The following is a 72089-nucleotide window of genomic DNA, read 5'->3' on the forward strand; positions in this document are numbered from 1 at the left end:
ATACATAGGCACAGAGAAGCTTTGAGCTATGTGCCAACTCATGCTAACATGGCAGCAATGACAATTCTAACATGCCGACGTTTTGAAAGTACGTTGACCTCAATCAGTGCGTTTGCGCGTTTACACAAAGTACACTTGACGTTGATGAGAGTTGCCATTAGTTCCGCAGTTAGTCGGTCGAGCGGTCCAATTGTTGACCGCACTGAGTTTTACATGGAGAACACACAGAGGCAATAAATTGAAAAAATGAAAAGTTAGCATGGTCATGCTGCATCTTACATCAGCTGCAGATAATCAGGAATGACATGTTTTGGCAATGCTCTGTCTGTTTCCCTTAGCAGTGCACACTTTGGGGGCTAATGCGCCTCGTTTTGTCTGCAAACGTGCCCCTCTGGTTTGAGTGCACCACGTGATACATGAGCACACAGGAAACATGCCACCATCTGATCCCCACCAACGTGCACACTGAGCCGTACAACACGTGTGTAACGCAGCAGAACGGGAAAATGAACTTCAGCCCTTTTTCTGTTCCCGTACGTTCATCTTTCCGTCTTTCTATTATTAGCCTGCGGCGAGGCGGCCAGAGGACCTGGAACCTTCTGGAAGCATCAGTCATCTGCTGTAAGTGGTGACCAGAACAGGAGATGCAGAGACGTCTGGGAGGGAGGGAGGCCACAGCGTTGCTCTCCAGTACGTGGAACTGTATTCTTTTCAAAGTACAATAAATGTGCGGCAATTTATCTTGGTTGCCTCAGTGACAATGACAGAGATCATTAAGGGTCACCGGTTTGATAAATGCAGCACCCAGTATGTTCAATTGAATACCCATCAGGCTGTGAGTTGATATCTTTGTGCACATTGCAATTCGATCTGCACAAGAGCCAGTAAAGTGTGAAAAAATGTTGGAGACACGGAACTTTGGAAGGAAGAACTTTCTTATCTCTCCATCGCGGTTTCACTGTCTTTCGTACACACACACACACACACACACACACACACACACACACACACACACACACACACACACACACACACACACACACACACACACACACACACACACACACACACACACACCTTGACACAGTACACACACACTTACATGCCACAAACAACCCCCACCTTTCCTACAGTGTCCTCCTAAGAAAACAACATGCAAGTCATATTAACACTGGGGGCTCAGTTTCAAGAATCATAAGCACACACACACATATATATAAACACACACACACACACACACACACACACACACACACGTGTGCCCCGGGTGCACACAGGCCTCTGTGTGGTTGCGGCCGTGTCCACTATGGACACATAGAGGAAATTCTTCCCTCCCAATTTCCCGGGACTGAACTGGGAGTGACCTGGTTGGCAGACACACAGCCCCGATGGAAGGAATGTAACTCAACTCCCCCCTCATCCATCCAGCAGTCTGCTGGCCCAGTTGTGAGAGTACACAGGGAGAGGAACATAGGGCGCTGTAGGGGGAGAAGGATGTCTTTTTAGCTCTTACCAACCCATGAAACTCCACGCTATACTGAATATTCATCTTTGTGGAGTCTGTCCATTGTGTGCGCAGATTGATCCCCGTTTGTCATCACGTCTCTGGGCGTCACTGACCGACTTTCTTTTTTCTCATGCAACTCAGAAAATACTTCCAGCCTCACCGAACAACCAAGAGCAGAGCGACAAGGGTTGACGACGCAAAAACAAATGAACAGACAGCAATAACAAGGGGCAAGAAAACAAATATTGCACAATAAGAGCGGCGAACACAAAGAGAAAGCGACCACGTAATTATTCATAACTTCTGACACCAGTAAACAACAATGGCAACAGTGACAGAAATAGCATGTTAAGTTTAGCGCTGAGCTCAAACAAAGCCAATGTTAAAGCCTAATATTGTGCTCACATCAAATGAATGTTAAAAACGATTTGACTTGGAATTACAGCTCACATCATCGTCCAACTGGGTAACTATGCCTGGAGATATGGCTTTAATGAGCGCTGAATGAGGTACCAACACCTTCATTTGAAGCTAATTTGGTAAACGGGCACTATTTGGACCATTGCATGACTGACTCGGGCTGTCGTAAGTGAACGCTATTCATTAAGTGCGTTACCTCCAAAATCCACGGCACATCGGATGACTACGTATGATGTGACAGATGTCACTCGTAGAACAATCAGTGCAGTGATTCTTCAGTGCACCAGTCATGGTTCACAGTTGAAGTGGACAGTGGGTGGGTTGTTCAGTCCTAAAACCCGGATATGAGTCAGCGGGTTTTTTGCACTTCCGGTTCCCTCGTCTCAAAGACGATGCTTTTTTGATGGGTTTGGTTCTAAATAAGGTGTGTGGTTAACACAAGCTGAAGTGATTTAACGCTTTGTTCTACAATGTGAAATAAGTCATTAAATACTCCTCTTGTGAATTTTGAGGCGCTTACGTGTCTTATAAGTGGCTAAATGAGACTAACTAGTCCGCTATAACAGTCTTTTGTTACTCACGCTCATCTTGCTGAACAAAAACATGTAAATATCATAAAGTTTTGTTTGCCACAGACCTTTTTGTCGGTAGAAACCAGCGCTATGCTAACTTCTGGGGTCGGCCTACGAAAACACGTCATCACTGCGTCACTCCATCGTCAGTCAGATGTCATCAAATTACACCAACGCAGTAATGAACCTTCTACGGGCTTTAAACTTGATTTTATGTTTTTAACTTTGATGTCATCTCTACAGTGATACTTATTCAATATTACAGATAACGTTTTCAGAAGCTTTAACATTGCTTGGCACCTGTAAACTGCCATCTGTTTGCTAACTTACGGCCCCAAAATCAATGAATTTAGGTTCAAATGCATCTGTGTGTCACAACCAAAGATAATCATTGGCAAATCTTAAGCGAACATTTAAAATGTCACAAAAAAATGAAATCCAACGTTAGCCACATTTCTGTTTTGGAACAGAAAAAAAACAGAGATTGGTCTTCGTTTGAATTAGCTTCAATTTGAGCGAGTTTCAGTTGTTCTTCCATGTCAGCTAGTATTGCCGAGTTTCCTGTTGTCCGGAGACGAAGGCAAAAATTCGCACAGGAAGGGAATGTCCCGGAAGACGCCGGCAGCAAACAACTGATCAGTCCAGTTCAATCTTTGTCACGTCACAATTTGTTCAGCAAAGACTTTTCCAAAACCCATTTATCTTTTTCGACAAAGGCAAAAACCACCTCAAGCGAGCGTAAAACAACTTTTTGAACGTAATTGGAGAAGTGTTATCGGATTTCGCCGTTTCCTTACAGCTTTTCTGATACGACACTTGAAACACACGGCTACTGAGTGAGTTGCTCATTTGGAACACGGGACACCTTGAGGCGTCTCGTGGAACGAATGCTTTCCGTTAAGAGTCTTTCTCTTTGTTGTGGTTCCATGAGGCCGACGAAATTCAGCCGTTTACTATTTCGGTAACTGTACATGGCGCACACTAACACCAAACATTACATATGTTTGGTGTTAAGTGGAATCTGTGAATAGAAAAGTAGGATCTCAACTGTTTCCCCCATATCATTACAGCCCCATTAGTTTGGGCTTTTAGTACTTATAACTTTCTTCTTTAAAAACGTCACGTGATTCAGACAGATGATACGCTTGGACAGTACACATGGTTTCTGCAGCAAAGTATGGCTGTTCATCACAACCCGATTCACTCTGGTTACAGGGCCGTCTTCCTGAGCCGTGCAGGGTGACGTGAGAACCACTTCGCCCATTATGACTCAGCAGACGGTGCGGTATGCGGCACCACCCTCTCGGTGCCCGTGTGCCGACAGCAGTGGGCCTACTCTGTGTTCTCCAATTACATAAAAGCTCATCCAGGCCGTCATATTACCCTGCGCCGTGGGATTCTCATCTTTCCCAGCGACAGACATGAAGCCAAGCATGGCGGGTTAGTACTGGCCAGGTTGTTGCACTGCAACGTTCCGTTCAGCAAGTAACAAATTGCAGCTTTGAGTTGAGACTTTTTTTGATTGTAGCTTTACATTTTAATTCTACAGTACTTACACTTATATTTATTTTGTTGCCGTTTCTGTCACACATCCATGAAAATGTCAGCTTTATGGTAGCGTGATTGAGATAATGGTGGCGTGTGGCAGCTTGCCCTGCCTGAGGTTTTCGAGCTGGGTTGGCAAAGCTGTTGTCTGGATGCCTCCTTCTGCTCCAGACTCCCTTTCCTTGGTGGTGGATTTTATGGGTTGTATTGCCCCTTTAAAGGTCTTTCAACAGGTAAAAAAAAGGCTGTAATCAGTGTGAAGGACTGCAGGTCAATTACCGCTTTAAAGATATTTAAACTGGTAATGAATACTGGTTTGGTTATAGGACACAGAGCAGGTAAAATAATGCACATTGCAGAAGAGATCATTTCTGCAACCCATCTGTAAATCATTATAATTGCATTTAGTCTCCAAACATAAACACGGATATTAAGCATACCAAACACATCATCAGAAACAATAGTATTGTCTGTTTCACGTCAATGTCATGCCTGAATACTAAAGTGCAAACACTTGTTTGGCCACAGTTATGATTATTCAGTTTCAAGACGTTTCACAAAGACATACCTTTGCTATTACCAGACATACAGTTGTGTGTATTTGCATGTCATGGCTGATCCAGATACAAGCAGCTGGAGGCGATAGACTTGGTGACGCAGCTTTAACAAGCTGCACTCGCTCCCGCGAACAGAAATCAGTTTGTGGCGGACGATCACTTTTTGACACCACAATGGCCACATGTCAGTGGCTAGCTATAGCCTACAGCTAGCTCGTGTCTGTATAATTAGTTCATTGCCTGTTTGGAGGCGAATAAACAAACGATCCAGAGGTCATATTCACCCGAGTGAGACAAGGCACAAACTAGAGATTATTGTGAGACGGAACGTGCTGTTTTGTGTTGATGTCTTTTACTTTTCTTCCTGTTATTGTCGGAGGAAATAAACACGTCAACGAGTGGACGAGGACTGAGCGTACAGGCGAACAAATAACATCAGGAGGAAAGAAAAACATAGCTGATAGTAAACACCGTACTCATAACTGTGTAATTGTAGAGTTTGAGAAGTAGATTTCTTAAAATACGAAGCTGCTTGCAGTTAAATGGCTGATGTGTGTTGCTATGGTCGTTGCTTGTTTTTTTGATTGTTATTTTGATTATTGTTTCAGCATTTTATTTTTCACTCTTTTACGAGATACTAAATGATTTGTATGACATTTGATGACATACGATCCTATGACACACTGAGTTATGACGTTTTCATGGCATACTATATTATGACTTGTTTTTAATCATTTCTTTCAGACTCTTTTATTGCAGACAAGAAAGGCGGTAAGATTATTAATCTCAAACGTGACTTGAACATCTTTGGGGCTTGAGCAAGATGCATAATTAAATGCCACCTAAAGCTTTTTTATTGTTGCTTTACTAAAACAAAAAGTATAATACGACAAATAAGTCAAAACAACTCATGTCAAGAAAGGCAAGGTGCAGCCTGACAAAGAAGTCATCGTATTATATGTCAAGAAAGTCATATTTCAGTATGTCAAAACAGTCATAGTGTAGAATTTCATCGTCCTGGTAGAGTCAGTCGAAAAACAGCACGAAGAGCCACACGATAAAATGTCACAAAAGTCATGATAAAGGATATCTGAAAGAGTCATGAAGAAGTCATGGGAAAAAGCCCTAAGAAAGCCTCTGGACTAAGACTTTGGATGATCAACTTTCTTCACTCACTTCATCCTTGTCTTTTCGCCTTTCATAGGCGAGGTGTGTCAGCATCTCGGGGGTCGTAACCGTGGCGATTGCAGCTGGTCTCCTTGCACGTCGGTACAACACTCTTGCCAGTTACATCATGGCCGTCTGCGCTCTGACCCCCGGCACGCTGCACTAACCTCACGGAGCAGATGCCAGTTCGTAACCAGCCAATCGTACGCCGTACGGCCACACACACTTAGACATGCATGCTTCTCGCCTTAACACACATGTAGACTACATTTTGCCTCGCAAGCTCGTGTGCGCTCTCCCAACTCTGATCAGCCTGGAATGGGATTTCTGCCACTATTACAGCTCGTATTGTAGTCTTGCCTGCAGGCTATTCTGAGCACCGCTATAAGTGAAAACATGAGGAAGAAAGCTGGAAGGTTGTCAAAGGCTTTCTATACGCTGCATACTTCAACAGATCGTCAACTCAAATACCTGATGCATCAAGACCGATAGGGCCTCTTCCTATGCCGTCTTATTCTGGCTCCTCTTCTTTTTGAAGTGATTCCAACTCAAAGGCAGATATAACTTTGTTTTCAACAATGCACACTGGCCTCCTTTATTGTCATTACAGTACGAGAGGCTATATGTGTCGGACTAGCTCCATCACTCACATAAAACCACAGTTAAAAACACCCAGATGCGGCCCTCCAGGATGCGAAAAGTAGTGGCCGTGGAAGAGAGGAGTGTTAGTGTGCAGTATGAGCTCCAAGCTGGGACGCATAGTGGGGAAATCCAGAAATAAATAAAAAAGATCACAGTGAAAAAAAGTAACGAAAGTAATTGAAAAACAATGATTTAAATCTCTTACAGTCACATAAGTGGGGCTGGTTATTGAACTTAGGGACACTTTTTGAATGCAATTCATTTGAAATGATGATTTTGCTCACTTGAGACTACTTTATTTTGGCAGGTGGAACAATGATGCCTTTTAGAAGTTCTTTTTAGTTGAAATAAAAAGGGTTGTGTGCTGACGCAGATTAGCAAACAGTTGCCGAAAAACACATCCAGCGGGAACAGCAGCATCCATCCAACCAGCCCACTGTTAACTCTCCTTTTAGCTCTATTACAGTCGTTGTGAGAGAAATCTCTCTCTCTTTGGCCGCTAAAATGCTTCGCTGCAGTATGTTCACCAGCTAGCGAGTCGCTAACTTTGTCTGTCTGCTGGGCACTTAAGCGCAGGGTTGGTTGTAAAGGTGCAAACAGCTGCCTGCTGCTGGGAACAGGGCTTGTGAGGATGCAGAGAGCGAGCCAAAACAGTGAAGTTGTGGGCCGCAAAGTCAAAACAATCAGCTGAAAGACGCTGAAGAAGCTCGTCCAGCTGAGGGCAATTGCAGAGTTGGGTGATAATGCTCTGTGAGTTCATCAACAATTTCACAGTACACGTATTCGACCCGTTGTTAACATAAAAACTTTATAGATCATTATTGTCAGTGAGTTGGAGAGAGAGTTGAAAGCATACAGCAGCTAAAATGCCCGGCTGATGCCCCGTGGTGACCGAGGGTGCACTTCTAACAGCAGATTTGAGGGCACGTTACGAGCGATTCAGAATAGTTACGCCGTAAAAAGCCCCGGCGTGTGCGCGAGTTTGTGTGTGTGTGAACGGGAACAATGAGGCCATTTATGAGGTGAATACCGCAGCCGTTAACAAGGGCCCTTAACATATTCAACCATGTGACCCGCTTGAGCACAGAAAATGTCTTGCGATCCCCAGCTCTCTTCATACACCCTTTGCACACAAAAAGATACAAATGTAGAGTACAGTTATCACAATTCTGCATGTTTACAGTATTTTTTCTTCCCTAAAATCAAGTTCTTAACCTTAAATGGCTTCATTCAAAGGGCATGCGACCAATTCAATCATCCCAAAAGTGTTTCATTGAAGTGCATCAGGTTCACGCGTAATGCTGAAGGGATTAAGTAAGTGTGAAGTGGAGCCGCCGCGACCTCTGACCCACAGAGTACGAGCCGGGGCGGCCTTTGCCCCATCGAGGCTGTGATGTCACCCCGAGCACAGAACAGGCAGTGCTGGAAAAGGAGACCTTGAGAGAGAAAAATAAATAAATAAAGAAGCGATGAACCCGGTCCAGCAGAATAATTATATGAGAGAGGGAGTGAATCAGGAAATAGCTTTTGGTTTGGGAAACTCACGAGCTAGAGGGAGCGCTGCCATGTGCTAAATGAAAACAGGATTTGAAAAAAACAAAAACACACCAAAGAAAAGTTGGACAAAGAGAGGAGGGCGAGAGAACACAGAAGAAGACAGAATGTGCTTCTTCTTCTTTTTGGCAGAGGGGTGGCAGGGTATCCAGTGGTCAGCGAGGAGAATATCCCTCAACCTCCCCTCCCCGATCCTTCTCTTCTTCTAACTCCCCCCCCTTTGCTTTCTCACTCTTCACTGTCTGGCAGGCCCTCACCTCTTTCCTCTCCCCTCACACATTTTTTACTGGGTATCTTCCCAATCACGTTTTTATTGCAGGAAATTTCAGCACACCACATTGCGTGAGTCGAAGGAGTGCTCCATTCTTAGCTCGGCACCGCCGAGTGCCAGTGTGTGTTGCGCTTGCCAGCGTGCATGTGTGTGTGTGTGTGTGTGAGTGACTGGGGTTAGGAAAAGGGGGAGGTGAACCGGAGTGGCGTTAGCGTCAAATTTGAAGCCAACGTTGCGGCGCTCGTTGCCCCCTCCTCTCTCCTCCTCTCTCCTCCTCTCTCCTCCTCTCCCCTCCCCTCCTCTCTCCTCCTCTCTCCTCCTCTCTCCTCCTCTCCCCTCCCCTCCTCTCTCCTCCTCTCTCCTCCTCTCTCCTCCTCTCCCCTCCTCTCTCCTCCTCTCTCCTCCTCTCTCCTCCTCTCTCCTCCTCTCCCCTCCTCTCCCCTCCTCTCTCCTCCTCTCTCCTCCTCTCCCCTCCTCTCTCCTCCTCTCTCCTCCTCTCTCCTCCTCCCGCTCTTGGGAACAATAGTGAAGTCAGGGAAGGAGGTGCTGGAAGTCATTGCGAAAAGAAAAAGAAAATGCGTGTTGTCCTCTCTGAGTCAGTGCACTGTGGCATAACTTCGCAGGAATTTTACTCAGACATCACCCCCCCCCCCCCCTCACCACCACCAACACCCAAGCTTTGACTCATCTCACTTCATTTGGTTTTGATTTTTCCCCACTGGCAGCCACCTGGGTCATTTTAGCCCCTTAGCCGAGTTCTGTCATTTCCTGTTGCAGGACTCGCTGTGCTTTCTACCACAAGCGGACTCTCAAGCACTCGGTGCTTTGCCTCTGCAGTCACACCGTTCCTCGCACGCACACGCACGCACACGCACACACACACACACACGCACGCACACACGCACGCACGCACACACGCACACACACACACACACACACAAGCGCAGCAGGTCCCTAATGACCTGTCTTGGGGTTGGGATTCAGCACGGTGTTTAATCTGAAACCGTCTTGTGAAACAAGCAAAGAAAGCTGGTTATTAAACAATTCTCACGTTCCCCAAGCCAAGTCACCCATTTACTGTGTCCGTGAAAGTCCATAAAACATTGAAAACGAATTTTCGATTCAGAATCAATGTATTTACTGCACAGAAAGCGGATCGTGAAACGGGTACAGCGACAGCATTTATGGTACAAAAACCTGACCCACGGTGGTGAGAAGATATGAGGAGCTCACATGCAGCGCCAGACAAAGTTAGGACAGTAGACTGTACAGATCACTCCACAAATATACAGTCGACGGGCAGAGGAGAGAATTCAAGCAGCGCGGCTCGAAGTCAGGGACTGACCTGTGCACCGATCCATCAGGTCAACAGGGTGAAATACGCGGAGAGTGTTGGTTCACATTTGTGTCACGGGATACATCTGAAGTATGCCGTGTACATGGTGGTATGATGAGAGCCAACACTGTGGAGGGGGCTGTAGCATTTTAGCTCATGCTCATCCAACATGGCCTTCACCCCAACTAACAATGCAACTTCAACAGTATAAGGCCATTAAAAGCACAAACATGCGGCTCTGCGTTGGTAGAACACGTAATGGGTAGTCGGCAATGAGCCACAAAAAGAAAGAGCACCAACGACAGAAACTCAAACCAGAACTGTTGACACTGACAAGTCATCACGGAGTAAAGCACAACTGAAAGAGGAGAACCCAAACCCACTCAAAGCGCTTTAACACTACATCATTCACCCATTCACACACTGATGACAGGAGCTGCCCATCAGGACCATCTAACATTCATACCTCTTCACACACCGCAGGCACAGCTTGCCGGAGCAATTTGGGTCGAAGTGTCTTGCCCAAGGACACATCGGCATGGACTAGCGGAGCCGGGGATCGAACCACCGATCATAAAATGCTGTAACACGAGAATTATCTTTTCTAATGATGAATGAATAAGTTGGGTCTTGGGTAAATAACTGAATTTTAAGGTAAAAACGTGTGCGGAAGGTCAGAGCTGAAACACAAAGTCAGTCTGTAAAATGTTTAAAATGGACAGTTTCATTATTAATTTCATTGTTTTCAAATAAACTTCTTTTTTTCTTCCTGTCAGCAAATCCTATGAAAAGACCCAAACCTGTGACGTGACCGTGAAACAACACTTTTCAACTTCCCCAGCCAGTTTATGTTTCTCCCCTCAAAGTTGATTCATTCCTACTGAAAACGCAAATCTATTAAAACACGAATAACCCAACGATATAGTTTCATGACTTAAAAAAACAACAATCATAACATCATAAAACAGCTTTCCGCTGTCGTTTGCAGCAAATGTTGCTCAAACAGGAGAACATGTGTTGGTTTGTCGGGGACTATGTTCAGCTGCAGTATTGTAATACATTTGGGGCAGCGGGATGGTGTGTGTGGTATTGACTCAAAGGAAACTAGTGTGTGTGCGTTCATGGGAATAAAGGAACACGTCGCCCAGCGCATCAGTGTGGATCACTGCAGCACATTATTTTGAACAATACAAATATCATTGTAACAACAGCCAAAACTACAAAAAAAGAAAACCAGAATTATTGATATTATCCTTTAAAATGAATTCAGAGGACAGCTATTGCCTCCAACACGACTCTCAACATGGAGGACGAGCCGGCGGCTGGCAGCTGACGGTGCGAATGGGACAGACAGTGAAAGAGCCAACTGTGTTCACCGGAGGGACGACGTCGTGGGTCGGGACAGCGGCATCAGCGGTGAACGCCGTATTAGGGCAGTGCGGAGCGTCGGCCATTAGCTGAGACAAATAGCATGAAGTCTGGAAAGTTGCTTACAGTATTGGACAAAGCAACGGTTTGTGTCAGATTGAGGCAACGAGTTGAGGTCACAGGTTCAGATCCGCAGATGCCCTTGAGCAAGTTACCCAACAAGCAAAAAGCTCCAGCGGAGTTGCTCAACGACCTGTTGATTTGGGCCGCTCCCATGCAGGATGTGAAGGCTTGCTGAGAAAAGAGCAGGGAGCTCCAAGAACCTTTCCTAGGGAAACAAGATTACAAGGAAGAAACCCCCCCCCCAGCTAAAATTACTGTTCAAATTTCCACTGAAGCTGAAACTATTGCCGCGCTTGTTAATCAAGGGTCCAACTGAAGCAAAAGTCCAGAATATGGTCTGTGCAGTCAAAGTGAAAATATGCACCGAAAGTGGCATGAAACTAGGCCCAGTGCACGACTTACAGTCATGTAAACATTCCTTTACAACATTTATAGTCCGTCAAAGAAGATCATTCAACACCACAGACGCTCATACATCACGTTTCTATCCCCGGAGCAGAGTTACATGTGCAATAGTTGCCAGGCAAAATAAAACATGTCAGCGGCATGTAAACATGGGACTTGGGACCAGATCTGCCAGAGGAAGCACGTCGACACATTCACCAAACAAGGGACCCTTCCACCGCCTGGGTGGGTCGCTCGGTGGTGGGACAACAGCTGCGTGAGCCACTGGGAACCGGAGCGAGGGCCAGTGTGACGGTGAAGTGGTGGAGCGGCTCTCCCAGAGGAGACCTCGGGGCCTCCGGGCTCCTTCGTGGTCTCGGCTGATTCACTCTTCTGGGAAAAGCCGGCTCGGGAAGGAAACCGCAAAAAAGAAACTGCCTCGTCTCTCACCGTCTGGTCTTGACCCTCCCCCCCTCCCCCTCCCCGTCTCTCTTTTGTCTTTTTCCTTCTTGTTGGTTTGCGCCACGCAGACACCATGACAGTGACGGCACAAAGCTGCTGACGTTTGTCATTGATCACTGCCATTGTTTAATGGGTCAGATGACTGGTAATGTGAATGGTGAGGAATCCAACCCGACTCCGTAATTCCCCTAAAATCTAAAGAGCTTTTTAGCGTCTTTCAGCTCATTGTTCTGGTTTTACGGCCTGTAACTTTCCTGTTTCGGTTTGGCATCACATTCACTAGTTTGCCATGTTATTTGGTCTTTCACTTACTTCACAGGATCACGTGTGTGTCTGGACCAATCGGCGTCCTGTGTCCATCTACTGAGCTGCTGACAGCTACAGGCGTGGTTTAGGCGTGTGCGACGCGACGAGGATAGCCGACTGTTTGTTCAAAAGAACATTGGTTGATTGATTCTGCGTAACAAACCGTCATTCACAGTTTCTCCTCCGCGATGTTGCTTTAGAACTTGTGCAGACGTTCACGCCTCTGCTCACCTGGTCAACCGTCCCTTAAAGGGCCGGCGTGCAGGCTTGATTTGCAGAAATACAATATGTATAAGAATCGTTGTGCTTAGAATGAGCCCCTTCATATCTAGATGACCATCTAACAGCATCGGAAAGCACTTTGTTAGGAACTTACCGAGGCTCATACTCTTGATTCAAACATTTAGATCTGATTTGACTATTTGATTTGTTTTGCTGCTTCTCAGAAGTCATGTGACATCTCTGAATTAACCCATTTTTTACAAGTTACTTTTTTGGTGACCTCAGGCGAAAGGCAAAACTGTCGACTAGCAGGGTTGTTATGGGACTGATTTATAATTATAACATCATATGTGGTATACCATTATGTGTGGGGGCTTTTCGATGCATTTTTATGTTTTACTTTAGCCGAAATGTGGCTTTGTACCTCTGGGTCTAGTTAACTTAAAGGCACGCACAGCCCCTTGTTTTAAATGTCTGCTGGAGAGTGTAACGCTCAGTGGATTGGAGCAGCTTATTCATATTTCAATTCATTTAAGAGAGACCAGTATTCCCAGTGCCAGTGACCGAGGCAGTACCCCGCCACAAGAAAATACAGCCCCACCACATAACCCATAGCTCTACCTCAAGGCCCATATCTGAACCCATCGCTCTCCTTTCCTGCTGCCTCCGTAATGGTGCCCCAGCCACCGCAGAGGCCGTCGCTCCAGCTCTGGGGCCCCATGGCTCCTCCACCACACTGCCTCTGTGGGGGATTAAATATAATGCTCGAATGTCAAGTCCGCAACGCAAGAGAGGGAGCGAGGAGGAAGGCATTTGTCAGAACTCCATGAACACGTACGCCGATTCGGCCGCCGATGCCAGCGCGCAGAGCGAAGGGGGGAACTTTCTGGAGGCTCGCTGAGCGACTGGGGAAGTCCGAGGTTGAGAGTAAGCAGGGCTGCCGAACGAGCCCAGGGTTTATGCAGGGTCCAGCCAAGCAGCAATGATACATTGCACCGGAGGAGAAGGACACGGGGGAACGGGAGAGAAGAAAAGTGGTCGAAATGGGAGCACGGAACCAGAATGAAAGGGGGGAAGAAGAGGATAGATTGGACCCACTAAAACCTGCAATCTGAGCTGGAGAATCAAAACATCCCCGATATGTATAACTGTACATAACTACATAGAAAGAGATGGGATCAAGGAGGGAGACAGCAATGGAGAATGAGAATGAAGGGGGGGGGGGGGGAATAAAGCCCACTGAACATGTTCCAGTGTCTCTGCCAGAGAACCAAAAAAAGAAAAGAAAGCGAGAGGTCAGTCCAGATGCCGTTCACTGACTGTTCACATGTGGTCCGACTTCTCTGGAGCGGAGGGGGCGGAGACGTCGGCGAAGAAGGAGGTGGTGTCGAAGGAGGAGGTCGTGACGGTGGGCGGTGGTTTGACTTTAATCAGATTATGTGAGGCAGAACCTGGACCTGTGGCTGGCAGATGTTGGACAGGTGGGGAGTCAACATTCCAGGAGGTCTGCAAGTGGGGCCAGAGGTCAAGAGGTGAAGCTCCCGCGTACTGTTCGGAAGCTTCCGCGATAGAGATCCAGCTGTATCAGAGCTGAGGTATTGATCACTCTATTTGACAGGTAGCAAGATCTTCCTCCACAAGCCTCTGTGTCTTGGCTCAGTCGGCTGAAGAGGAGCAGCCTGCAGGCCCGGCCCTCCACAGCCGGCTCAGCCACTCGGAGGTGCCCTCGCTCTGCCTCTTCTTCTTCTTCTTCTTCTCCTCCAGTGGTACTGCAGTTTGCGTGCAGAAAACATGCAGGCAGCCATGTGGTGTGTATCTGCGTTGAGCTCTGGGCTTAGCACTGGGGGTGCGGGGAGAAATGTGGGCTCAGAGCAGGAGAAGTGAAGGAAATGAAAAGCCTAGCTGGTTCCCAAGTGGGACAGGAGTCCGATGAGAAGCAGGAAGATGTAAGAGGAAACGTTTCCCCGCACACTGCCACTGATTTCAGAAAACAAGGCTATAAAACTGTAAAGATTTTACTGGCTTAAAATACAGAATTATAAAGACCTGATTACTAAATATGTTGCAACTTCAACAAATAATTATTCGAGAGTTAGATAGACGATCGGTACAACTCTCACATCTGTCCGCTAAACATGAAGCCCAGCAGCCGGTTAGCTTAGCGTAGCATTAAAGCTATCTTATCTCTGTCCAAAGGTACTACTAGCACCTCTAAACTCTCACTTATTAAAACCTTATATGTTCTTTATTAAACATGTCCAAAACCCCCACACAGAACAGTCAGCTAGCTCGCTGTTTTGCCTTGTTTCCAGTCTTTGTACTAAGCTAAGCTAACCGGCTTCTGGCGGCAAAAGGAATGACTTCATGCCCAGCCATGCCTCCATTCCAGTAGCTTCTGTAACACAATGCAATTTGTTATTGAGCATTTTTCTTTCTTTTTTTTCTGCGCCGCAGAGCACACATAGGCCACTGTATGAAATATTGACACATTGATTCTATTATAAATATTATACACGTTATTCATGCGCAAGCATTACGCGCATCTTAGTAGCATATGTGTGTGTGTGTGCATCAGAGAGCGCGGCCGGTGCATGTAAGCAGATCCAAGTACCTTTGTACCTTTGTAAAGCCAGTCTTTATGCTAAGCTAAGCTAAGGCTGCTGGCTGTGGCTTCATATTAAGTGTGTGGACATGAGTGGTATCGATCTTCTCATCTAACTCTTGGCACAAAAGTGTGTTTCCCCCCAAAAAAAGGTTCTGCACTTTCCCCACACGATAAAACACAAAATAAAGAGCACACTCAACGTGAGGGCACTTATGTGGAACCAGGCAATTTGAAGGTACGTAGAATAAGTGCGTCTTGCCAAAAAATGAAAAAAAGCACTGTATTAGTGTGTGAACCCCTCATTATCAAATGGCATGAAAACACAAAACAGCATTCTTGGCATTGGAGCAACAGACAAAAAAAGGAACTTTTATCTGGATAGCGGTGGGATAGTTTTCACCATTGCCGTGTCTTTTGATGCCACTGCCAACAACAACCGCTTGCTGCGGCTCAATGTGCCAACCAGAGATCGAGCGGAGCGAACAGTGGACCGGGCTGATAAGGAGGCGTCTCGGTCGGAGCTGACTGGGCCACACTCCGATGAAATCTGGAGGGTTTGGTCTGCTGATAAGCTGACAAGAACTTCATCATCTGCACTTTCATCCTCCTCCTCCCGTCAGTGACCCACATCCAACTCTAGATTCCACAACGTTTTGCTGGAGTTATTGCTTGGTTTCTATTATGGCGTGCCAGAGGCTTTAACAGGAGACCTGAGGGTACGTTTTCAGAGCACGGATGCGAGCGCGCTGTAGCAGGTTTACACGAGTTTGTTAGTCAGTTTTGTTGCTCTCTCCGAGCCCACAGAAAGCTTTTACTGCCCTGCATGGCAGCTCACCCTCTCCCTGCTCCCCGGTGAGCGTCAATTATTCATACGCCTTGGGTAGCCAACTTGAAACCGATAACCCACATGCTATTTATACATCATTTCAAATGAACAAATACTTAACTGTGAAGTTCCAGTCTGCATAGCTGCTGCTGAGCCCAGTGAGGGAGGTAGACTGTGGGTTGGGAGGAGAGCGGGGGTCATCTGTCCATCGGGGGGGGAGAGGCTGAACCAGCAGCTGCTCACTATAGATGGGAACTCGGAAGACATTGTACCACCTGTAACTCAAATAAGGTTTTCATTCTCCTCGGAATGAATAAACGCCGGCTCAGCACCTTACAGACGTTATCCTATTACACAGGTGAAGCCCTTTTGTTCAGCTCCACAGATTGCGATCCCGTCCTTCCAGGTAGGACTCCCAGCGGGACCTGCAGTTACATAAACGTATGCCAATCACTGCACATTAAGGAAGCTTTAGTGAAGCGGCCGCATAGCTTACGAGCCACGACTCAGGCCTGCAGCTGTGTGTGCTTTGCGTTAAAAGACAAGATCTTTATCTAAGCCGAGTGTTTTAAATGCTTGGAATTTTGGAAAAACGTCACATTAATTGGACTATTTATGAAACTAGTATTTTATACCCTTTTGCTATTCAACTTGAAAAGGAAATATATGAATACGTTTGGTGCGTACTGAATGCGGAGCTTCTAGTCTTGGTGATCCATCAGTGTTCTCTTGAACATTAACTGAAATCAAACATTCACAGTCGCCCTAAACTCTGACCAAGTCACCCCCGACTCACTGCTAGGACACCACGAAGACGGCAGTGAGTCACCATAAAGAATAAAACAAACTCAATATTATATCATGGGCCAGTGTGGATTACACTGAACAGTTTTATTTGGAATATTAAGACAATGAAGCATAAGCCAAGCACCAAGACTGACAGCTACAAGTGTCGCATCATACGGCTCTTAAAAATTAACAGGTTATACTGGAAAACAGGTTTTTGTTGTCTCTTTGAATGGTGAAGCAGATACACAGAACAGACAGTGAAATGTGAACATGGTTATGCCATTTACACGCTCCAAATTCTATCAGACAGCAGAAAAAAAAAAGAAAAAGCGAGGAAAATCAGAAGATAATGGAACAGCGATATTCATCCGACAACAGCTCGCTCAGCCTGTGGCAGCGACGGAGACCCTAAGAGGGCTCTCTGTGATTGGTCGGATCAAATAAGGCGGTCTGGGAACACGGCGGTGCTGCGGAGTGACGACCATTAGTTCCCATCATTGTCAAGTGCTGTTGCCTCGGCACCCGACATCCACACAGCAACCAATGTGCACGTACAGCATTAAAGTGACAGAGGATTGCAACCATTGTTACACTACACTCCATTGCATATTAGGGAGAAGTAATAATGAAAAATAATAATTTTCATACATCTTTTATTTTCTGTTTGCATATAGCACTTAACCCAGCTTTCTAAAATATATGTGGGAACATGAAAAAAGGTGTTTAAAATATCTTTTTTGTTTGTCCACTAAGAGCTTAAACCATGATTAGTACCGAGGTGGGTGGGTGGTGGTGGTGGGGGGGGGGGGGGGGGGGGGGGTTGGGAGTCCTTCATGCAGGGATGTTGCAGTAGTTTAGCAGGACTGCTAGCGTCTCTCCTCCAGACCGGACCCAGTGGTTTCTTTCCACAAAACGAGGCTCCCATAGTGCAGCTAAATGGTGTCATGCTAATGACAATGTACGGTCAAAATAGTTCAATTCACGGCATTTTATTTTCCTGAAGAACATAGAATATGAATATACACGTAAACACCCATCTTGGCGCCCCCACCCCCTATTTTTCCAGGGGTGGGGGGTGACACAGAAAGGTGGTGCTGGCTAAATGTGGTCCATGTTTACACATCCCTTTGCTTCGGTTGGGGGAGGGGCGGATGTGTGTCAATACCTGGGTGGGTAGTGCAGGTGCGAGTGAGAGCCAGTGTGTGGAAAATGTGTGTGTTCCAGTTAAAGCACCACAGAAGAATAAAAACATCCTTTCATCAGGCTCCTATTACATCACTTCTATCATTCATCATACATACAATGTGTTGTTTTATTTCCCCTCTTCTAAATCTACGGGGTTTATATGGCAAACGTATGCTAGGGTTAATGTCGGATATTTCCCATGGGGAAAAACTGGGTTGAGAGGGTCCCGGGACTCTCCTCGCAATGGGCCTGCCTGAGAATAAGGGGGGGCGGGGGGGGGGGGGGCGGCAGACAGGCATCGTTCATAGGAGTCAGCGTCATCGCCCCTCACAGTCCACTCTGCGTCCCGTCCACTGAAACCCTCTGTCCAAACACTGATACACAGCCGCATATAGAAGGGAAATGGGTTTTTTCAAGACCGCCGGCTTTCTCCTAACACTCGCGCAAGTATCACTCCCGTTTTGAGCTAAAAACACAAAACTGTCAAATATTTGGACAGTAGGACATTCTCAGTTTGAGCTCGGTAGTGCAGCATGTTGGTAAAAAAGGTTAAAGTGACAACTCTGCTTTTATTCAGGCGTATAGAGCGGGTAGCTCTTTTCATATCTAATCCCCCAAGTTCAGTCAAAGCAGGCCAACAACGATCGATAACACACAGACAAGACAACCAATGAAGCTCCTGGCTGGCATAGTCACCTGACCTCAGTCCAAATGAGGACGTTTTACTTGCACGAGTCTAGAAAATGACCAGAATATAGAGCAAAGGCATCGCAGGCCTTAGATAAAGTGTCCGCTCATGTTTACGCACGATAGAATTCAATTGCAAAAGACGAATTCTTAGTATGACGACACAAGTTTGTTTTGTTTCTAAAAGTAAAATGTCAACAGATACGGATCAAAGCCTTAAGTTGTCACTCAGGCCAACTTTTCATTTCACATCCAATATGCTGGAGCCAACAAAAAACATGTCGCTGTCCTCATACTTGCAGACTGCACCGTCAAACACAAATACGCAATTAAAGTGCTTTTTTACTTCAACAAATCCCAATCCCTCTCTGTTGCCGCAAACAGGAAGCCACGGCTCCATAACTCCTCCTCCTCCTCGGCACTAACTTTAGCCCAACATTGCTCTGACGGGGTTGGATAGAGCGCAGCGCGGGTAGGACAAGCGGGCCTTAGTTCCCTCCACGTCACCTCCATATCAGCACAGTGATGTTAGGGGTGTGGCCAGATGGGGAGAGAGAGCGAGCAGTTGGGTAATAAAAAAAAAGGCCTCCCTCAGCCACACGGCAGCCATGAGGCAACACAGAGCTGCCCTTTTAGTACCCAGTAAATTTATATCCCCAACATGGTAAAATTAGCCTGTGATTAGTGCCTGCAAGTGGGGTGAGGCACTGCAAGGAGTTGTTTGCTATTGCTAGGCAGTAGCGTGGATAGACCGGTGACATCGAGCAACACAGTGTGATAGTGTATTTGACAGTGTGGATGCTTAAAAACTCCCGAAACACGAAAAGTGCAAGCGACTCAAATGTCGACCGTCTGCCCCTCACTAACACACACACACACACACACACATGCACACACTCCTGCCACTCTGATTTAAGCTTTGTGAGAACAAAGAGCAGGGCGGTGGAAAGGGTTCGAGATGTTGGTCTAATCTGTTTGCAGAAATGCAATAAGTAGAGAAAGTAAAGTGTTGGTGAGAATCGACAAAAGTTGACCCTTACACCGACAAAAATGATCTTTTAACACCTGCATATAAATGTGTCTTGTTTCCTGCCTGATAAACAAGAGAAAAGAGGATAATAGTTCAGCAGTGTTGAATTTCAGGGTGTCTGTGTATAAATTTACAAAGACGAGCAGTGGTATGTAAATCTGAAATGTAATCATAACACCATCGGGCACATTAAAAAGCCTAAGCCTGCTCGTTATTACACAGCTGTGTGCGGGAGCTTTGGTCACAGGCTCAGATATTCACGGCAAAGAAACACTCGACGTTTGTTCGTGATTCATCCTCGGACGAGAAGGACAATAACCTTTAACGTGTGTGCACGCGCAAACTAAAACAAAAGGAACTGTTTCAGCTTCAATGTATTTTAGTTTCACACTTCACCTGTTGCGTCTACATGCTTTAAGTTAATCGTGTTTGTTTGGAAACATGTCGTAAGGGATCCGCTCTGCTCGTGTCAGACCATCTCATCCTCCCAAAGTCATCTCAAAACATCAACTAAGTTCTTTCTTTTTCTTTTCAAAAAGCCAGGTAACGTTATTATTATTACTACTACAAAGAGTTAAAACTAACACTGCTGCTGATGAACAAAATTCTCACAGTAAAGAGTCTAGGATCCGTACGTGTGACGACCTGCACGTGTGAGAGCTGGATATCGATTGGTCGACCACTGAAAGATGCTACAGTTGGGCTGGCATTGGACCCACTAACAGCCTAATACTACAGGCCATAATGTGCGAGATGTAACTAACGTACAATTTATTTCAATAATCTGTCAACGCTCAAACCGACGTAGCACCGCTGAAATGTTATCCGTTACAAAAACCTCCAGCATGCACCATGAGTAGGTGAGCCGGTATTCTCTCCAGTCTCATTCGATGGCCTCCGAGTGGACAGAGTTTAAAACAGCTCCTGCTGAAGGTTTTGGACTACAAAGCAACTAATTGCTATGGAACAGGATATATGGTTCTCTGAAAGGCACATCGGTCACACTTATTTCCTCACAATGAGAACAAACACAGACATGACTGGCTGGCCACCAGTGTTTTTGTCCCGAGTAACCCAGCCAAAATCATTCAGGTTACATAACTGAAGCTCTCAGAGATATGCCGACCTCTCCAGAGTAGTGCTGCCTGTGCTCAGAGCTATAACCAGGGACTGTGAGGGGACGTGTTGGGGGTTGAGACGTACATCACCTCTTTCCTGTGATCTTCATTGAAAACACATTTGAACATGTTTCATGAAAGAAATATAAATTAAGGTGGAAAAGGGTACAGCAAACTAATCATGGGAGTTGTAGTTTGGTCTTTGAAGTATCATGAGGTGAGCAGTCAGCCCGTTTCCAAACGAGCTTTCATAGTTCAAGCAGATCGATTCAGTCATTTTGAATTTTTGGCTTCACCTACAGCTCATCACGCGTGCCCTCGGTCCCTCTGAGGAGACTTGTTAGCATTACTTACTGTAACTAACCAAAGTTCATAGCAATCTGCACAAGTGTCTGGTGAAGATAACTATCGAACTGGGACACGCAGATTCCACCAAAAGATAGCAACTGAAGGACGCGGGTGTAAAACGTAAGACACCGGACTGCTAGAATGTTACCCTGGGAGCTAAATTGCATTGGGGGAGAAATTAACTGTGTGAATGTATGCACAGTGAAGAACTGTCTGACAGCTGCGACAACCGCAACTACGGCAAGAATCGTTCGGGACAGATTGTAAGAAAATATTCTGTTTTGAAAGCAATGGACGCACAATGGAAATAAAGTTGACACGTTCCGCTTGCTCACTAAATAGGACACAGTAGACGGATTAATCATTCACCATTACTGCTTAACGAGGAACTAAGTTTTTTTTTCTTTAAAAAGGACAAATCTATAGTCCTTAGAGAGCATTTCATTTCCCTGATGTGCTGTCCTGAACTCTGTGGACCCTCTCAGAATCTGTCCCTGGCTTAGCTGATGCTCGTGCGTGCAAAGAGATGGCAAAGAATGTGCCTTATGTAGCTCCATCCATGGGACAAGCTCTGACTGCAATAAAATAATAGCATCTCCAGATGCCCTCTCAACCCACACACACACACACACACACCTTAAAACCCTCTTGGGAAGGTGCTCCACTAGGTGCTTTAGCTAAGGAAGAAAAAAGAAAAAAATAGAGAAAGCACAAAGTGAACTGTACAATGTAGCCATGTGGGCCTAAATAGCATTTTGGGATACGGGGAGGCATGCAGGCAAGTCTACAGGCAGGGTGATGTTGTGGGATCAGGCAGACATTTAGCACAAAGCAGGCAAAAAAAGACACAAAGCACTGATATTTGTGCCTTCCCTCCCTGTCAAAAAAACCTGTTCAACAAAAACATGTGCTTGCCAGACAGCGTTATACTGAATATAATCATATGTATTTTCTGTGATGTAAGTATTAACTAAAACAAAGATTAGAATGAATCTTGTATAGCTTGTTACATTTAAATCCCACCCCTCGCCAGAAAGAGGGCCATGTCAGTATAGCATCTAATTGGCTAATGAGGAATTTCTTCTTTTTTTTTTCCTTTTAAGTTCTGTAATCCTCCTGCAGTGTGTGTACAGGCAATGAAGAAGCCCACCCTATTTGACCTTGAGTGGCGGTTCCCTCTCCAGCCAGCGAACTCGTACTTTCTGTTTATAGTGATACTCCTTGAGGAAGTCCTGCAGGGCAGGGGGCAGCGGCAGAGCGCCGATACCATCGTAAGTGGTCCAGCGGCAGATGGCGGCTCGTGCCAGGTGCTGCAGGCCAAAGGGAAAGGTCCGATGGAGAGGCGCTGTGAGCAACGGTTCAAAAAACATGCAGGCGCTGGGGTCCTTGTAGTGCTCCAGCAGTCCTGTGACGGTGGAAGAGTGGAAAACACAAGGGTCGTGAGCGTCGAAGCTGAAGTTGTGGTTCCACTGCTCGATGCGGGCGTGCAGCGAGCGGTTGTAACGGCGGAAGCTAACGGAGAAGAGGTAGTCCTCCTGGGCCGAGTCGCGCAGCAGGAAGGTGCCCTCGGGCCGTCCGTCCAGCAGTGCCTCGGCCTCGTAGCGGTCCATCACGCCCCAGTAGCAGGGCAGCGCTGTGATCTGCTGTAGGTCCGGCACCAGGCAGTGGATGTAGTCTATCTGAGTGTGAACCTTCCAGGGTCCCGGCTGCTGCCTGCTCAGGTGACCGTCCCCAGAGGCGTGCCTCTGCTTGGGCCTCCGGGCCTGCAGACAGAGGGTGGTCGAATCCTCCTCTGAGTCACAGTCCTGGGCTGACGCTGCAGCCCCCAACACTGGACCGCAGGCCCCTGATGATCCAGCGGCCACAGAGCTGACGGCCCCTGAGGCCCGGCCGTCCCCGGAGGACTCTCCTATGCTAGGAGCCATCTTTGGTCCCAGTTTGTAGAGAGAGGAGCCCGGCACTGAGGCCTCCAGGGTGTGGATCTGTGCGTTAGGTGGTGGGTCCACACCTTCCTCGATACTAAGTCGGCGGCGCTCGCGTAGGCGTTCCTCCTCGTCCTCGGGTGATGCGTGGGCCGGGTCAAAGGCGTCCAGCAGGGCAGTGGAGGAATGCGGGCTGACCGGTGCCGTGTGCTGCTTGATCAGGTGCCACTTGTGTGCGAGGTCTGAGCCTGGCGGGAAGGGACAGGTCTCCAGCATGAGCTCCGTCAGGTGAATCTTCCGTTTGGAGGTGACGGGGTTCTTGGATGAGCGAGAGCGTCTGCGAGCGGGCAGCGGTAAGCACAGCCCTACTGTATCGCTGAGCCGCTGGCGCAGAGACCGAGCGTTCAGACTGCGTCCTCCGGACACAGAGTCGCACATCTCCTGGATGGAGCCGACCCCGTAACGCATGTCCCTACGATTCCCGCTCCCCCGGAGGCGCCCAGACCGCCTATCTGCCTCCAGAGAGCTCTGGGTTTTGTTGGAAAACGAGTGTTTTTTCTTGCCCCCCCATGGGGCATGACGGGAATAGGAGTCTCTCCGGGCCATGGGTACGCCCCCCAATCGCCCCCGCACATCCTCTGTGTCCTTGTCGATTGTAATCTCCACTATCTGAGGGATGTCCGACACACAGTTATGGTGCCGACGTCCCACCGTTGCCATCGGCACTGGCAGGAGGCTCCGTGATGGGCTGGAGGCTCCCGATGCCGGGGCCTCACCTGAGGAGACCTCTCCTAGGCCGAGCTCCACCACGCAGTGGACGGCATCGGCCTCAGTCCTGCTCTCACTGGGTCCTGAACTGTTGTTGTGAAAGAGTGTCTGGCATTTGCTCTTCAGGTTGCTCCACATGTTGCCCACTTTCTTCATCAACAGGAGTCCCCGGGACCTGAAGATGACAGGAGACAAAAATTTGAAAAATCTCGCAACAGCAACTGGCGCCTACATTTAACACCGAGGCACAAGCTGCATAAAGAGTGTCCTACATTGAAATTCCCCAGACTACTGTGTATCTAGTAATTTGACATGGCGAGAGCATAACGGTCTGAGAGGTGGCTGAGCTTGAGTAGTTGGAACAGCGGAGTTCGGAGTTGCCAGGCAGACGTGCAGGGACACAAGGCCACAGCTATAAATGAACCCAGGATCTGCTCACAGCTGATCTGCTGGTATGTACTGTATTACAGAGCCAGTCTAGACCTGACCAAGAACTTTCCCTGTAACAGCAGCAGATAGGGCAGATGTATATGCACATACACACTCCCGTATGCCGTTGATTTATTGCTCTATTACAATTTGACAAGGATTTGGGAGTAGTCGCGTCGAACTGCGTTCAAAAGGTGCGAATTTTACAGAGAACCAAGTCGCCACAGGTAGGTGGTCTGCCAAGCACGAAGCGCTGAATGACTCTAAAACGCAACGTTTCATTTCCAAGTTCAGACACCGTTTCTAGTTGGTGTTGCCAATCCACAATCCCTGCAGCAAACAGCTAGATAACGGAATAATCAATATGCAAAATATCCAAAACCACATGCCTTGCAAGTCTTCAAACTTATGTTTTAGCCATTTCCTATAAGTGACTTCGAACAAGTTTTGACATTCATCACTTGAAGTAATTGTAACTAGAAATGCACCGACCGATTAGCCGCCGTCACCAGCTGATCAGCCAAGAACAGTCATCGGCCAATCGTCTGTTACAGCCCAGTCGATTTTTTGTGGGTTCAAATGGTTGATTAACGCACAGTTGTGTGGGTTGGGCAGTGCGGATTGGCTAACAGCTCGTATTAAAAAACCCTGACCGGTGCATCACACAGCGTGGAAGTTTTGATGCAGCCTAAATTACATTGGATAGATATGTTGCGCCTGTAAAACATGGAGGAGAACGTGGGATAAACTGCAATTGGATTTTCAATTGGATTTTATTTGGCCTGTCTGTGCAATTTTGGACAAAATGAATAGTCATTGTTTAATTTTGAAAATACACAATTACATTTTGAAGTTTCCATGAAAAAAAGTTACAAAAATGTTATGTATGCGGTCAATTATAATTCTTCGAAAACATTGCAATCAGCCAAGAAACTTGAAATTGATGCAATTGTAACTGATGATGATGACCGCATCAATAAGATACAGTACGTTATAAGAACATGCACTCCAATTATGGGAGTTTTTGCTGAATATTTAAATCCATAAACCCGTCAGCATGAATTGCATGTGCCATTTAACAAGTTATGGCCCACAACAAAGTAGGTTGGACCCTCTGTAGCTGGTCCCCCCCCCCCCCACACATCTACCTCTGGCAGATGTGGGGTGTAAAAGCAGCTATCCAACTACCGTGCATCCTATCGCCCTGCCTACAGAGGGAAGTTTTCTGTGCAACGTTCATTAAGACATTATGGATGTGCACAGTCAGCTTAGAGACACGGGTTCTGTGTTACACAGGAAACCAGACTGGTCTTTAAGCACATGACTGATTAAGTTGATCTGCTTAGGCTATCATTAACAAACTCATGACGTCTGCGTCATCCCCTTTATTGATCTGCTCTGTATACACAAAAGATGACATCTCTCCACTTGACAGTCATTGGATGTTTACATTAAACTACAAAAAACAGCATGTAATACACAATGCTACGAAAAAATGATATTATTCACACGATTAAGCTGCATCAGCAAATGACTCATTTGCTGAGGTTTCTCTCCTGTTCCGTGCTCCATGCATATCTGCACAATAAGCCTGAGTGAGTGTTGGAAGTTCTTTGGATTGTTGGCTTCGCGTTAGCAAGTGCTAATGAATAAGCATCGCTAGCTTAGTCCGCCGGACGTCCCTCTGCTAGAACCTCCTCTGTGTCCCAGTGTTTCAGAACTGTGTTTAAAAACGTCATCTCTGCTATAAACAATGAAGCCAACGTCATCTCTGCCACACACCCACACACACTTCAGTTTGGTGTTAAGTGCTGCAAGCTGTGGCAAGGAGCTCATTTGCTACTAGATTTGATCTCAAAATGATCACTTCTGATGCATATATATTTGATTTTCATCTTATCACTTGTAGTGTCATAGTGACGGGTCTGCAACGTCACGCAAAACCCCGTCACAGAGCTTTAGTCATACAACTTGCAAAGACCTATTAATCAAGCACTGGTCATATCCACAATCAATAATTAAAAATGTAATAAGTACAAAATGTGTGTTTTTAATATTGTAACAATTAAAATGAGCCTATTTTCTTGCTATGCACAATTAAACAATTACATTTCTGATTTAAATATACAAACACGAAGCAACATGACAAGACTTGCTACTCCTGCTTTAACAAATCCTTTGACACATCTCCTTTTTATGATCATTGCGAATTTGTCATTGATGAATTGATGCATTTGAACGATAGCCTTCAAGCTCCCCGAAGTCCTGATGACAGGCTTTGTTATAATTTAACAATTATATAATGTACTTATTAGAAATAGTATACTGAGCATAGTAAAAGCAGCAGTGTCCATGAACGGGCTAGATAAAGGTGAGAGGAGCCGACACAAGTTTGGCTGAAGTCAAACCTGCACCACGTCATCGTGGTAAGCGACACCTTATATTGTGCCTTTCCTGTTGTATGGAAAAAAACTGGCTCTGTGCCCACAGCACAGGCTCCCATTATTCCTCACGTAATGGCAAGAATCCACAGTGCACGGGACCTCAGCTGTCCTATGGATGCGCAAATTATACCGTGCAAATCAATAAGCAAATGTTATTCAAGATGCGACTTAAAGGAACAGTGTGTAGCATTTAGGGGGAGCTATTGACAGAAATGGAATATAATAATTGTGTATTCTTTAGTACCGGTATATATCACCACCTGAAAATTACCTTTTTTTTTATCGTTACCTTAGAATGAGCAGTTTCTAGCAACATACAGTGCCACCATGTTTCTACAGTAGCCCAGAATGGACAAACCAAACACTGGCTCTAAATAAAGTAATTGGCATTTACACATCGGCCGCCGTAGTTCTCCTCCACTCTTAGCGAATGAGCAAACTTTAAGTTGGTTGCAATCTGAAATCTCAGTGCTAGGACCGTCAAAATTGTCCAAAAGTGATGTTCAAATATTCGTTATTAGAAAACACATGTTTGAACTACTACTGTTTTTGTGCATTATTTCTATGACACCATGTCCTAACTGGTAGCCTCAGCGCTTATTTAGGATAGGTACGTGGTCATCACAGTTGTTAAATTATTTCTTGTTTCGCTTGTCCGGTCGTTTTGATAATATGCTAAATTTGATCTCAAATGTGAGCCTCAATAAATTTAAATTATACTATTATTTTGCCTTAGGACTTTAATAGTTGTAAATGAATTTAAAGGTTCAGTCCAAAGGTTCTAGCCACAGTCTGAGTGATTATTGACACTTCCTTGAAAGTTATTGAAGTGAGAGTTCAGCATAGTGGCTAAATGGCATGTTAATAGTTTTGACTTCTCTTCATAAAACTTAAGACAATCACAGCTTTCATCAAAAGGAGCAACATGGCTCAGGATGTAATTAAACTATGCGTCTAGCCAATCAGATTTTATAAAGCAAAACATGCAGTCAACCGTCTCATTCGTCTAAGTTATTGTTGTGTAAAAAGTCTCACCAGCCAGGGCCGGAATTTGCCAGCATTTGCCTTGATTCTGTAATCGTACTGCAAACATGAAAACACTGACCTAGGAACGAAAACTGCATGTTCAACGGTCTTCCCTCAAAGATGAACTGGAATTGTGCAGCTAATATTATATCAGCTGCATCTTGAGAGGCTGAATTTTCCACCCGGGTTGAAGTGTTTTATCCCTCCGCCAGCGTTTCACCTTCACATACAAACAAGGAAGTTCCAGTGGCCACGATACACAGCTAAAAGGGTCCAGGGTCTCGAGACCTGAGTTAAATGTGCTCAAATGTATGTCTACAGCCGGCCAAACACCGCTAGGGCATATCATATTGCATATATCCACAAAGAATGAACCCTGCTCAGCTAAGATTATTTTAAACTATTGTCGCTCTATATAACGCCCTACTACTGTTGCCGTTGTTAACAATGGCCACGCAAACAGTGCGATCCAGTCCACAAACCATGTACAGCCGCCCTGAAACAGAACTAGGCTACTTCTGCTCTCCGGCAGCCCAACACACCCATTCTCCTGGGACCCCACTGATCTAAGAGAGGGCTGTAGAGAAGACAAGATTAAGGGAGGACGCCTTCTCTGCTCAGACCAGAGCTAATAATGAGATATTTGCAGCGTTTTGCATTCTGAAAGATATGTGGGAGTCTGTAAATGACGGATAAATCACACTGATTCTTCCCATCATTAAAATCTCAGAAAATATTGAAACTTTCATTCGACACAATAGGAAAAATTTCCTGTGCAAAATGATTTTCTTTGCCAAAAAACAAACTTTTCAAATAGAGGCAGAACATGCACAGTAAAATATATTCCTGCAAAACAAATTGGCATAAACAATACAAGTGTTTGAATGATCATTATTCTGTCCTTTTGTTCGTAGTTTGGGCTCAGTAGTAAATCAACGAAAATTCAAGTCAGACAGAAAACTAAGTAACTCACATTAGTTCAGAAACAAGAACTGGGAGAACATACCTTAACTTGCATTGTAAGACAAACTCTTTAAATGTGATGTTAACTACATGAAGTCATCCCTCCAATAACGTTACCAACACTGCATTCGTTTGAATATGATTTTCTCATACAGATTGACGTGGATGGTAAAGTTGCATTATACTAACGTTTAACGTTACTACCTTGACATATTATAGACACTACCAACTTAATGCCAACACAAGACACACAACTAACGAGCTCTACCGTTATTATAGCTGGTACATAGAAATGGTTTGAAGGCCTTTACGTTTCTCGAGGCCCCACTTTTCCCTGATCCCAGCAAAGTTAGCGGACTTGCTAACACGTTAACCATCCACAGCCATACCGCTAAATGTAGCTACAGCCGCGAAGACAACGTTAGCTAGGCTCAAATTTGCCAAGTTGGCATGGTGCTTTCAGTCAGAAGTATATTTGTCAGAAACATATTTCAAACGGCCCTCTATTGGTTGGCAACAGATATAAGCTATCTTAACGCGAAACGCAGACGGCTTCGCTAACTTGCGGTTCAGGCTCACGAGCTGTCAGAAATTGCTAACTGTTAGCATCTCCTAGAATGGGATTTTCAAGCGTTGCATTGGCTAAGCAGCCAGCTAGCGTTGTTAGCTTGGGAAAAAAAGCGACACAAAAATATACACAACTAAATAAAGTGGTAATGGGCTGCTTACAGATGTTTAGCAGACACATGTTACATGACTGACAAGGCGTAGTTTGTTTCTCGAATTCATATCTTACCCGTGTGCCTGTTGAAAGCCCTATTCAACAGCTCTCTTTGTCTGCAAAAAATGGCTATTTAGAGAAGTCAGGCATACATCCCCCTTGCGGACCACGGTGTTGGATGGAAGCACTAAAGGTACGCGGACACGTGATGGTATCATCCCGAATATTTGAAAATGAGTTCGTTAAATACTGATCAAAATATTTAAAAAGCTAAATTATTCTTTGAGCGCCGCGAAAACCCTGTTCTTCATCATGGTGGGGGTCTTCTTTTCTGCCGTGGTCGCTGCTGCTTGTAGCAGCCAATATGACGGCGCTCTGAGCCGGAGACGAGCGTGAGGGAAGCGGACTGACAGCGGCTCGGTCCAATGGAGGAGAGGGAAAAGACGGCCATTTCCGACGGAGCACGCGGATAGGGAATGCCCCGGAGCTGGCTCCGCATGATGGGCGTCTCGTGTCACCAATGAACGAGAGAGGAGGATGGGGCTCTCCGCTAGCAGCTACTTGGAAACGTGGAGAGGTGAACCGATGCTGGTGGTGTTACGGCCAGGCCGGACCACCGACTCACTGTCTGATGTCATCCAGGTAAGTAAGTTGGGAGTGAGGGGAACTCCAGAACGAAGAAAATTCAAAATCATTTTATTTTATAGAGATTAAAGTAAAGAGGACTACAATAAGCACACTATTCTCAGTAAATCCAACCTCCTATTATTGTCATACCCAAGGTTTGTTTTACCAAGTGGCCAAGACTAGGCCCCTTCTTGAAGAAGCTCCATGTGTCAAAATCTAGTTTTAAAGCTTAATTATTTCAGGTTTGTGCTTCAATGTTTCATATTCCAAAAACAATTTATATTTAATCAAATTTCCACACAGCCAACCTGAAGGCCAAGTAATATTCCAGCATAAAAAAACTGCACACATTGCGCAGACAGTGGACAGAAAGGGATCCAATAGCAAATTATACTCACCAGTGGCCGTTGAGCCAATTCATCTCACCATGATCATGCCTGGGAACTGTCCTCTCAGTGTCAATATAATTCCAGTGCAAAGCCGTTTATCTACGAAGAAAAAGTAAACAACTAGGCTACAAATAAATGCATTTATTTTTGGAAATGGTGGTTAAAAACCAGCGTTCCCCCCTACATCAAACAAAGTACACCAAACAAAGACACCCGCGTGGCCCTCAGGTGCTGCAGAATTAGATGTGGCACTCTGGAGCCTAGACCAGTGACTGTGTGTCGTAGCTTGTACCAAAGTAAATCTCAGGAAAATTGAAAACAAACCAAAGCAACGTTCATAGTCACTCGCACCCACACATGAGGTCATCTCCTGGAGCCGGATCATTCGCAAGCACATGACACGAGGCGTAATGGGAAGTGGAAGTGGTGTGAGTAATGCAAGTAGTGAGCTGGGGCTCACGGTGAGTTCATGGTGGAAATCACCAGCAGTCCAAACACATTAGCTTTTACATCTCCGAGCTGCTGATCCAATTTGTGCCCATCAGAGGAAATGCAAGAGAATTGCATTAGCACCGATTGTTCGGGGCCCAGGAGTGATTCACACTATTTTAGGCAACACGGAGCTCTCCTGCCAGGTCGCCGCTGTGTCGTCTGCAAACCAGTCCGCAGAACTTACTGTGTCCAGGATGATGAGATTCACTTGGATCCGAAAGACGATGCCCTGATGACAAAGCCACAGCATCACATCAGCTCTGCTATGAATGAGAAACATGTCTTCAACCAAAGAGACTTAAGTGTTCCGGCCTTCACGCCTGACTATTTATAATAAGGATTGTTTTATACAATCAAACTTCTTAGAATACTTGCAAGTGGTGGCGTGTGTATTGGGATCATTTCATCAATCCCAGAGAAGAATATGTGGAAAGTGAACTTTAATTTACTGCGGCACGCCACGAGTCTGACGTCCAAGAAACGGCGACAGATCATATAAGTGCTGACAGAGAATATTTGGAGCATGGGCAGTCGCAGAGGACACAAATAGATTTGGATACCTATCAGTCGTGATGTGGAGCTGGATGGATGCAGACCCTTGGATGGATACGTAGGATTCTTTCCATGGTGTGCAGATCACATTTCATAGTCAAATTCATGATTTATCTTCAGTACTCGTACCTCAAAGGTGTGCTTATACAGTGCATTGAATGTTTTTGTGGTAAGAAATGTGAACAAATTATGTTTGACTAGATTTGGATGATGGTATGTCCAGCTTCTCTCTTTGCAGCCCACTGAAACTGCAGGTGTAAAAAAAGCAGAGTGATTGACCGTTTTGGAATGGTGTCCGATTTAAATTCTCATTAACCTTTGCGTTTTCGATCTGACCTTATTATGAGTTATTGTGCCTCTTGTTCCTATTCACCTTGCCTGCATTTTCTCATTTTATTGCATTGTTTTGAAATTAGAATCACATTTGTGCCTAAAAATATAAATTCAAGCACATTCAGGGGCCAATGCCGATGTGCAGTTTGTGCATTGTCTTGTATGAATCTAGATGTACAGTTTCTAGGAGTTCTTTGTGTCGTGACAAAGACAAGGTTGCCATCTTGTGGCAGCAGGGTGGAAACAAAATTGCATCAACATCCAAAAATCACATGCGCTGATGATCAGTGTTGGTGTCTGAAACCCCTCAAATCTGCTGTTTCATTTCCGTAATTTCCTCCGCCAAGGAGGTTATGTTTTCAGTCTGGTTTGTTTGTTTGTCTGCTTGTCAGCAGGATTACAGGAAAAAAAACTACCAGTCAGGTAATGAAACTTGGTGGATGGGCATTATTTTTGCTTATGGATACCTTTGTGGAGGTCTGTGCTCTCTGAAGTTATTATTATTATTATTAAAAGTACTATAACAGTATATTATTATTATTTTTATCATTATTACAATCATTATTATACTCTTTGAGTGATATTTGCTAAACAGGTATCATTTTAAATTCATGCCTGCGCTCAACACAATATTTTTTTGGAATCAATTTAAGGCTAATTGTGAAAATGTCTTTCGTGAAGTAAAGAATACATTGAGTTCTCTTGTTAGGACTTTGTAGATGTGTACTGACTCTCTTTACACCTTCTGACTGTGCTGTGTTGTTACTTCTGTTCAGGTGGTACGATTCACGTCATGATTTATTAACTCATTATTGTGGAAAAAATAACACCCATTATGTTATGTGTCAAAATGCCCTATATATATATATATATTTATTTTTTATTTTTTTATTTTTTTGCACAAAGACTCGGAGCCGCAACAGAGGGGCTAAAGAGCCGCATGAGGCTCGCGAGCCGCGGGTTGCCGACCCCTGCTGTAGGTGGACATTTGACCTAAGCTGCGGATGCAGCACCTGCAGGTTGCTGGCACCGCCTCGTAAAGTTCATTCATTAATACAGCTCTCATCGAGACCAGTGAGGATGTAACGGTAGTGACCTGACCGTAAAAACATCTGGAAGATAGCAGCCGTCCTCAGGATGAGTCCATCTCCACCAGAGCTGTCGGGACATTTTGAGTGTATATACCTAAAAATACTCAATTTGCGATGGATAAAAAAAAAAGAATGTTATATCCTGTCGATTGCTGTTGCTGCTTAAATTAAAAATCGTTAAATATTTGCATGAGAGACAACACTTTTACGTCTTATTTTACCACACGTGCTCCAGTATGACTCGTCGTCTCATTACACAGAGGAGGCGATCATTACGCACAGACAAGAAACACTGAAATTCATCATTCAATTCACTTCAACTGAAATTGAAAACAGCATCAAGTCAACACACAAGAAAGAAGAACTGAACATCTGTTTCAGGCTGTTGTTGCATTTCACATCAGGTCAGCGTCTTTCTGGCCACTCAGTGTTTCTTAAGCTGCATTCATGGTCCAAAAAACATATCTAGTTCTGTTTAGTGTTGCTTCATATTGAGAAGTATATATAGTCGAGTAACAGTCCAACATTTAGAGAAATTAACCACATTAAGCAGAAATATACACATGGCATGGCTTGATACTAGTAATCTTATTTTATTCTAGTAATGTTGTGTCTGAAGACAAATGTTCATGCAAGACTTTGGATAAAACATCACCAACAAAAACACAGACGCCCCTCTGAACCCCCATGATCCTTGATTGTGGATCCTGTTGGCCAGTTGATGTGATAAAGTCCAGATTACAGAAACTACAAAACATAGTTTGACACTGAAAATACAGCAGGAATATAATGTTTGGTAAAGATGAGGCAATCCAGGAGAAATATGAGGAAAACATTATAAATTGAGAAAATGACATCATTGAATTCAAGAGGTCGTATAATGAATGAGGAGAAATCTCTTGAATACAAACAAATGAAGGTGCATTTGACTCTACTGACCAGCAGGGGGCGACTCCTCTGGTTGCAAAAAGAAGTCTGATTGTGTGGAAGTCTAAGAGAAAATGATTCTACATTGTAAACATGAGTTTAGTCTCAATCTCTAGTTTCAAGTCTTCTTCAATACAGCAAGATGTTCATTTAGTAAATGATGGTCCATTTAAAGTGAAATAGACCCTTGAGCAGGGTGTGCTTTAGGGCGGGCTTACTGTGATTGACAGGTCGCTTCCGCTATCGGAGCCGTATACGCCATCTCTACCTCGTTCATCCACATTCCAAATATGGTAACTTCCGTTTATCGGTTGCAAAAAAACAACATGGCGACAACCGTAATCCAAGATGGCGACAGCGAAATCGCTAAACTCAAGGCTTCAAAACGGCAGGCCACAAACTAATGGGTGACGTCCACTTCTTACATACAGCCTATGGTTGCAATCTGTAACTATACATATGTATACACCGCTAGATGCCACCAAAGCCTACACACTGTCCCTTTTATTTCACTTTCGGAAACACATTGCTGCCCCTCTACTTTGATGATATCCCGATACTGTTCTGATAGTGGTGATAGTACTGCTCTGCCATATGTGAAGAGGTCCAGTTAGTGTACTTACAGTCGGGTGTAGTGGAAAATATTCCTATACCCGCTTTGCGTGAGTCTTTTAATGCTGAAATAAGGAATACCTGAAAACCAGGTTGTCTTTTAAGTATTTATTCTCTGCGCAGAGAAGGTCACAACAGAATGCGTACAGTCTCCGTGAGGAAGAACCAAGAAAAAAGTGAACAAGCTTTCTTTATACAGACTGAGCAAAGGTGGGGGCCGATGACCAATGTTAGACATTTCAGTCTCAGACTTTTGGTCTCAGACTGATCGGAACAACAATGAAAAACAAACGGCCAGCAACCAAAGCAAGCGGCCCAAAGGCCTTTGCCTGGAACACTCTCATACAACACAGTGAGTTATCTATGCAGGCAAGAGAGAACTCTTCTTCTGCACAACAGAGACACAGTGAAGTTCAACAAAGTTCAGAGCAAAATTACTTATGCATGAATACAATATACTGAGTAGAAATATATACTACGTAAAAAAATTACCATTACAAGGGCTGGCCACAGTAACTGAACAATATCGTTTACATTTTGCATCGGACGTCTTACACAATTCCAGCACTTGCATGACATGAACAAGTAACGCACATTGTTTATCCTCTGTAAGTCAAAGCATTCCAAAATTGGATTCAGTTCAATAGTAAATGTGGGATCGGATGCCTCATCCATCAGCTTTCTATGTCAAATCAGCAAGAAAACAGGTTCCAAATGCACGGGGCGTCCTTAGCTCTTCATGCCTAGAATCATGGGTTGCGTGGGAGGACACATGTTGCACATCTTCCTGCTTGTACAACATCAGAATGTGATCCAAATAAACAAACAACTTTTTTTAGCATTCAGCTTTCTTCCACTCATTTCTTTCCTCCATCCGGCAGTCAGGCAGTTCTACAGACGGTACTGTCCACTCTGTGTATGCCAGTTTTGTTTTTTCAGGGGAAATGCTGCTTCCTTTCTCTCCTTTTGGGGATGGTTGTGGTCTTACTTTAGCGGATACCTTTTTTATTATGTATTTCTTTTACCTTTCTTATTGCCTTTCTTATTGCCTTCTTGTATACATTTTACAACAGCATAATCATGTGTTTCAACATGCATCTAATTACATTCATAAGAATAGTAAAATAAAAAGAACTTAATGTTTGTCAAAATGTTTCGGTGGTACTGAAAACCCATTTAGAAGCTGCTTATTCATGATTTTTTTTGACCTTTTGAATTATACCACGCAGCTCCTCCATACACAATTGTACATTAACTGCCTGTAGTAATAAAAGTATTGGTATGGGTAATTCTCGCCCTGGTATTACTTGCTATTGGATCAAAACCAGATTTCATGACATTCTCCATCCCTAATGCAAGTTAGATAATTGAATATGTCTTAAATTGTGTTATTCTTTTACTTCTCCGGTATGGAGTCATAACTAACCTTGAACAAAACAAAAAGAAGCAAAGTGCACGTTAAAGTGCCCTGTAATATCTGAATAAAAAGCAGAGATGTGACGGACATTCTAAAAGTAGCCAGCAAGTGGCGCTCGCGCTGCAGAGATCAACACAACTCGCCCTTTTATAGACTGAGCAGTGGCACCAAGAGTCAATTGATGGAACGTCACCAACTTCAAGAGGTTGACAAGAAACGGGAACCTTTTTCAACAGAGCATACATAGATGAACATAAAGCATTTGTGTGTATTCATTCGCCTCAGAGTTGACCTGCTTATCAAGTCGACCCACTGATGTCTGACCCATAATGAGCATGAATGCACTTAGTTCCAGGAATAAACACTGCAGAAGTGAATCTCACAAATGCGTTCCACACAGCACATTTGACGCCGTCCAAGTTAAACCTCTCAAAGCCGGCTTGTTAACACATCAAAAACATTTATTTAGAAGAGAGAAGCATCAACGGGAGAATGCATTGGTGGCTGCGGCACTTAGGTCCTGGATCCTGAGGGGGGGGGGGGGACCTTCACACGACATAAGCAAGCGAACACTGTCCGAGTGAGAAGGCTGTTCACCTCCGCAGTACACTCTGCTGCTCAAAAAGACAGTTGTAACAACGCAGGCGAGGGTAGAGAGGAGCAGCACCATTTACATTAAAGCTTTAATCAATCAGCATAAGCTGACTCACAACACAAAATTAACGCAAGTCATTTAGCAAGAGTTGGCACCTTTTGATTAATATCTTTTTCAATGAACAAAAAAAATGTTAGAAAAAGCCCAAAACGAATGTATAATAATAAGAAGAGCTTGCAAGAAAAGTTCGGTCACAACCTCAATTATGCTAGACATGTAGGCTCAAAACCTTTGTTGCATACAGTTGTTTTGGGAGCTCGTGGATATTTAAGCTGTTCTCTAAATCCTGTTTCACTTCAGATATTAGATTATTATATGTGAGATTGTGAGTTTATGGCAAGGATCAATGAATTCTGTTTCAACTGTGTTGCTTAAAATATGATACATGGGCCGGTGGTTAAACTAATTTTGTTTCTATCTATCTACCTGATAACTGATAACTTTGAATTTGGTAATTATTATTTGAAGGATGGACTTCAACAGACAGCGTTGCACCAGTTATTCGTATATCCATCTCTTTCGTTTATGTATAAAGTCCTTTAAACGTTCTCAGTAAAGCTAGTTTGAAATTTATGATTAGGTTGCATCATTAAAACTTAAGAAATATCTTAGACGGACAAGTCGATAGATAGTTTTCATTATCCACGGGTGAGGGGGAATTTGCAAAGTCATTGTAGTGTCAGCTGTAAAATAACTGCCAAAACATAATCGTTGTAGGTGGCATAGTGATAATCAAACCTACGTGCTGATTGTCTGTAAATGTAGCTGTGACTTTGTTTTATTCATTGACGCCAAAGGAGAGAGAAACATCAGAATTAGTAGTATATAATCCAGAATGAGTGGGAAACATCATATTATGCTAACCTAGCCAGTTATTTCACGTTAGCTAGTAATTTGGTCTAACGTTGGCATAATGTGTTGTAATTCAAGGTATATTGGGTTGTTATGGTCAAATAGACTTTTTAGTGGACACTTAATATAATTTCTGAACAGTTTTAAAGTGGCAGGTTAGTTGTTTGAACCATGCTCCATTTGTACCTCTTTTACTCGTCGTTCGAAACCGGTAACATCTTTTCAAGCTAACGTTACGCAACGGCTACGCCTGACAGTTACTGGGTGTAAATGGGTATTAGCAACTTATCTCAAAGTAAGAACTAGTTTGTGTGGTGCCCATGTTTTGATTCGGTGATGTGTAAATCACTTTCATTAAAACTACCGGTAGGTAAAGTTTGTATGTACGAACAGCTGCTGCAACCCCTTCTTGTACCCTGTCAAAACAGTTTGAATCTGTTTCTTTTCTGTATTTCCTGAAAAGCTGATACCTGTAAGTGTTTTCGAGACGATGATTGTGCGTGGTAAGATCGTGTGCTGTGCTACTTGTGCCTGATGGAACAGTGTATCTGTGTTTAAATCTGTGTTTAAAAGCAGAGCAATGTGCTTTGTTGTGTCGGTAAATGGCGTAGCGCCGACTGTGCTTCATGTTGTGCATTACAGTATTGGGTCACCATCGGATTTTGATGAAAGTGTGCATTCGATTCTTTGGACGTTGAATTTCAATCAGAGTTTCATTTTTAAAATGAGATTCCTCTACTACTACTAAACCTTCTTGAAGGTGATAAAAGGATAACGCATTATTGCAGGGTAGCAACAATTAAAACCAAAGAAGTAATCGGCTGACAAAATAATATTTGCACATTCTAGATTTAGAGAATGATAAAATCTGAATAATTAATATTTTGAAAATGGATAATAGACCTCTTCCTGATGAAGACCTCAGCCCCTAATTTACAGCATGTTTTTGCATGCCACACTATAAATTAGGGTTTTCATAAGGCAAAAACAAGACTCTAAAACTTTCAAATCATACAGTTCTAGGTCCAAAATGTGTTCTCTGAACAGCATTACACTCACTGTCGACTTGTGTTATCCCCCACACAATGCAATAAGCCTTGTGTGGTTTCATTTGCAAGTCCTCAATTGGCAAATAACTGGAAACAGACTTTGTGGGCCGACAGACTCTCGGTAGCACAAATCTTAAAACTGCCGGGGGGAACTGGGCCCTTATAGAGCGCTGCAGGAATGAGTCCTAAAGCCCGGAAATGAGTCGGCATTTTCGTACTTCCGGTTCCCTTGTCTCAAAGTCAATGTTTTTTTTTTAACGTTTTGTTCTTCGATCTACAATACATCAGTAAATATCCCACTAAAGCGTTTAGGTTTCTTATAAAAGCCGGTCGCTAACAAGTGGCTGACTGAGACGTCAAGTCAACCACCTGTTGGCCTTTAGCTTTGTTATCAACTTTTGTTTGCCACAGAGCTTGTCTTTTGCAATAATCCAAAATCCAATGGAAAAATCCCGTTGGCTTTTTGTTAGCTAACAAAAATGCGTTATCCCTGCAGCGCTCTCTGGCCAGAAATGTATCCTGGCTATTGTCACAGTGTCACTTAAGTAAGCCTCTCATTATTTATCAGCTGCAGACTTTCTCCGATCTGCTCTTATATAGAGAAATGCACAAATCAATAATCTAGCTCTCAAAACCAAAACACAATATGAACTCAAATGTAACATTTTTCTTAAAACTGAAATGTCATTTTGTGTTTTTTCCCGCATGACAGCTTCCAACAATTTTGTACAGGGGAAAAAAATGATTAAAAATGGTTATAAAAGAAGGTACTTTAGAGGCAAAAAGTATTTTAGAAGAAGAGACTGACTTGGGCTTTGTGCTCCTTTGGTTGTAAACTGCATCCTCAACCTGGACAGCAGAAGAGAGTTATGGCCTTTTAAGAGCCATGCAGCTTAAAAGTAGCTCTTGTTTTGTCCTTTTCAGTCTTTAGTCTCACTCCGCTGTCTGTGCATTTTTTCACTTGTCTGTCTTTTGCCTCCAGTCAAGGTTTGGTTTATGGTTGGTTGCCGAATGATCTCCGGGTTTATGTATCACGTGATCAGACAGCAGTTGATGCAGCGGGGTCCCAGTCTTCTCTTCAGAGCTCCCTTCTTTTTCTTGGGAGTCAGGATTGCGATGATGGCCTCATCAAACACTGTCTTCAGGCCCTTCTGCGTCAAAGCTGAACATTCCACATAGCAACATGCGCCGATCTAATGAGTAGAAAAGAAAGGACGGACCATCAGTCCAGAAATTCCAGTACAATAAACTGGTCAACCAGCAGTTATTATCGGTAAATGTAAAAGTACACATTGCCTTTCCTGCCCAGAGTTGTATGACAACATCTCATCATTGTACAGTCAATAGGAAGCTAAAGCCGGCAGCTGGTTAGCTTAGCTTAGCATAAAGACTGGAAATTGGGGGAAACAGCTAGCCTGGTTCTGTAGTTAACAGAATCCTGCTAACAGCACCTGTGAAGCCCACTCATTAACGTGTTATATCTTGTTTGTTTAAGTGTAAAAACATTGATTTGTTGGGGTTATATAAACCAGACTATTTCACATAACCCCCTGTAAAATAGAGAACAAACATTTTTACACTTGACACGGATTAAACAAATGATATACGTGTATATATGTGTTAATTTGTATTCTATTTACAATCGTGTAGCATTTCTGTATTGATATGTTCCATTGTGGCTCAAGTCTGGAGTGAATGGGGAAAACTCCTCATCCAACAACAATCATCAGTCTCCCTGCATAAAGAGTGGAACAGGGGGACTATTTCTTGGCCAGGAGCAATGACTTTGCCAGGATAGTTGTTTCCCCTGTTTACGAGCCTTTATGCTACGCTAAGTTAAGCTAACTGGCTCGAGCTATCCCTTCCAAAAATAATTTTTATTCTGCAGCGAATCTATTCTTTTATCCAAATAGTTGGAACTGTGTTAGGGTTAGGGTTAGAAAATACCATCAGTAAGTGTTGTTAAACAACCTTGTTCAGAAACAACCTTTTTTTAAAGATTACCAGGAATTCATGTGTCATAAAAGGTGATGCTTTTACACGAGAGGCTAAAACTGGGGATAGTCAAATTCATGATCTGTCGAATCTAGGAAATGTATAAAAACGGTTCTATCCATTTGGAGCATTGTTTCTAAAGCATTTCTAATCTTGACATGGATTTGAATGGGTCATCTACAACCACAACATAGAGTAGGTAATAGTAACGTCAAAGGTCAAAGGCTGCAATCCCATCTTATGTTGGCAAGGATATCGACTTTATATGAGTCTAGATTGTCATTTTTGAACGTTTGACTTGCATTCTCTGTTTCTGCCTGACGGGAGCGATTCATCACAAACCACATTTGGTATCTACGTCCTACAGCCTGGCTCTCCTCTGGACGTTCACGTTGACCCAGAATGTATTCCTCGATTCACTTCGAGGCAAGGAATGTACATGAGTTCTGATTACAGGCATTTCACTGAGGAAATAGCATTCCTACAGAGACATTCATGGGTCAAATCATCACACAGGAACCTAACTGGACCTGACAGCTGACTGCTACAGCACTGAAAGTGAAAATGTAAGATTCTAGCCTCTTTTGCCAGCTACTTATGACTTGTCTTTTTCGGTATAGGACAAATATACAAACCTCTTTCGCTAGTTTCTGTCCTTGCTCAGTGGGTATGGGCTTCTCCTTCATGTCATTCAGTTTGGCAATGGTCTTGGGGTCATCACGAAGGTCAATCTGAAAGAGATAATGGGACATAGACATAAGAAGAGGACATAGTCACCATGACGTCCCCCATTTGTTTGTAGACTGCCGTTTTGAAGCCTCGAGTTCAGCGTTTTGCCGGTCGCCATCTTGGTTTTTGGCCCTCTTGTGTCACTTTGACACAAGAGGGTGGAACTAAATACAACCCAAATGCTGAATAAGACATTTTAAGGCGACCAAAACGTTACAATTATCTTTTAATGAACTGAAAAAGAAAATACCTGTAAATAACATGATAGCCCCGCCCTGAAGCAAAGCCTGCTTTATTGTCTATTTCCCTCTCAATGGGACCATAATACTAAATAGTGTCATGCTGTATTGAAGAGGACCATGACCATGACCAGGTCATTTTCTCATTCATTTCTACAATCTGACTTTTATTTGCAACCAGAGGAGTCGCCCCCTGCTGGCCTTTAGAAAGAATGCAGGTTTTCTGCTCTTCCGCATTGGCTTTACTTTTCATAACCCGAGGATGCTGTCTGTTTATATTATGGATATCAGTTGAACACTTTTTTAATAGTTTCTCATCGACGCCTGATTTCACAACATCAAAATCAGGCATTACAGCACTTTTCTCCACACTAAGCATAGCCACGAGAGCTGAACTGTATAACTGACATTGTGTTTCTTCATTTTGAAGCAAAGACATGTTGGCCCACACTTCCTGTTCTTGTGCAAAAGCGATTTCACAGCAAACCACAAGGTTCCTCACGCTTCTTTTATTCATTGCAATGCTCAGCACACACAACTCATCCCTATCTCAGTAATAACCAGCTGATGATAAATGCATCCACCTGCCCAATCTCACTGCGAGCGACCTTCATCAACCCTTTTCTCTACTGGTGTGATTTGTGGCAGCGTGGCTCACTGTTTGTGCGTACATATCAGCATACAGCCGAAAATCAGCGAGCAAGTTATTACGGGAACTGATAAAAGGGCAGTAAACATCAGCTGACACCCACTCCGTCCTCCTCACCACCGCTGGGCCTTGGCTGCACTGGCATTTGGTTGCCAGGGAACAGAGACCAAAAACAACCCACAAGTAGGCGCTCATTTTTTGGACATATGGCAGTGGGTTTTAAGGCTTAAGAAATAATCCATTTTTTAGGATTGATGTCATCTCTTAACATGTTCATAAGTTGAGTGATGCTTTGATTGAAGATCACAAGACTTAAGCCCTGCTTCTGGAGCTTTGCATCATTAAATTGCTGGTTTAAACATTTGTGATTTAATGATTACCTTTAAGGCAATGAGGACTCTTGTACCAAGCCACATACCTTTCAAACCTGTATGAGCCAGCTCAGCCTGAGGACCCCAGCCAGGTCCCTACTGTCTTGACTGAATAAATGAACTCTTCTTTGCCATGGCTCAGGTTTAAATTGTAACACTACAACATTGTAATTATGTGTAATTGTAATGTGGTGTGATTGTTGGCTCAATCTGTCTCTGTATTTTGTGAAAACAGTGAGAAAGGCCAATTACATTTTGCCAGAGCTCAAGGTGACAACAGTCCAAAACCCAGCAATACATGACGAAGAAAAGCACCACATCCTCCCATTTGAAAAGCTGGTAACAGCAGTAGTTTGGCATTTTCTGTTTGCGGGCTATACAGTCAGAACTTCTCTTGTGACGTTTTGTGATTCTCCATGTCTTCTGTGCATTATGCAAACCTCCTTCAGGATTTGAAAACATGCCCATGGCAACACAACCATGGTGCACATTTGTCTCTGAATTTAATAAATTGCTCTGAGGCCTCAGGGGCCTCTTGAGGTTGCATTCACATCGTAGCTGACAGTGAGCTTGTCTGATCCTCAACAGCAACAACAGCAAAAAGCCAAAGTAGTCTATTTCTCTTCTTTTACAATCGGTCCTAAAACTTGACAGTTTGTCATGTCATTTAGATACAGGGCAGGTAGAAATGTGATATTGTATCCAAGGAAATATATGAGTACAAAATCACATATAAGCAGTCATTCGAGGCTGAGCATGAAGTAATGGTGTATTCCGAACTCACCTGGGTGCCAATGAGCAAGTAGGGGACACTGGGTGCATACTCCTGCAACTCAGGCACCCATTCCTCGCGCACGTTCTGGAAACTGGCAGGGTTTACCACCGAGAAGCAGATAAGGAAGACATCGGTCATCGGGTAGGACAGCGGCCTCAGGCGGTCGTAGTCCTCCTGGAAGAGGACGGGACAGGAACAGTTACCATTCGGGGTCAGGGGAGGACGGATAGGTGAGCAGACGTGATTCATTTCCGTTTCTCAACATCTGAAAATGACTGCTCATGAATTATTAAAGCCTGTGAAAAACGAGCTCTGAACACAGACCGACTTTTACTCGTGTGTTCAGCTATCTCCTTGGCTGTTTTATGGGAATGATGTGGAATATTATGACAGGAAGGATACGCCTGAAGAACCGCACTTTGGAATTGCGCTATGAAGAGGAAAGACTGTGAAGAGGATGATCTTCATGCGAGAGCTGACAGAAATGCTAACGGATTACTTGCTGTCCTTTTGCACAAGGCATCGTCACAGGACACCGAAAACCAGACACACTGCCATCTCCCATATTTGTGCGGCGCGAACGGCTGATTCACACACTGCCCTTTGTGCGTCGGATCAAGCGCCCTCTTGTCCTCACCGAAGATAAACCCTCTTGACAGAGTGTCTGACTTGCACACACATATGAATATTCACGACCCTTCCGACTTCTTCTTCTGATGGCACGAATCCGGATGCTTGTCTGCCTGCTAGCTTGAAGATGAGGGCGATCAATGGATCTCCAGTAATTCGATATGACTCAACCAGACCAAATAGGACCAAGTGAATCAATCTCTATCTCTCCCTCGGAAACTTTATTGCCCACATCCCTGAAATCAAAGCAAATTGGATCCCATTTTGCCAGAGACGGTTGTAACAAGGTGACAAAGCGCTGGAATGACAGCCTTTCATTCCGATGCCTTCAGCGAGTCCCATTCTCTGCCAAACACACGCTAAACAGTCCAAGACGATCACACTGCTATAACCCCAGAAACAAGTCTTTCTCACACAAACGCATTCAGGGGAGTGGTTATGCAAAGGAGCTCAGCATTCTCCAAACAGCAGTCGAACAGCCAGGCGGAGTGTGTCATCTCTTGTTGCCCGTGTAATGAATTCAGGATATACCAACTTTATATTTGATCGGAGTAGATGATGAAAATGGCGTACAAATCTTCACGGCCGTGCTTGTACTGGAGATGACTGCGCTCCACTGGAGTGGGTCAAGTGGATGCGAGTCAAAAATGTACGAGTTGCTCATCCTCTTACTTCCAAATGAGTAGAGTGTTTCACAGCTCGGCACATGCAGGAATTTTAAATCATCCTTTTGAACTTCTTCGCGTGCCAGCGGGTTGGGAATCGTCACGAGATGATTCAGTGTTTTGACAGTCAGAGTCATTTGAGAAGCTTAAGTGTGACCGACAGCTTACCTGACACTATCTGAACTCCCTTATGTGTTGAATCAGTTACGAATGCAAACCATCTGGTGCTCCGTGCAGGCTGAGGCAAAGGATAAGGATGATTCGCAAACACCATGTGACAAGTCTGACTTTGAAATATGGTGAAAGAACAACATAAAGACCTAGATTTGTACTAAATCCACTGAGACGGGCAGCGTGTGGTGTCTATCCCTTTTAATATGGTGGCTGTGTTGCACTGATAAATGAGCAGGACCGCTTTGTGGAAATATTCGATTTTTACGTGATTTTTGCATCAATGTGTTGAGGGCCTTTATTCACTGGGTTAGACCAAAACAGACATTGTTATCTTGTCATCATATCCATTAACAATTACGCAACAGAAAATAGATTTTTCCAGAAAATGTACTTCATATATATTTAAATATTGACATTCTGATACATTTTTTACATACACCCTGATAGTTTTTATCAACATTGCCTAACCCTCAATAAAATACAAACCAGTTGTATGTGTAATGTTGATGTATATCCTGATATAGTTTATTATCTGTAAATAAAATAGAATTTTTTTGCCAATGCTAGCAATGTGGCTAAAACATTTTTGATCTTTAGCATAATGTCTCGACAACTATTGGATATATTGCCACGACATTTATAATCATTATCGTTCCCCTTCGGGACAAATTGTTATAACTTTGGTGATCCCGTTACCTTTCCACTAGCGCCATCATCAGGTCAACATTTTAATTTGTCCGATACTTTGCTTTATGATTTAATACCTGCAAAACTAATGGCGTTCCCTACATCCTCAGCTGTAACCTACATTGCGCTAATTAGCAAATGTTAGCACGCTCACATGCTACACTGAGATTTTGAACATACGTGTTGACCATCTGCATGTTAGCAATGCTTTTGCGAGCATGTTTGCGTACTAACATTAGCACTTAGCTCAAAGCAGTGCTTTGCCTACGTACGGCCTCACACCGCTGCGAGCATGGCCGTACTCTCTTTCTGTCTAATCACATGTTTAGTCAAACAACCGCTTCCGAGGTCAAGAAAGAACTTTGACGATCATTTTAGAATTTTTCTAGATGAAATAACTAGATAGGAGAGTATATTGGTGCTAATCGTGCTAATGAAATACCTGAAAGATACAACAAGCTGGAAAGACTTTAAAGTATTTCCTGCAATGGTCTAATACAGGGGTCGGCGAGCCCCTCTGTTGCGGCTCCCTGAGTCTTTGTGCAAAAAAAAAAAAAAAAAAAATTAAACTTATTTTAATGTTTTTTGTCAGTGGACAATCTTTCAAAGGGAACACCTCATATCTTGGAGTTTGAGGTGATACTGTGTCACGGAAAATAAAAAAGTTTTAATATTTAGTCAACTAAAATGTGCGTCACATCCTATTACGTCGCCGTCAAGCTTCCCCTGCAGGTGGCTCGTCGTGATTGCAGACTCGGTGAGGTTATCAATGGATAAATCCAAAAAAAGAAAACTCCTGGAAGAAAATAGAAAACAGAGAATTTAATTCTGCGTATTTAACGTATTTATTTGCGTTCACTGCCAACAACGCTGGCCTACCTGTATGCTTAATATGTGGCGAGACATTTGCAAACAACAAAAAATCGAATGTTGAAAGACACTTTCAGACCAAACACACAGCATTTGCTGAAAAAGATCAAGCTGGAGATGCACTAAATATCGCTCCCGCCTCACAGATTGCAGTCCTGTTTGAAGCTCAAAGTCACATCTTACAGCCCTGACAGAGAGAAACTCTGCAGCGATGTTCAGAAACAAGTCACATTAAACAGCTGAGAACACCATCATTTAATAGGCTATTATCTTGGAGAAAAACATTTATTTGAGATCCTGAACTGATGTAGTTGTGTTTTTATGTTCAGGCGCGACGGTTGATGGCTGTACGTGTCTGAGGAAAGAAGAGGATGACCTCGCACTGAAATGCACTTTAGTCTTACTTAAATACAAACTGCCTCTTTTTTATCTTCACTCATTTTAAGATATTAGGCTGCAGCTATATGTCATATTTATGTCAAAGTAAGCTACTTTTTATTTCATATTTTTTCCACAAACATGGGGAGAGGACCCAAATAGACTTGACTTGTTCCGTGTTTGATTCACTTCTGCAGCTATATGTTATATTTATTTCTAAGTTATTTCCCACAACTATGGGGAGGACTCGAGGCCTGCATAGTTCTGTGTTTAGTTCTGTGACCTCAATGTAGGCCTACACATGCCAGTGTATTTTTTTTCTCCTCTTCATGAAAGTTAAAATAGCAATAAAATGTCAATAATTGTCTTTATTCTTGTTCTATTATTTCATAAATACAACAAACTATAGTTTTTGTATATATAATATAACTAGATATAAAACGTATATAAGCTGTGATATCGAACAGCTCCAGACACATTTTATTTGGTGGAAAATAGAGCAAACTGGCTCTTTGGACAGTAAAGGTTGCTGACCCCTGGTCTAATATAACCGGAAATATCGAAGGGGTTATACGTTGGTGTAAACGGTAGAGCAAAATCTGTAACAGTCAACACATTTATATTGAGACAAACCTAGACACTAATGTTATGCAGCTCCTTTTACCCTCTTGGGGAGAAAATATGACAGCACGTATGTTTTTGCATTCATACAGATGTGCCTTCATCTGCCCCCAAAGATACACGATATCCATCACATGGGATCGTGTGCGTGCGTGCGTGCGTGCGTGCGTGCGTGCGTGCGCGCGCGCGCGTGCGTGCGCGCGTGCCCTTTGATTGCACAAGTGAACCCTCCAATCCCCCGGTGAGCCGCAGACATAAAGGAACACAGATGTAAGCCACTCAGCACTTTCCTGTAAACGGGCCCGGAGCTTCTCTGAGACCCATCTCCGCACATTTCTCAGCACACCCCCGGCACACTACCAAAGACAGTGTGCCCACTAGCCACTCAAGAGTGCATATAAGGAGACACAGACAGGACTGTGTACTCCCACGTAGCTCCGGCCGCTCAATCTCGTGTTTGATCAGCGCTCGGTCCAGAAATGTTTACACTCAGGCGGCTGTGAAAGTTTCCAACAGATGTATGTATCTGACATGTTCGTTACATTAGTGCGGTTTATGAGTGCATCAGTAAGACATTGCACGGCAGTCTTTCCAAGGTGGTGCAACAGATATGATGGAATGAAAGAAAGAATACAAGAGGGGCTTCTCTGTTAAACGCTAACTTCTCTCCATCCATTTCCACCAGGGCTGCGTCTTCATTCAGGCCGCCGTGTGACTGCGCTCTGTTGACTCAGTGACACATGGGTGCAATGATATCAGTGAGTCATTCCCTCCTCCCACCGCTCTCTCTCTTCTCTTTCTCCTTTTCCTACGCCTATCGTCTCCTCGGGGCTCCGTAAACCAGAGTCGGAGACGCCTGCTCCCACATGGCTGCCGGGTGCGAACGCAAGCCCAGACACAAGACGCTGCTATTCACAAAGTTCACCTCTGATCTGCAAATCTGCACATTTCGCGTAGCTGGATTTAACCTCAGGGATTCAAAAAAAGCTATTTATGCTCGTTAACATTTTACTATTGATTTTAATGGTGATGAATGATCATTAATCACAGCTTGTGCCTGTGTGGTGGGAACACATCCTGCCATGCTCCTTTCAAACATCCGACAGTTTAATGTTGCATTTAATGGCACTTAATGGTACACACACTGTGCACGGCACGACATAAATTAAGACCTCTTTATGAATCATTTGAGGGAACTATGAATCTCTTTTCATGTAACTCATTTCCCCTAAAATGTTACTCAATATACTACTTTAGCTGGGAAATACGATATGACAGAATATTTTTGAAGACGGTGGTGCTGAAATGATTTATTGATTAGTTAAGACAAAAAAACAATCACTTAAAATTTTGAAAAATATTTAAAGGGGAATGCCATCGATTTCACACAAAAAGGGTTAGTTTACTCACAATGGGAAATACTACTCCAACTATTGTGCTCAGCATGTGGAAACAGCTGTATAATGTCTTCTGTGACTCTGAAGTCCCTGATGATGTCATCAGTTACCACAAACACACAGACACACACACACACACACACACTGCATTTCATTTTGAATCGATCACACACATTTGAGGACCAAAATGTGTGTGAATCCGCAGCTGAAAATAGTTCCCAACATATGCATTATTTTCTCCCGTGTGAGTAACATTTGACAAAAGCTACACTGCCCAGCTGTTTAAGGAAATTACCGCACCACTTTAAAAATGTACGGTAATTAAATGTTTGTTAAGTTTTCAGAATTGCAGTCGGAGCTCAAAATGATTTGGAGATGGAGAAACACATTGTTGTTTTTTGTTCTTTCTCATAGGATTCGTTTCCAATAACAAACATACAGCTTCTGGTACACTAGCTGAGCTGTTTGATAAATGTACAGTTGGCAAGCAGGACATTGTGCTGTTGGTTGCATCACGGGAAGTGTAAGATCCGGTGTTTTCGGAGCTTCACCCATACTAGGGACTAAAAGTCCGGATATCTCTGCCTTTGCTGTGCCAATTCTGAGTGTGGCGACTTGAAGTGCAAAACTGCAAAACTAAATTGCTGGAGTGCCCCTTTAAAGGAGACCCCCACGGCAGACTGGTGGGTTGCCCCGCCCGGTTTGAATTACTTTTGGTAATTCGGTATTTCACCTCGACAACATTTTCTAGCATTTTCTGACATTGTCAGACAGACGAATCCATTAACGTAAAACCATTTCCAGTCCAACCCTCACCCCCATCCCCACCTGCCACCCTCCCACCCCCACTGTCTGGGGGTCACTGGGCCACTTTGGTTTGCTGAGTCAGAAAGAACTTATCGGACTGTACCAAACAGTAACGTGGGAGGGGGGTAGTGACGTGAAGTGGTTAAAGTGAAGTACAGCTAGGGGGTCACTGGGGCATCGGAGGTTCGAATACCATCCTAACTCCTCAGTCCCTCTACCTAAAGCGTCGCCATGGCGACCACGGCACTTAGCATCCGCTTACTGTTTCCTCCTATTCCTCCTCGGCCAGCGGTGCTAGATTTCCTTGAGTGCAGCAAGCAGCAGCAAGAGGAGGATGATTGAACGAATAAGTAAAAGCTTTCCCCTCTGTTCCCTCGTCACATTCGGCAAAAAAAACAGACTCCGCAGACCTTCCATATGGAATAGTTCAATAGGCGGCGGCCGGAGGGAGCGACATGGCGAGCACGCAGACTACAGCGGAGCAGGGCAGCGGTATCTGCAATGCCCTCATGGGGGGGGGGGGGGGGGTGAAGCCAGTTGAACATGTGTCGCCCAGGCCAGATAGTGGAGATGATGAGGGGGGGGGGGGGAGTTTGACATGAAAGAGTCATAAGTTGGAAAAAAAAAGGAAAGGAAAATGAAACTGAGAGGACTGAATTAACCAATTTCTGGGCAATTCCACCCCCCACCCCCCCTCTTCCTCTTTTCTGTCTTCCTTTCACTGTCTCCCCCTCTCTCTTTGGGGCTCAGGGTCTTTGATCAGATGCTGCAGCTATAAACATTACCAGCTGGCCTTGTGCGCCACATAAGGAGGTCAACGGAGTCGGGGCTGTGTGTGTGTGGGGGGGGTGGGGGGGCGTTTTCAAGGAGCAGTAACTCTACTCTCGGTGGCCGGCAGCAGCCATGGCAGACATCTGGGAGAACTTCTCCATTTCAGAGACACTCTGAATCAGCTAAACAGAAACCCTGCTCCAACACACACACACACACACACACACACACACACACACACCGTATCAAATACGACAGAATAGACAATAAGTTGTGTGTTAATCAGTGTTCCTCTTCCTTGCAAGCGAGTTGTAACACCTCCACCATCTGTTTTCCCCGACACCAGAAATACAACGCAGCCACAGGTAGCTGTTCGGGGGGGAAGACGGAGGCTGTGATTTGCTATTCATGGAGTTGTGCATTCAGCGTTGGTGAATGAACGGAGCGGAGAGGACTCGGTTGACCTTTCAAGCTGCTCGTTTTTGTTCTTTCCAATGGACGGATCGGATTGCAGATTGTGACTCGTTCTGAAGTCACACATTTAAATCCGGCCCGGAGGAAAGCGTTAACTGTTCAACATTTGACAGTTTTAAGTCGACCGGAGGGTTAAAGGCCTCGGCTCGCTGTTGACAAGTCTTACAGCATAGCTGAAGAGAGTCTTGTAGTTCTTGTGTTTTTATTCACTGTTTCTCACCAGAAGGCCTCGCACTTATGTGTACTGCTGCGACGTATCCTCACACGGCGATCTGTGGGATTTCTTACCAAAAAGTTATTTTCTGTGCGTTTTCCTGCGAAAGCCAGCAACTCGGGTCAATTTCCACTCGGTACGTGCACACAGTCTTTTCTAAATAAACTTCCGTCTTAACAGGAAACTACTGAGTTGGGTTTAGGCAACAGAACTACTTGGTTAGGTTGAGGAAAAGATTGTCGTTTGGGTTCGAACAACCACAGAAGTGGCGTAACTACATTACGCAAGTTACGAGACAAATAAATCGTCATTGACTTCTCGTTTCACACGGGGAACGAACAACCAATCGTTTCACCAATCCACCTCCCGTCCCACCCGCCCTGTGTTAGCTTAAGTGGTCTTTATATTTCCTCGTTCATCATTACGTGGATAACATCCGGAATCAGTTTGTAGGATATCTACGAATTACGGCGCATTATTTTTCATAGGTGTAGCTACGAATGCTGGATGAGACCAGTCTGACTGCTGCCAGTGTTGTACACAGGCCCCTTTATGTAGAACACGATACAAACAAACCGGGAGCCCGCGTGTAAAAACATTGCTCCATAGCGCTTCTAGTGGTCAAAAACTCCACAGGGCAGCTTTAATATTTCTGCGATGGACATGAAATACTCGGACCAATGTCCCGTCTAAAACGTGTGTATTAATGATCTACGTCTGCAACCAAGAATTATTTTCATTTTCAATTAATCTTCAAACTTTTTCAACAATTAATGGATTGTCAAATTAGTTTCTGACCAATTTGTGTTGATAACTTGACTCATTATTTTTGCTCTAGCCTCATGAATTAATCCTAATTAATCCTAATCCTACTAATTATCTAATACCCCTTTTCCACCAAAAACAAGCATCTCTCTGTTAGACACGGAAAACACGCAAAAAGTAGGTATATATATATATATATATATATATATATATCTATATATATATATATATATACGACAGAATAGACAATAAGTTGTGTGTTAATCAGTGTTCCTCTTCCTTGCAAGCGAGTTGTAACACCTCCACCATCTGTTTTCCCCGACACCAGAAATACAACATATATACAATATATAGAAATACAATATATATATATATATATATAGATGATACTTATTCAGGCTCTCTTTCAAACTCTCAAACCGGAGTTGGTGATTGTTGGAACAGTGGAAAACCAGCAAAGATTGTTCTGTCGAGTTTAAGTTCAGTGTGTTTTGACATTGTCAGTGAGCTAAAATGACTGTTATCTGACTGGAGTCTGGTGGCTTTGAGGAGAGCATATTAATAATACATTTTGCACGTTAATAAATCATAATGAATTATAATAACTGTCCAAATACCTGTTGATTTAATTTGCAATGTATTCACTTCAAAGTGAATTCCATCGCACCAGAAAATTGCAAAAATAGTCTCGTTTTTCTACATTTTGTCATGTTTCCATCATCATCTGCCGATCGGAGCTGCAACCGATTTAATATTTGTGACTACCGCAGAGTCATTTGTCCCAAGAATGAATGCCGACTGTGACCTTTACCATTGAAGACAAAAACCAGATGTTAGTGGGTGTTAGTGGGGGTTTTCCTTGTCCATTGGGGAAGGGTCTTACGTTATCACACAGCGAAAAAGACCCGTTTTGCCCTTAAAACTGAAGTCTGGAGGCGAATAACGCAGTCTGTCCTCAATGAGCCTGTCTGTTATGTGTTAACATGACTTCCTCTGTCTTTGTGTGTTCAGACTCGCTCTTCTGCTGACTGGGAACATTATTGTGTGTGTGTGTGTGTGTGTGGGGGGGGGGGGGGGCGTTCGGTTTTCAGTACAGTTTTAACTCTTGCCCGCTGAATGGCACATTGTGAAGAAAAAGCCCATGCATTAGGGCAGCCCTGTTTAACAAACCTGTGACATCACTATTGGACATAGGAGCCCTGTTCTCCACATAATAGAACTATTGAACCCCCCCGTCACTAGCCATCACTGTCCATGGCACACACACCACGCTCTGGCAGTTAACCCATATGTGGAAGAAAAAAAACGTCACCTGTTGCAGCTTAGTGTCTGGCCTGAATATGGGGCCTGTGGGCCCGTCGGGTAGTTATTGGTCCCAGGAGTGCATGGGGAGACCGAGATAGAGGGAGTGTGTGTGTGTGTGTGTGTGTGTGAGTGTGTGTGTGTGTCCTTGACATGTTTGGCACCAAGCCAGGGGAGAAGAGAAAATCAACTGTACCTGACCAGCTGTGTCATACAGTCCCAGCAAGTACTGCTTTCCACCAACGTTGACACTCACTGCAAGGAAATGACAAAGAGCATGTTGAGAGGAGGAAGGGAAGGGGAGAGGATGGGGGGAGGGGGCAGAAAGGGAGGGAGGGGTCCCCCCAACCCCTCTCTGCTATGAAGGAGGCAAACAAGTGGTTTTGATTATAGCAACAGATGCAGGCCAATGCAGTTGGGGGGAAGAGTATCAGAGGAAACGGGGAATTCACTCACTCTTATTGGATTTGATTTGACTAAAGGCACAAACACACAGACCAGAAGCAGATCAACATGACATGATGCTATTATTAAACGCCCATAGACACAGTAGATGATGTATTCCTACCTGCATAATGATCAAAGACTGTGGGCACATACTCTTCTGGAAAGGCGTCGTTGGCATAGCTCATCAGGAGACACGTTTTGCCCACCGCACCGTCTCCCACCACGACGCATTTTAACATGATAGTACCGGTTCCGTTAGCCATGGTCCTGACCTTACCATCATCAGCCCCCCGACGCACTGTTGTCCTGACCCTAACCTCCTCCTGCGGCCGCCGCTTCTGCTGCTGCTGCTGGGCGGTGATCCCCGCACGGCGGGCATCACCAGCATCGGAGGCGGACCGCGCGGCGCACAGAGTCGGACTGGAACTGCATCTTTCACCACCACTGTGTAGTTGTAGCGTCCTCCCCAAAAAGTGACCGTGAAGTGGGCCGGCAGACAGAATGAACCCCTCAGTCCTGAGAGGTGTTAATGCGGGGTTTCCCCCTACAGCCGCCTCTCTCTCAGCAGCGCGGGTGCCGCTCCGTTGCTGCCTCTCTTTCTCTCTCTCTCTCTCTCGCGCTCTCTCGCTCTCTCTCGCGCTCTCTCTCTCTCTCTCTCTCTCGCTCTCTCTCTCTCTCTCGCTCTCTCTCTCTCGCGCGCTCTCTCGCGCTCTCTCTCTCTCTCGCGCTCTCTCGCGCTCTCTCTCTCGCTCGCTCTCTCTCTCGCTCTCTCTCTCTCTCTCTCTCGCGCTCTCTCTCTCGCGCTCTCTCTCTCGCTCTCTCTCTCTCTCTCTCTCTCTCTCTCTCTCTCTCTCTCTCTCTCTCTCTCTCTCTCTCTCTCTCTCTCTCGCGCCGCTGGTGGACAAGGTGGGTGTGCTTGCTGGAGAGGCTCTGGATAAAGTACACTCCGCCTGGTGGGGCTGTGTGAACCGAGGACTGTGAGGAATATGAGAAGGGCGTCGCCCCACAGGAGATAAAACAGTATCCTGGAGATGCCACACACACCATAGGGCTCTGTTGGACGATAACAATAATAATAATAACTTTATTTATAAAGCACCTTTAAATACAGAGTTTACAAAGTGCTTTGACAGACAAAGCATTAAAAGCAGGGCAATAAAACAAAAGAAAGTTCACCAGTGGGGGGCCCAATAAAGCAAGACAAACTAAGAGTTAAACCCTGATAAAACAGATGAAACAATAAAAGCAATCCATACCATAAAATAATACAAATTAAAATAATTTTGTAAAATAAAATAATAATATCAATAATACAATTAAGCAGTGAGACGAAGATGTCACATAAAAGTAAAAATAGGTTTTAAAAAAGGTGATTTGAAAGAGATTGCTGATTCTACGAGCCGTATCTCCTCAGGCAGGTTGTTCCAAAGCCTTTTAGGCTTTAGGCTGATACAGTTTATAGTTTATAGCCTAGATACAATAAGTCCACACAGGAATATCGTGGCTTTAACGTCCCCCCAAGTAACTTAAAAACTCCGTCCCTAAATAAAGACAATAGTGATGTAATCTTGATTTCACTAGACGTGCATCTACAGACAGTAAGACACACCTCGCCCAATGTCGAAACTTCAGAAGTCTTCTAAATTTAGGGTTTGACTTTGAGGTTGAGGAGATGAATGGATAAACAGATATACACATGCTGTGCGTGCGTGTGTGTGTGTGTGTGTGTGTGTGTGTGTGTGTGTGTGTGTGTGTGTGTGTGTGTGTGTGTGTGTGTGTGTGTGTGTGTGGATGGTTGTGAGACAGGAGCGGGGAGCTGCAGATGGAGACGCCACAGGAGGAGGTGTGTGTTTGGGAAAGAAAGAGGGTACAGAGATTTGACCTCTGCCTTCTAGTCGACCAGGTGTGTGCTGTCTCCTCAAATTAGCTCACTTATAACTTCAAAGCATGTGTCTCTACACATGGAAAGGAATGTGCACACACACACACGTCCTTTTTCCGTCTCTCTTAATCTCCCTGGTCTCTAGGCCAAGTGTTCCTAAAGCGAGTGCCTGCTATCCGGGTTGGGGCGACGGCTAAAGAATGTGTAACGTAAGATAACAAATGAAGACATCTTGACATAATCAAGTCAGTTGAGGGGGCACCTTCTGGTTTACTGATTAAAATAAACCAGAAATAAGTGCAGCAATTGAACTTAAATACAATAAAAAAATCGAACTGCTAATATTTTAAAAGTTCTGTAAAATACGGATACAATAAAATACTAAAAATACCTTTAAAATACATTACAAATGCTGATATTGAATACTATTACATTTTCTATTTAAATTCATACAGTCATACAGGGGGGGGGAGCACCTTACACTGATAGCAGTCTCATCGTGGGCTAACATCAATCACTGTGTTACTCCATTCCCATACTGTTGCTCGTGTGCCCATCATAACATGTACATAAATGTGATACTTTGTACAATCACAAATCTGTTAACGCGAGCCACCATATTTAGTGTTTGACACAGTGCTGTCTCCGCAGTGTGTAGAAAGAGCTTTATTTAACGTTCTAGATCTATAGTTACATGATGATTCAATAGAAACATTTGATGACCCCGTGGAAGGTTTTCTTTTATAATGAAGAGACATCCATTGAAAATGGATCTTGGATAGAAGCGCTTGACCAACTTGACACGGAATATGTGTGTGTTGTCAAACAACATAGGAAAATACCTCCTGAGCTAAGGTTATCCATGACAGGGATTATTAGGATTTGTAAGGGGTACACTATGATCATAAAAAGCAGAATATGTTAAGTTTGGGAGGGTTTGGCTTCTTCTACATTTTTGTGTTTGTCTTTCTGTCAATTTTGCAGAGTCATATTGTCCGGTACTGACACATTTACGTGATATCTCTGCAAGAATTTAAAGTCCATCTATTATGTTCTTTATTGTGTCATACAAGTTGATCAATACAGCCTCACAGATTGGCTTGCAGGGCTGTAGACCTTTTTTATGAAGAACATTTTACTAAATAGTATTGCCCTTAAAACATGAAATAGTCAGCAATAAACCATGAAGTGGACTTTGTCATAGATTTAATAACTGAATGGTGGTGTATCTGGGGTCCTTAATAATGACTTTCCGAAGTGACCTTACCCGTCCGCATGGCCATCCCAACAACGTTCCTATTATATCGCTGCAGGGGGTTATCCATGCAGAACTTCAATTATTTTGGAGGGCATTCGGTGAAGGTAACGCATTGTGTTGGTGCAGTATGTCCGGTAGAGTAGGGCTGTGCGCCGGGTGTAGCTTCAGCGCTGGCAGGACCCAGAAGACATTGCTATTCAATGGAATAGTGTTACATCGGCCGATTTACAGAGGACTGCAGTCTGGTCAGCGAGTGGCTTGTCCGTTCTATTTTAGGAAAGGCAAACAAATGCGAGAGCTCTTCACTCCCACGTCTCCTCTTTCCAGACACTATTCTCCAGATCGTGTAGTATACACGTAGCATGCAGGCGCACGCACACACACACACACACACACACACACACACACACAGACTGACCAACCCTGTCACTGACCAACATCAATCACAGCGCGGACGTGGACCAACTGAGGACGTGGACGGGTGAGAGTGGCGCAGTGCAATCACAAGGCGCGCAGACGAGCTCCTAAATTAGAGCGCGTGGCCCAGCGCTCGGATCGGACTCCCTGGGAGGGTTTGTTGAAATACAGGCCGTATTTTTCGTGAAGGCTGTGGGCTTCATCCCCGGAACCGCCGGCAGCTGAGGACCATCACTCACACGCCTGTCTGCCCCCAGTTTGTTCAACGCCAGAGCTGTTAACACTTGTGTGTGTGGGTGTTTGTGCGTATTTGGTTGAGCAGGAGTCATATGAGACACTGTATTAGAAACGGTTTACGGTTTTATTGCTTTGTGTCGTTACAAATTATAATTTACCTCCTGTGTAATTTACCTCCTGTTCTGGCTGAGGACTCTGAGAATCATTCTTTGGAGAGTGTGTGTGTGCGCTCGCGCGTGCGTGCGTGCGTATGACAGCACAGGCAAGCTGATAGGCCGAAACAGGCAGTGTTTAGACATTGTCTGCTGGCCATGTCAGACATGTTAGTGATGCGAAAATGTCACTGAGACGCCTCAAACCACACTGACACACATACACCCTCATCACATGAAGCGCTCAGCTGATTCCAAGTGGACGACAACATGTGGCACAACGTTACGCACTACGATCGAGTGTAGCTTTAGAGGAAACGTTACTGTCGTGCAATCGCTGCTGACTGTAACACGGTCAAGATGAGGAGACATGAAGGTTTCTTTCAAGCATGTATTATGGGAGAGGTTGCAACCAACATCTAAAGGGCCGATGGTCGATCCTCAACGCATTCCTCATTTGAACATAATGGCAGCTGTTACATATTTCCTATTCCGGGAAAGATTGTTCACAGACGACATTATTTCACATTGTTGACAGTTTGAAGAGGAATCATGAAACAGATCACAGTCACACCCATTGACTCCAAGTCATCTGCTTCAGCTTTAATCTTGTGTGTGTAGCTTTTAGCAGGAAATGAAAGCCTGTTTTCCACTGTCTTTACACTAAACCACTCCAAAGTACCTGGAAATGAAAACATACTAGAAATGGTCACCAGTAGGGCCTACGGTGACATAATGCAAATGACACTAACCGTTGATTGCAATGAAATTTGATGGTTCGTTACACAGAACCAACTGAGAAGCCGTCATTGGAAACTGTTTGAAAAAGGGCAGGCACCCTAAGAAAGAAATGATTTTGGCAGGTGATTGGATCTGTCAATCGAACTCTTGCCGCAGCCAGTCGGGAGAAGAGCGAAAAGACTTGGCAGATTAGATTTTGCGACTTTTGGATCTGGTTTTGCAAGCTGCTTTCATTGGAAAGGAGTTGGCAACACTGGACCGAATTCTTAATTTTTTTAATCCAGCTCACTCTTGCTGGATTCTTCAGATGGCCAACCCTGCCTGTGACAATGCATGAAATACATTACACCAAATCAATAAGTGAACAGGCAAAGAAATGAAACAAAGTGGGGCTAAACTGCACTGCTGCCACTACAATAAAAATCAATTTAAACCAAACACTGAAATTGACCTACTCACAGCAAACTAACGTGACTCAAACCACACAAGAAAGCACACATGCAGATGGCTACTCTACCAACCCCAATACTTTGGTTTATGACTAAATACTTGCAAAACTAATGACACTCAGCTCTACTTTACTAATAATCAGCAAATTTTAGCATGATAGCATGCTAACCTAAGATGGTAAATATGGTAAACATTATATCTAAACATCAGCATGTTAGCATTGTCATTATAAACATGTTAGCATGTTAGCATTTAGCTCTAATGACATGCTTAGCTAGGCCGCCAGCCCAACAGAGCAGCTAGCATGTCTAAGCCTACAATAACTGAATGTTTGGCTTTTGGCTGACATCTTCAGCAAGCATGGAGCAACATTAGCATTAATTTAGAGTTCTGTTTGTGTCCACCTAATACATAAAAGTCCAATATTCACTCTCATTTAGCTGGAGCTTCTGAGGGAAATAGCTGGTTTAGCTGCAAAATGCTACACTATATTCACCAGCAGGTCGTTAACTTCGTCTGTCGGCCGTTTGGTGCTAGGCAGCTGGTGTTAGAAGTAGCCATGCCATTGTGAATATAAAAACATTTGATTTTAATTGTGCCATCACTGCCTCATCCAGCTCTGATAATTACACTTGTTTTTCAATCGAGAGTATTGTTCATACATAATTAATTCATTGTTATCTGTGGCCTAAATCCAGATATTTCTATGCCCTCCAATAACATTTTGTTAAAAGTTTTAAAAAAAGAATTACACGTCAGCCAATGGCAGCTATAGTCAAAAATATTACTGATATCAGTTTGCCTGCAGAGGTGACGATTCTCTCTGATATCAGGCAAGATATCTGTCCTTCAATTTTTAATCCAAAAATTCTGAATCAATGAAATTCTGCTTTGGTTTACTGCCACCATTCTTTACGCTCAGCTGTCTGCATCTTGCTTATTGAGCGTCATGTGCTGGCGAACACCTGCCCAACGCACGTCAGATGTCCGCCAGTCTGCGACATTTCCTCTGCTGGTCTATCTTTAGCGAGTACAGGAGGCTTAAGATCCACGTTCCCTCCCGCGTCCCGGCCCGTTGTGTGTTTCTTTTCTTTTCTTCTGGGGACAGGAACTTATGCCAGACACCAGCAAAAGGACAACACCCTTCCTTTCTTGAGGATGAAGGCAGGAGGCCAAGACAGTGTAAACAACATAAGCACATTGCGCTGTTGTGGGAAACAGTGTCGAGCCTCGAGCCTAACATCCTGTGTACTGTTTCCATTGCACGTTTGAAAAAGAAATATGGTCGCCAGGTCAGAGGAAAACACAGGAGGACCAGATTTCTTTCATCTTGACACAAAAACTGTTTCTTGCCCACATAGGCCTTCACACTGATGAACATTTAACAGGCTATATTCTTTCCCGTTTTTTAAAACATATTAGTCCTGTCTGGTCTTTGCCTTTTTTGTCCAGCTTGGTTGTTCTTAGCTGTTATGTCCATTTCTGTGTGCGTACATTGAGAGCAATTCTGTGTCCACATACCTGGCCATTAAAGCTGATGTTGACATGACAATTTAACCCTCAGTATCTGATGAGGGGGCAACAGAGGTTCAGTCGGGTAAAGTATAGAATCATGTTTATGCAACCCTGATGCTGGCAGTTTGTAGTAAAACGTTTCAGACGAGTCAAAGATATAGCTGAATGATTAGTAATACATTTAAAGAGAAATGTGCTTTTACGCATGTCCTTTAACATCTAATCAGTTGACAAAAAAGCTGTTTATTTCTTCCCCTTATCCAGTTCATGAAATCAATTTAATTACACCTTAATTCATTTTACTCCTCTCCATAGGTCATTTTATTTTTAACAACATCATTTTTTTTGGGGGGGGGGGGGGTCTTGACACACATTTAGGGATATCTTTCCCATTCTCCCCACGAAATACTTTTTTTCTTATTCGCCACATTTCCAATTCTCATCAGTGGAGCTGGTGGCTAAACACGCTAAGCACCAACTTTTTCAGCTAGCAACCGAGCTGAAGCTAACTTTTGTCATAAAGCTAGCTAGTGCACGTAATGTGAATCCTCCATATATATAAACTCTTGTAACAGTAGCTGAATAGTTTTGTAAGGTAATGCAAACAATGTTAGCTCGCTAAAAGTAGACTAAACTATTTTTAAGTTCCAAAAACCATAATATATATTTGTTTAGCTAGTTTTGTTTTGACTTGTGTAATAACCAGGGTATAGTCTAAATGTCAAATCTCATCTGAAAGCCCCAAAATGCTTTTAATCATAGAGAAAAAATACATTCAGATTTAAATATGTAGGCTATTTGAGATGTTTCTGTTTTTATAAAAAGAGATACGATTGATAACTTGAATTGACTTGGTTTTCTTGTGTTTGTCATTTCATCCTATGAAAAGAGAAGAAGCATTTTCTTTTTAACTGACAAAAAAAAAAGTCTGTCCCTCTCGTCCTTCTCCCAACTCACAGGCACCATCTGCTGGTCGCAGTGCATGACCTACTTTATCTCCCAGCTAAATAGAAAATCTGTCACATCTGGATTCCAGAGGAATTCATGTGCTGAAATGGCAAAATCGTACATTAACCCAAAGCAAATTCTGGGAATTGAAAATAACAGCAAAGAAAAGTATTTCATAGTTTATTACTGATGTATTTGTATAAAAGTGCAGAAAATCATGAATGTTAAATTGTGAGGTCATAAATATAGACAAATAAAAGAATAAATACACTAAACAAAAGAAATTGTCGTCTTTGAGGAATAAATACAAATTATGTAGGATTTTGAAAATGTGGATCCCATTTTAAATTATTCTGCAGAGTGTTTGAACTTCTTATATGTACACATCACAGATGCAATACACAAATGACTTGAATCAAAATAATAAACATGATTTCTAATTGTAAATCCTTATGATGGAGCCATTAGCAGAAAGGCATTTTATCCCCAGTAGCATGGATGTCCAGTCCCTCTCCTCCCAACCAGTCCTCATGTAGCTCCCCCAGAATCTCCAGCAGGGACAGCTCGGGCAGGGGGGCACACCGGACCCGTGCCGGGTGCACGGCCTCCCTGCAGCCTTCCAGAGCGGCCCTGCTCCACGAGTGCTCCAGCTGCGAGTAGCGACTTTCCACTAGTGGACTGCTCTCCAGACTGGCATCCCAGTATCCAGAATCCGGGGTGTCTGGAGTCGAGGCGTGGGAGGTGGAGCAGGGCATGTACATCTGCTGCTCCGCTGACCCCGGATACACGATTGCTGCCTGGCTGTAGCTGGATCCGTAGCTTCTCATCTCCAGGGGAGAATGGCACCACTGGGGTGGGACTGGGGAGGTTTGGCTGCCTGGTTGGGACCAGAAGCCCCTCAACGGCGCGCTGGAGCCGCATCCCAGCGGTCTACCCTGCTGAAGCCTGTACATGGAGCCGTAGTGACCGTGCTCCTCAATGGTGGAGTAGGCTGGGGGGCGCTGTCTGTAGTAGCAGGCCACCTCCATCTCCTCCTTCACCTGGGTCGGGTAGGCCGGCGGAGGGCCCTGAGGTGGCAGATGGACGGAGCCGACCTGCGGGCCCATGCCGGCGACAGCATGGGGTGGAGACAGGGCGTCACGTGCTGGGCTGTCAGACTGCCACAGAGCTTTCTTGGCTCCTTTGCACTTCAGGGTGCGAGCTCTTCTGTTCTGAAACCACACCTGGACAGGAAAGAAAGAAAAGAATATATAAGCTAAGATTCAGATGGGGACAAATAAACAAAACAATCTGCCCTGTTAATCATTTTCTGGGCAAACAGGCACCAGTGAAGCAGCGGGACAGCAGAATTAGTACAGCTGTCAGCCGTCAGAGAGCCTTGTTGTACAGTGAGCTCAAACAAGGGCCTGATAAAAACAGCTTGTGTCATCTTTAAAGATAAGACGACGTAAAGCGATAGAGTGATAGCGGTATCTGCAATTCTAAGCAGGATGCATTTGAAAACAGAGCCTTTTTTATGATAAGAAACCGCAGAGCAAAAGGCCTTACGACACAAGCTACACGGCCCTCTGTGTGTTCGGCCTCCTGTGTGTGCTCACATGAACAGCACTGCATGGCTGCGTTTAATCTCGGAACAACACCAGTTTCCAATAATAAATAAAGATAATTCCTAAACTTATCTGAACAGTCAATTTCACTGACTCTAAGCAGCTCAGTTTAATTCATTGCATCATCATCACATCTGCCCCCTCCAGATACAAGGGCTCGGCTACATTATAAGGCAGCATGGGCGACTGTGTACCTGGATGCGTGACTCCGGCAGGCCCGTGGTCTTGGACAGACTCTCTCTGAGGCTGATGCCCGGATACGGGTCGGTCTCGAAGGTGACGCGCAGGAGCTCAACGTGGTCCTTGGAGAAGCTGGTTCTCTTCCTGCGACTGGCGCTGCGATGAGAGCCGCTGCCGGAGGGCCTGGCATCATCTGGGGGGGAGAGGGGGAGCGGGTTCAACGTAAGTTCTCCATAGCCTTCTTGTTGTTCTCTGAACCAGAGGCTGTTTAGTTACTCAAAAAGGTTTATTTCTAAAGCTCTAATTCAACGTTAATGCAATAATAAAATGCACAGATTCAGAATGTGATAAATATAATTAACTGCCTTTTCTTTTCTGGTTTAAAAAGTTCAGACTCTGCAATATTTAAACAACACAAAAAAACACAATAAAATAAAAGTTTTTGAATGGAGAAAGAACAAGTATTGTGTCGATCTCCAGCTATTTATCCGTACGAATAAAGTGCTCATTTCATGCTGTATCATGCTGCCTTACACAATAAACGGTTATAATGTCTGGTTATCTGTCAGTTCTAATACCACTGTGTTTTTCTTTCACTGGTTATATCAAACCTAGTTCTAAAAATGTCAAATTCGCAGAGAAGTTTTAGATTTGTAGCCGCCCTATTTAGTAGGTTGGTGAGTTGCCTTACAGCACATGCAATGGCTGCCAAAGTGTTTGCACGAATCTGAAATAATTCTGAGGAGGCTTCTCTGTTGTTGGCATCCATGGTGCTGTAAAACCAATTCCCCTGGCACTGCTAACTATCTCATCCAGGGCTGTAGATCCTACAAACAAAAGTCTACGAGACATGAAGCAAAACACAAAGACTGGTCTTGATGTGAAGATCACAAAGCATTTCTTACCATTGCTGGAGTCCTTCCACATGGCAGCGGTTCAATAAATGAAGAAGCTCTGGGAGCAAATGGCTTTCCAGTGGACTTCTGATCTGACAGAGATCAGTGTGACACTGTGTTCCTCCACCGGGAGACTGTGACTGTGACTCGCAGCAGGTACCTTTTATATTGATCACCTGAGACCCCAGAAGGCCATGGAGTGCCGGGGTGGGGTGTTGTTTTGCTTTGAGGATGGGTTCTCAACAGAAGTACTCTGGCCCTTCCAACCCCCCCCCCCTCCCGTTATCACCTCATACATATCAAAGTGGCAGCAAGGTCAATGGCAAATATGACACACTGCAGAATGATCTCGGGAGAGACAAAGGGAAGTCTCTCAGTGATCGTCAGCCTCGTCGATACCACTTAACTCGAGAACTGTGACTGTTTGTGTCTTTGTGCTGCTGAATATGTGACAAATCAAAAGTATACAAGGCCCAAAGACAGACATTCTTTTTTGTATCTTGCGCCTATTTTATTGTATGATGACACAGAAACCATTTAAATGTGTGTATATACAGTATTTATATATATATATGATTGGTGTTCAGCACAAACATCGGCAGCTTTGCACACTGTTGACGCTGATCAACCAACAACAGTCTTGAAGAAATGGTTAACTCACAGGCCTTAGCGAAACACAGAACGGCTCCTGTTGTTTCGTTTCTTTCTCTTCACATGCAGAGCAGCTCACTGCTGTCACAAGAGGGTAAACAAAAGGGGGGTAATTACTCACTGATGAATTGGACTGTTGGGCAGCAGCCTCAGTACGCAGAATAGCTGCATCAAAGCCTCTGGCAGGACTGTTTGAAACGGTTAAACATGTCCAGGCCTTCACCTCAGCTGTAAGCAGATGCTTTAATATCAGAATGTCAAGCCTGTCGTCTGTGCTCTCACATGCTGCTGGAACAATGCAATTACTCAGATGAAATATATATATATTAACTTGCTATATATATATATATATACATATGTGGAAAACAATGCAATATAACAGGTGAAATATATATTAAATATATATATGTTTATTCCTTCCTATGCTTTTTCACTCTAGTCTTGACCTTTGACTTCTTCCCTGTTGGTTGAATTGAATGATTCCTGAGCTGCATGTCAAATGCGTCCAAAATGTAAAAGGCTAACTTACTGAATCTAAAGTCAAACAGTACTAAAGGGCAAAGTTCAGACGCAGATTTATCGTATTTGTAGGTGTATTAGAAAACAATGCAGCTTGAAGTCTACCCGAGGTTATCTAACGCAGCAGAACGACCTAAGGCCGTCTCTTTTCCATCTTTATCTGGACAACTGGCGGAATCAATGTCTCCATGTGTGGAGACGGCTCCTGAAAGTCCCACCAACTCTCCCTGTGCTTCATCCAAATTCTATCAGACTTTATACCACACACTGCCAACGACGAGGCGGCCAAACTCCCTCATTTTGAAGTGATGATTTAAATGAATTCTGGATAGCCATATTAAAAAATACGTCCTACATATTTCACTAATTAGTCTGATAAAAGAATAAAAATGGGAAAGAGTCGTATCAATAAACCATTTCAGCAGATTAAATGCTTGCTCTACCCCAGTTTACATACAATGATCGACTGATTCTGATTCTGATGAGCATTGATTAGCACATTGATTGATAAGCACTGGTCCAGCGTAAAGGCTAATCAGCTAATGCAAAATCACTATAAAGAGCTTTGTTTAGTTTGGAGATCTGCATGTTTTTAAAAGCAAAAAGTCATCTGATCATCTTAACTCTTCATGTAAATTGAGAAGCATAATCCCCCAAACAGGGAAACTGCTGAGCTGCAGGGACTTTGCATATGAGGATGGCATCGCCAAAACAGCTTATGGATTACTGTTTGGAAGGAATCCTGTAGTTTGATTAACATGCATTTAGTTTGATTTTCATGTTTGGAGTTTTAAATACAAACTTTATACAATAATTTGACACTTTTTTAATTTGGTAGTTGTGGACAAGCACGCACAACTACAGGGTGAGAGGAAAGGTATGTCCTTTTTATTGGTAAAATATCTGCAGATGATTGTTTATTAGGTGCATCTTTTCTTATTTATTTACATGCTGCTGCATACCTCCAAAATGACATTATTGGCATTATTTGTTTGGGAATATTTGTCGTAGAAAAAAGTCTAATACAACACAATAGCAGTTGTAGGTTGTATTTCTAATACACAGTTTCTGATCGAACTCATAGCCTGACAGAATATCTTTTCAGGGGCAACAGGACAAAGTGTTAAAAGACAGGGATTGTTACTGAATGCATCCCCTCTCACTCGTGTCTTACAGCAATATATATTAAATATTACAGTATGTGACCAATTTCAGTATTCTCAGAAGGTATAGTATTCATGCTAGAATCACCCTCTGCAAAATACCGTATCATTCCCTGCAGTATGGAATCTTAAATCTCTAATCTCTACCTAAACAGTATACCAGGACTGAGAACTAGTAGACACTGTTTACTTTATGGTTTTATTGTGTAGCTGTTTTTTTAACATGTGGAACTACTTACAGTAGTATCCTGTACGACATGGCGAGGAACTAGGACAGAGCTGCGAAAAAAAGTACACGGATGTTCACTGAAACCACTTTTACTTTTTTAAATCAAGTAGTAATTATAAAATACTGAATATTTCCCGGTAACTGAAAACATTAGAATATTCTACCAGAAGTCTGTCACAGTGTTGGTAACTCCCGTCTTCAATATGTGTTCCCTTATCGTCTCTAATGTGCATTTATACAAGCTACTGCGTGGTGAAAACAACAAAGAAGCCATAAGGGGGCAACGTTGCAGTGACAAGTTATTATTAATCCACAATTAAACAAAGGCCTACATTTTATATTTATATGAACATTAAGAAAACTCCAGAGTGATACACATGGCAGTTTCCGATCAAAGGTTGATGCATATCATGTCTTTTAATTATTACCAATTATTTAATAATGTAAGTAACACCCCCCCATTCAAACGAAAGAAAGCAAACATGCTGTCCTGCCTCCCGTCGGCTCTCTTCTCGCCGCTGTTACTACACGGTCGTATTTGGCAGCGGGACCAGCGCAGCACGGCAGAACAGCAGCTATGGCTAAAAGTGATGGATGCGATTACTTTAAAAGAACCAGCACTTTTTGGATCGTCTCCGTGATACTGGGGATGGGATATTTCACTGTGAGTTCATCAAGATATAAGATATAATAAGTGTAAAATCATCCCTGTACTGTCAATGCCGCCGCATTGTGTTGCGTAAAATGTCCTCCGGGTCGTGTACTGTTTTCAAAAACGCTACTGTCGTGAACCGCCTGTGCGGGGAAGTTAAAACACTTGGCATTTTGTGAAAATGTTGTTGTGTTGCCAAAGTAGTCTTCGTGGTCATTGTCAAGTCACGGTTTCGTTGATATCTAATCTTATCAGGATTATTTCAGTCCTCTGTGAGACCACAGTTCAAACGAACTTGTTTGTCCGAAGTCCATTGAACGAGTTCGCGGTCCAATGTAACAGCTAACTGGCTAATGTTTGCCCGACACCGCCCGCTGTCTTTAAAAAACACACCGCATCGTGCCAAACTCAAAGAGTTGTAATCTGCTGTGCTAGGCAGAAAGATAACATGAACCAACATGTACACTTTTACATGGAAATTGGTGCAAATATTCATACAAATGGTCGCGTGTCCCGTACTCATCGGCACCACTTGCCACGTACACAGTTATGTAAACAGGGTCCTTACTGCAGAAAAAAGATGACAAATATTCAACAAGTTAAATTTATTTATAAGTCATTTTATGGTCGGTAATACATGAAGACACACGGCTCTACCGCAGCCACTGGGTTCAGGGGCCCAGCCAACAGTCTCCCTTTGTGCCTCCCATGCACCAGTCATAGTCCACATGGACACATACCTGACATGTCACAGGTGGACAGGGGAGGACAATGCTGCAGCGTGGCACAATGCTACATCATGTCATTTCGATTTCACTGGGACTTGCAGTCTGCTGTGGAAGTTATCATACTCTGCTCAAGTGTGGCTTGAAAATTCAGATATGTCATGAAACAGTGAATAAATGCACATGACGTACAAATGATTTTGCTCCCTTTTTAAAATCTCTTCAAATTTAAATTTGCCAACATGAATTTAGGCATTTTCACACCTTAAAATGTGTCTTAGACAGGAAGCCGTTTGCAGCCTTATATTTTGTTCAATATGAATATGAAGATAACAATATGGCCACATATAGACCCCTGGTCCCAATGAGTACACACCCCCATCTTTGCCATGTATTTATAGATTATGTTTATGTTAGAGCCCCTGAACTCTGGTACACCAATCACACTATTCTTACGTCCATATTATTATACTTTGTGGGGCTGCCTGTTGCCCAAAATATTTTTTCACCCATTTTAAGGGCCAGAAATGAAATATACAGCATCCGCTTGTGCTTTTCAATCAATTGGATCTGCTGAACACTACTTCGTCTGTGCCTTTACCGAATCTCATGGCTCTAGGACTTAAATCTCTAAAGATATTGAACCGTAACAATTGTTTCTTTTCTTTTTTTTGGATGACAAAATGACCCAATTCCAAGGAGTGAAAAAAACGATGAAAATGTCAAAAATCTTGCTCAAATATTTCACAGAAGTTATCTTGTGGTGTCATAAAGCACATTCACACAAAGTGCAGGCTTCTCTCAACTGCACAGGTTGTGTGGGTTAACGTTGCGCTACTCCGCTACTCTGTGTGTTGCAGTGCATCGTGTTCACGCCGGAAACAATCCCATTTCAGCACCTCGGTCCATTTGGCAGCTTCTGCAGACACCTCGTGGATAACTATGCTGGCCTTATGTACAAAGGGTAAGTCAACACACTGCTAACAGGAGGTTAGCGGGGGGGGGGGGGGTGATCACTTCCTTAGGGTAAATACTCTTTGATTGATTGCTCTTCCTTCACAGCCCCCACATGCTCAGGTAAAAGCGTTGCGTTGTTGCCTAATTAGAATGAAAGACGACCGACAGATTTTCTTTTTACAGCGGAGCAGCATCCGTGACGACCAAACGATGTGCAAAGTGCCCTCACAGGGCTGAAACGCAATCAGCCACAGCCATTTACACCTCCACTGGTGGGGCCCTCTGCTAATTAGGCCTTTAAGTCACGTGACCTGCTGCAGCACCATCAGAGGATTAGGACGGCGAGTGTCGAAAGATGAATGCTTTGTCGTCGTTGTTTGAGTCATGTGACGTGCTGCGGTGGTTGGATGTTTGGGTGATGTAATGGCGGCCCGGGGTGTTACTCAGCTCTGTGAGGGAAGACAAAAGCATCAAGTTCCGCCATGTTCTCAGACGGCGTCACTGAATCTAAACGTTCAACAACTTTATTGCAATCGAGAGTCCGATGAGTGTTGCACATGTCTGTCTGTTGCAGGTGGTGGGCCGCCTGGGCGATCCACGTGTATGAGGCCTACCTTGCATTGAGGATGTGCAGGTAAGGAAGACAAGAAGCCGTCACATTTGTCCACTAGATGGTCACGTGATCGCATTTTTGACAAACCTTCTATTATGAAATGGACTCACTCAAATGCTCTGTCAGAATAAATAAGCATCTAAAAGCTGCCTTTCTCACGTGTTCTCACCTCGTGCTTCAGCTTGTCATCAGTATTGTTTTTTACAAAAATAGATGAGGTCATCTTGACTCATTTCGATCTTTTAGAAATTTAGCATTCCTCACATTTTACTTCTCATCATTTTTTTCTTCATCGCTTATTGATGTCCGTAGAAATAGAATTTTGGAGGCACTGAAACGGCTGCTGGCTTGACTTTGGTTCATTGTTTTCTTGTCCGCAGTACTAAAGGCATCAGCGACACGACCACTCGCTGCCTGTGGTTCGTCCAGACCTTCCTGTTCGGCTTCGCCTCCCTCGGCCTGCTCCTGAAGTACGACCCCGAGCGCCCCAAACAGCACTGACTCCGGCCCACCGAACAACACCGCATGAGCTGAATCCAGGAAGACAATCGCTTCCTTGTGCCTCTTCTTCTTCTACCGTCTTTCCTCTTTGATATGAGGAAGACACCTGAGCCCTTTCTCTTCCTTTTAACATAAAAGTATTGAAGTGAAGTGTTTTTCCTACGATGGACACAACATCTCCATTTCATTCCATGGATTTTATTTTGACAAACCGTAGACGTTTCTTATCGACAATAATATTCACGGAGATTATTTTTAGCATCAGAGTTCTCTTGGTGATTGTGGCCTGGGCTGAATATTGAGTGCAATACAAGGGGAATCTTTTATGAGAATGATTTAGTCCTCTCCTGATGTTTACATGCTGCCTGGGTGACAGCATGATATGCTCTTGGCTGCAGATGGCTGTTCGCCGGAATGAAATATAAAGAGAGCTGCTCTGCCTTTCACGTTCCCATTTTCTGTACACAGACTGGAAGCTCTTCATGTTAACGCTGCAAAAATAAAGAGTGACTTAACAAACTGAATGAAATGTGCTCTGCTTCATCATTTTCTATTCCTCTTGAAATGCTCAAAATGCTGCGGCTTCATTCTAACCGCTGCTTTTCCTACTAAGATCAGACACTGTGAGCACTCAACATGTCTGCTGTGAAAAAGCTCTGTGGCTCTTTAGAAATGAATTAAGTCGATCATTGAAAAGAATCACGAGTCTCTAGTTTTACAACGAGCCATCAGGTCTGCAGATATGAACGTTAGGTCATTAAAGGGTTCTTCCACTGAGATCCTTCATCAAGGATGGTGTGCATCTGCTCTCAATCCTCTTCTGTTAGGATCTCGCTTCTACTCTTCTCTCCCTGACACGTCTTGTTCTGCTGCGCCCTCAGGTGGTGGAGGTCTGCTACGACATCATGAAGGAGCGATGCTTCTCTAAATAGGGATCATAATGAAGGAAACAAGGGAAGGTGACCTTTGTTGACTGATTGAAATGTCATGAATGAAATGAAAGATTTCAGCAGGATTTTCCTGTTTTCTATATTTCTCTTAAGATATCCAATTCACAGATGTTCTCTGTCATAACATCTGTATAACGCTCATGCAGTCACATGCACCTGTTTGACCCCAACTCATGACCCCATCCTCTCTACATGAGTATGAACCTGCTGCCTAAGTGAACGGCCTAAAATGTGTCTTTGGCGATTGGACTCCATCCTGAAGTAGGATAATAGAGGGGTAGTGATGCTGAGGTCAGATAAGGTGGAATCCCCTGGAGACCAGACACTGGTGGTGATGATGAGTAGCATGACTGTGATGCTGGAGGTGACGGGTGGAGGAGGGTCGCATCCAATTGTGCTGAAATGACAACTGACAGCAGCAGAGAGGAGCACACTTATAAAGGTTGACAGCAGCGATGTGATTGGCTGAAGGGACACTGAGAGCTTATGAATGAAAAGGAGTGTAAAGAGAGTCTTCCGGACTGAACTTCTGCTTAAGCTTCATTTGTACACACACAAGAATAATAAAGCAATGTTGATTATTTTCTTAATTGTATTTGAAATTGTATATGTTTCTCACAAAATAATCAAAAAGAACCGATAAGAGTACTAGTATCGATAAAATCCCAACGATACCCATCCCTAGTCATAGTATGGCATGTTGATGAAAGTCTTTAAAGAGTAATATTATAGCACGTCGAAATGAAAAAGAAACGTCATTATAAAGTATGTCGAAATAAGTCATTGCTTTTAAGCTACTCAGCTCAATATACTGTCTTGTTATTTAGTGCCAGAACGAGCCCAACTTCTCTGTATTTGAACCACAGATTGTGAATATAAGTTATTGTATGATGCTGACAGTGTGGAAAACATCAATGACTGTAAACTCACACTGAGCACACGGATGTTTAAAGATACGAGATAAAGTATCGATCTTTATTCAAATTAGGTTTTAGGTCAATTGTACGAATGCTGATCAGCCTTCAACGTTGCAGCTGCAGGTTTTGTTTTCATCGCGAGATTCCGCTTGACTGCCCTGATGACGTCACGTTTGTAAAAGCCCAAACCTCTCTGAATGAACAGCTCTCTCGCCGGGTGCCGTAGTGTCATATTGCAAATTATGATACAAGCATGAAATCTTGGTATCTGGTCAAACCTGCCTGATTGGCCATTCAAAAATCCAAGATGGCCGCTAATTGGGCCTCCCGAAAATTTGGTTTCTTAATAAAACTTTGTATTTCCCCGATTTCAGAATCTATCAGGCTAGAATTGTTGAACTGGTAGATGAGAACAGTAAACTCAAGGCAGCCTTTTTCAAGGCTCAGAATGAGCTGAAGAATAGAGATTTACTGTGGCAACAGGAGAAGTCTTCCTACTTGGATCGGAGTAAAAAAGCCTGGGGACTTTATCATACTCTGGTGAAGACCACAGCTGATTCTGGAAGAATGGAGAAGGAGGCTAAGCAGAAGCTGCAGAGATTCCAGGCAGACCATGAAGGCCAGCTGGAGGAGCAGAGAGCAGAGACAAACAGGATCAAAGCAGCTCTGAACGAAA

At 43.9% G+C, this 72089-nt stretch overlaps 3 protein-coding genes across 3 annotated transcripts; 1 reads left to right on the plus strand and 2 right to left on the minus strand.

The window, feature by feature from the left end:
* Positions 1 to 16721: 16721 nt before the first annotated feature.
* Positions 16722 to 29570, minus strand: socs5b (suppressor of cytokine signaling 5b). The gene is made up of 2 exons (XM_079280430.1): positions 29373 to 29570; positions 16722 to 23889 (listed from the first exon to the last, which is right to left on the minus strand). Exon 2 carries the CDS (start codon positions 23868 to 23870, stop codon positions 22176 to 22178), a length of 1695 nt encoding a protein of 564 aa, XP_079136556.1. The 5' UTR covers positions 23871 to 23889; positions 29373 to 29570; the 3' UTR covers positions 16722 to 22175.
* Positions 29571 to 33358: 3788 nt separating this feature from the next.
* Positions 33359 to 54087, minus strand: LOC306785964 (rho-related GTP-binding protein RhoQ). The gene is made up of 5 exons (XM_079280568.1): positions 53375 to 54087; positions 53003 to 53061; positions 43061 to 43225; positions 40924 to 41019; positions 33359 to 39486 (listed from the first exon to the last, which is right to left on the minus strand). The coding sequence occupies exons 1-5, from the start codon at positions 53514 to 53516 to the stop codon at positions 39325 to 39327; spliced, it is 624 nt and encodes a 207-aa protein (XP_079136694.1). The 5' UTR covers positions 53517 to 54087; the 3' UTR covers positions 33359 to 39324.
* A 12539-nt stretch (positions 54088 to 66626) lies between these two features.
* Positions 66627 to 70978, plus strand: tmem254 (transmembrane protein 254). Its single transcript, XM_079280993.1, has 4 exons — positions 66627 to 66762; positions 68336 to 68439; positions 69007 to 69066; positions 69426 to 70978. Exons 1-4 carry the CDS (start codon positions 66676 to 66678, stop codon positions 69544 to 69546), a joined length of 372 nt encoding a protein of 123 aa, XP_079137119.1. The 5' UTR covers positions 66627 to 66675; the 3' UTR covers positions 69547 to 70978.
* Positions 70979 to 72089: the final 1111 nt, after the last annotated feature.

The sequence above is a fragment of the Melanostigma gelatinosum genome, assembly GCF_949748355.1.
Source record: "Melanostigma gelatinosum genome assembly, chromosome: 12".
NCBI classification, from domain to species: domain Eukaryota; kingdom Metazoa; phylum Chordata; class Actinopteri; order Perciformes; family Zoarcidae; genus Melanostigma; species Melanostigma gelatinosum.

Excerpts from the sequence above, each read along its gene's own strand:
- socs5b (XM_079280430.1), bottom strand. The coding sequence starts at position 23,870 with ATGAAGAAAGTGGGCAACATGTGGAGCAACCTGAAGAGCAAATGCCAG.
- LOC306785964 (XM_079280568.1), bottom strand. The coding sequence starts at position 53,516 with ATGGCTAACGGAACCGGTACTATCATGTTAAAATGCGTCGTGGTGGGA. Across the intron at positions 43,226-53,002 it reads TGTATGACACAGCTGGTCAG|GAGGACTACGACCGCCTGAG; the intron begins GTACAGTTGATT and ends GTCCTCTTCCAG. Across the intron at positions 41,020-43,060 it reads ACTTGCTCATTGGCACCCAG|ATTGACCTTCGTGATGACCC; the intron begins GTGAGTTCGGAA and ends TATCTCTTTCAG.
- tmem254 (XM_079280993.1), top strand. The coding sequence starts at position 66,676 with ATGGCTAAAAGTGATGGATGCGATTACTTTAAAAGAACCAGCACTTTT. Across the intron at positions 68,440-69,006 it reads GCTGGCCTTATGTACAAAGG|GTGGTGGGCCGCCTGGGCGA; the intron begins GTAAGTCAACAC and ends TGTCTGTTGCAG. Across the intron at positions 69,067-69,425 it reads CTTGCATTGAGGATGTGCAG|TACTAAAGGCATCAGCGACA; the intron begins GTAAGGAAGACA and ends TCTTGTCCGCAG.